This window comes from Camellia sinensis, chromosome 7 (genome assembly GCF_055761805.1).
Source record: "Camellia sinensis isolate YWXY chromosome 7, ASM5576180v1, whole genome shotgun sequence".
Classification (NCBI taxonomy): Eukaryota; Viridiplantae; Streptophyta; class Magnoliopsida; order Ericales; family Theaceae; genus Camellia; species Camellia sinensis.
Window position 1 is genome coordinate 25,787,042 of NC_138967.1, and position 72,089 is coordinate 25,859,130.

At 41.4% G+C, this 72,089-nt stretch overlaps 3 protein-coding genes across 3 annotated transcripts; 2 read left to right on the plus strand and 1 right to left on the minus strand.

Moving 5' to 3' along the window:
* Window positions 1-10,378: 10,378 nt before the first annotated feature.
* LOC145795678 (uncharacterized) lies at window positions 10,379-11,713 on the minus strand. The gene is made up of 3 exons (XM_082880534.1): window positions 11,309-11,713; window positions 11,128-11,226; window positions 10,379-10,919 (listed from the first exon to the last, which is right to left on the minus strand). The coding sequence occupies exons 1-3, from the start codon at window positions 11,711-11,713 to the stop codon at window positions 10,509-10,511; spliced, it is 915 nt and encodes a 304-aa protein (XP_082736660.1). The 3' UTR covers window positions 10,379-10,508.
* Window positions 11,714-55,903: 44,190 nt separating this feature from the next.
* LOC145795679 (protein FAR1-RELATED SEQUENCE 5-like) lies at window positions 55,904-56,428 on the plus strand. The gene has a single exon (XM_082880535.1). The coding sequence runs from the start codon at window positions 55,904-55,906 to the stop codon at window positions 56,426-56,428; it is 525 nt and encodes a 174-aa protein (XP_082736661.1).
* A 3,884-nt stretch (window positions 56,429-60,312) lies between these two features.
* Window positions 60,313-61,452, plus strand: LOC145795680 (uncharacterized). Its single transcript, XM_082880537.1, has 4 exons — window positions 60,313-60,500; window positions 60,558-60,933; window positions 61,174-61,257; window positions 61,360-61,452. The coding sequence occupies exons 1-4, from the start codon at window positions 60,313-60,315 to the stop codon at window positions 61,450-61,452; spliced, it is 741 nt and encodes a 246-aa protein (XP_082736663.1).
* The last annotated feature ends 10,637 nt before the right edge of the window (window positions 61,453-72,089 follow it).

A 72,089-nucleotide genomic window follows, 5' to 3' on the forward strand; every position in this document is an offset into this window, starting at 1 on the left:
TATCTGAACAGAGAGCACCAGAACAGTGGTTTCCCCCATCAGTGGACAGTTGGATTGAGATCCCAATTGAGACAGATCTGCCAGTAGTTCAGACAGATCGAAACAGTATGACGGCACCAACAGGAGTTGAGGAGATGATGCGCCAAATGCAGGAAACCATGCGGGCCATGCAACAGGATGTCATTCGCCGAGATGAACTCGCTAAGCAGCAGGCCGAAATTATGACCCAGCAGGCTGAGCTGATTACCAGACTGCAACAACAGAATACAGCATCTGCTTCACACCAAATTCCTCCTCCGGCAGGGGCCCCATTACCTGAGCAGACACCTGCTGTTCAGAACGCTCTTCCGAACACCCAGAATACTGTGCCGACTATCCAAAATCTGCAAGAGGACACAAATCTTCCAACGGGGCCAGCTCCGCCCCCGCTTCCACCACAACTGTCCAAGGTCCATACACCCAATCACCCGGACTCTCCATTCGAGGTCGAGGTTGATCATACAGCTCTGAAATTGAGCAAATTGGAGAAGCTCTTCAAGAAATCCCAAGGGGTCAAGGCTATGCCGGATATCGAAGATGGATATACCGAGGAGGCCGTAACACTCCCCGATAGGTTCAAAATGCCACAAATCGACCGCTTTGATGGGTCCGGCGACCCCATGGTCCATATCCGACTGTTTGCAGACATCTTGCGGCCAATGGGCCTAACACGACCACAGAAGCTCTCACTATTCGGCCGAACCCTGTCGGGTGTGGCCTCCCATTGGTACGCAAGATTACAAGATGAAGTGAAGAAGAATTGGGATGAGATGGCTGAGGCCTTTGTCACGCAATATTCATACAACACTCAGATCGAGATCACAACTCGTGATCTCGAAACGACAAGGCAAGAGCCCAAGGAAACTTTCTCGGACTTTGTGATCCGGTGGAGGGCGAAGGCGTCAATGATGACCTTAAGGCCCACTGACAAAGATCAAATCCGGATGATTGTGCGCAATCTCCACCCGAAGTTGATGCAGAGAATGATTGTAGTCCCCTTCCCTACTTTCGCAGATTTACATGATATGGGGGTGCAAATCGAAGACGCAATGAAACAAGGTCTGTTTGACCACGACAGAGAACAACCGAGGAGGACTTTCAACCGCAACAACAATGCGGGCCCAAGTGGCGCTGCAAATACGAGAGCCTCAGAAGTTAGTATGGTCACCACCACTCCCCCTCCCCCTCCAAGGCCCATGACTGCCGCACCATTCTCCTGCGCGTCCGGAAGCAACACACAAAACAACCGATTCCAACCGCGAGGCCAAAGAACCTTTACCCCACTATATATGCCTCTGACCAAGGTTCTGGGAATATTGATCAGGAAAAATCATTTGAAACCCCTGGAACCAAAGCCATTACCAAATCCACTCCCCCCCTCTTACGACCCGTCAAAGTACTGCGCGTATCACCAACAACACGGTCACGACACCAACCGTTGTTACAGATTGCGTCATGAGATCCAGGATCTTATTGACAAACAGGTGATCGCGCCTCCTGATAAACCCAATGTCACAACCAACCCTCTCCCACCACATAACCAACCTCCCCCTCCCAAAAGAATCAATTTTATCCAGACTGGGGTCGCATCTTACGATCCTAGCATCTATATTATGCCCACCCACCTACCCAAGCCGGAGGTGCTCCTTCCCGATTGCACTGACTTCTTGTGCATGGTGGACATCTCTAAAACCCAACCAGAACCGATGGTGGTGACCGTCGAAGACAGGGCAGGGCAGATTTTGGGAGAGAATGAGATTGTTGAATCTGGGACTGGACAGAATTTTGCTGGGGGAGCTTATAATCCAAGCAAGTACATCCTATCAACGAGCCGAATTGGGCTAAGTGTAGAATTGCCAGAGACAGGAGAGCTATGCATGATCCGGGGGGATGGATCTGGGCTATGGGCAGATGATCTGACAGCCGTAGAGGAGGACTTTGCTAACCTGCAATTTTTAGATGACCAGGAACTGGAGGATACGTCAATTAACTGGTATGATTATGAGGGATCAGAGGAGGCCACTGGATGGCTCGAGGATCAACCAGATGCAGTGGGGGAAGCCCAACCAGAACAGAGTCCGGCAGGGGCGGAAGTATCAGTTGTGGCCGGAATGGCCGAAAGTCAAGTTGTATCGCCGGAAAGCGCCGGTGTTAAGAATTCCGCTCAAGACATGGGCATTGTAGATACAGGAATTGTTAAACAACCAGCTGTACCGATGCAGTTGGAACAAGAAAAGTTTGAGGCTACTGAGAGAGCCAGGAAGGCAAAGGGCCCTGAGGGGACTGAAAGTGCTGTGTGCACGAAGACAGACAATGCTGCGAGCATATGGACAGAGAGCACTGAGAGTGCGAGTGGACCGGAGCTAGACAGGTGTCTGTTGGCTGCCAGCGGAATGTGGTGGGAAGATGACGACCTGTGTCTTGCCCACACTGATGAAGACTGGGGAAGTGGCCAGCCGGATGATACTTGGTACCTCGATGAGGTTGACCATATGACGAGAAGTGGGCGGTACTTCAAACCCCCACACCTGGACCAACCCGAGGCATCCAGGAAGGATAGAGAAGCGGAGAAACAGAAGGAGAAGCAGATTGAAGACGAAGCTGTGCTGAAACAGTTAAAAAAGATACAAGCAGACATCTCCATCTGGGGACTGCTAATGGCATCACGAGTACACAGAGAAGCTGTCCTATCTGCCATGGACAAGTCCAAACTCTCCATAGACACCACGCCTGAACAGCTGGTTGGGCTGGTTTTTCCGGGAGGAGGTGCCCCGGCATTAACCTTTTCGGACAAGGAACTACCGCCTGAGGGCACAAGCCATAACAAACCTCTCTATATTTCTGTGGAATGTAGAGATAAGTGGATACCGGTGGTACTTGTTGATACCGGGTCTGCGATTAATGTCTGCCCAACCAGAACGGCATATGCAATCGGGTTGAAACCCGTGGACTTCGTCCCAACCACCCAAGTAATCAGAGCATACGACAATACCAGCAGAGAAGTGATGGGGACTGTTAAAATTCAAACCAAGGTTGGTCCAGGACAACACAGCATCGAATTTCATATCTTGGACGTTCCCGCAACCTTTAACCTACTTTTGGGGCGACCGTGGTTGCACCAGGTCAAAGCAGTCTCTTCCACTCTACATCAGATGCTAAAGTACCCCCACGGGAAAGGGGTAGCAATCGTTTTTGGGAATTCATCAATCCATCCGCCGCCGGAGGTGTCCACACCCGTCTTGGAAATCGAGCACGGCACGGAGGATGTGTTTTTGTCGGGGTTCACTTTGGCCGAGGCTCAAGTGGTGCAGAATGTCATGGCTGTGAATGAGGGTATGTACGTTAGTGCTCAATCTATCTACCTCATGAACAAGCTAAAACATACCCCTGGGATGGGATTAGGGAGAAGCGGCCGGAAGGGCATCTCAGTGTTGGCCGAAGTGCCACACAACCCTCACGCCTTTGGACTGGGTTATCTGCCCACCAAAGAAGACTGGGTAAGGAAAGGAAAAGAAATGGCCGGAAGGGCCAGAGCAAAGAAGGCCGGGAAGCCATTTGAGTTAATGCACAGGCCCATCTGGGGTACCCTAAACGGACGTTTCGTCCGGGAGGGGGAAGATTTTCCATTCTGCGGCTTCCCGGAGCCATGGCTAAACGCGGAGGGGACGCGCGTGCCTGGTTTTGAAATCTTCTTCGACATACAATTATCTGGGGATGACGTTGCCGAAGCGCAGACAGACCCACCAACTGAGGTTGAGCAATGTGAAGCAGTGGATCCTGAAAGCACAGAGCTTGAAATGGGGGTAGCACTGGCGAGTCTACTATCAGATCCTCCGATCAGCCAAGAGTGCTTGGGGGATAACTCTTCGGTTTCTGTGATTGGAGATGAAATAGTTGCGGGCTTTCCAGCGCCGATCTTGGATGCATCTATCGCACCTTCTCTCATCTGGCAATATGAAGAAGGCTTTTTATCTAGCAGCTCCGGGTCAGGTAGTGAGCCGGAATCTGATTCTACCGAATCTTGCGCGTCGGAATCAGATTCCAGCTCGACTGAGTCTGAGTCCGGTATTCCTGGGGGTGATAACCCGGATGCCACAGTCCTGTCTAGGTCGTCTTTTTCATTTTCTTTTGAGTCCGTTGTAACAGAGGAATCTAACGGCTTGGAAATATTTAATGAGAATGATGTGGATGTGGTTTCTGAGTATTTTTCTGTGCCTTTGATTTATTGCTTAAATCAGGATTTTCAAAATTTTGATGAAAACAGCGAGGAAGAAATTCCTCCAGTTTTGCAACGATTAATTGATCAAGAGCAGGAAAGATTTGTTAAACCTTTAATGGATGAAATCACTACTGTGAATGTTGGTACTAAAAAGGACCCGCGGCTGGTCCAAATCGGGTCCACGTTGTCTTCGGAGGAGCGCGAGCGCTTAGTCGCTTTATTAAAAGATTTCAAAGATGTTTTCGCGTGGTCCTACGAAGACATGCCTGGAATCGATCCTGAGATTGTACAGCACCGGATCCCTCTTGACCCCGAGGCCCGCCCTGTCAAACAGAAACTCAGAAGGATTCGCCCGGACTGGGCCCTCAAGATTAAGGAAGAGGTCACCAAGCAAATTGACGCAGGGTTCCTGCTGGTATCTGAATATCCAACTTGGTTGGCCAATATTGTTCCGGTGCCAAAGAAGGATGGCAGAATTCGGGTCTATGTAGACTTCAGAGATTTGAACAAGGCCAGTCCGAAGGACGACTTTCCCTTGCCACACATTGATGAATTGGTGGATTTCACGGCAGGACACGCCTTGCTTTCGTTTATGGATGGTTTCTCAGGCTATAATCAGATAGTAATGGCACCCGAAGACCGGGAGAAGACTGCGTTCACTACCCCGTGGGGTACATATTGTTATAGAGTGATGCCATTCGGGTTGAAGAATGCTGGAGCTACGTATCAACGGGCAGCAACTACAATATTGCATGATATGATCCATAAAGAGGTCGAGGTGTATGTGGACGACATGATTGTCAAGTCCAAAGATAGAGAGGGCCACTACACCGCCTTACAAAAATTCTTTCAAAGGATCAAAGAGTTTCGGCTGCGACTGAATCCCCAGAAATGCACGTTTGGTGTTACAGCAGGGAAGATGCTAGGGTTTCTGATCACACAAAGGGGCATCGAGGTCGACCCTTCCAAAATCAAGGCCATCTTAGAAATGCCACCACCAAGGACTGAAAAGGAGGTGCGAGGCTTTCTAGGTAAAGTGCAATTCATAAGACGGTTTATTTCTAAATTAACCTTGACTTGTGAACCACTTTTTGGTCTCCTGAAGAAAGGAAAGAAATTTCAGTGGGACGGCCGATGTCAAACAGCTTTTGAGCAGATCAAAGAGTATCTACAGAACCCACCCGTGTTGTCACCACCAGAACCGGAGAGACCGTTGATACTGTACCTTTCGGTAACTGAGACTACCATGGGCTACATGCTCGCGTAGGAGTCGGAAGACAAAGTGGAAAGGGCCATATACTATCTGAGCAAGAAGATGCTGGATTACGAGACCCGCTATACACCGCTGGAGAAGGCTTGTTTGGCTTTGGTATGGGCAACCAGGAAGCTGCGGCACTACCTGTTAGCCCACTCTGTAATGTTGGTTTCGCGTTTGGATCCCATCAAATATCTTTTCGAGAAACCAGCACTTACGGGTAGGCTAGCTCGTTGGTTGCTGTTGCTCTCCGAATTTGATTTGAAGTATGTAACGCGCAAGTCAGTAAAAGGGAGAGCGGTAGCGGAGTTCCTTGCCGACCACCCGGTTGAGGGGGATGAAGCGGTTGAGTATCTATTCCCAGATGAAGCCATTCTGCATGTCAAAGACGAAACTTGGACGATGTACTTTGACGGAGCGTCAAACCAGTATGGGTATGGGATAGGGGTGTTGCTGATAGCGCCTGATGATTCCCGTATCCCTTTAGCATTCAAGCTCCAGTTCAAAGTTTCGAACAATGAGGCAGAGTATGAGGCATGTATTGCTGGCCTGGAAGCAGCCCTGGAACTAGGGGCAAGACGGTTGGACGTCATTGGAGACTCGAACCTTGTTGTGTCTCAAGCGAAAGGAGATTGGAAAGTCAAAGAGGAAAGGATGATAATCTACCACCAAACCTTGGATTTGTTAATTCCTCGGTTTGAGAAGCTAAATTTCACCCACCTTGTAAGAGAGAACAACAGGTTTGCAGATTCATTAGCAACTCTATCTTCTATGATAGACATCCCGTCCGGAGTCCGGATGCGTCCAGTCATTATTGATCAGAAGTTCGTGCCAGCATACGAGTCAATTTCCGCCATAGATGAGGCTCAAGACGGCAACCCCTGGTACTACGACATCTGGAACTTCTTGGAAAAGGAAACGTATCCACTAGGGGCAAATGCCAAGGATAAGAGGGCCGTCAGAAGAATGGCTGCTCAGTTCATTATCTGTGGGGGTAAGCTGTACAAAAGGGGTCATCTAGGAATGCATAAGCTCTGTGTAGAAGCTGAAGAGTCAAAATGCCTGATGGAAGCCATCCATGGGGGGGAGTGCGGTGCACACATGAATGGAGTAATGCTGGCCAGAAAAATCCTCAGACAAGGCTACTACTGGTCAACCATGGAGGAGGATTGTATTAGTTTTGTTCGGCGATGCCACAAGTGTCAAATCCATGCAAATCGCATGAACATCCCGCCGTCAAAGCTGTACAACATGACTTCGCCATGGCCTTTTTCAGTCTGGGGAATTGATATGATCGGAGCTGTTACCCCGAAGGGGTCAAACGGGCATGAGTTTATCCTAGTAGCGATAGATTATTTCACAAAGTGGGTTGAGGCCCAATCATACGCGGTGTTGAAGGCGTCGCATGTCGCAAAGTTCATCAGGAACAACATCATCTGTCGCTACGGGGTGCCAAACGAGATAATTTCAGATAATGGTTCCCACTTCAAGAAAGAAGTGATAGACTTGTTGGAGAAATACAATGTGGCTTTCCATAAGTCATCTACATACCGGCCGCAGACCAACGGAGCGGTTGAGGCCGCCAACAAGAATATCAAGCATATACTGCAGAAGATGGTGGGAACCTATCAGGATTGGCCAGACAAGCTGCCATTTGCTCTGTGGGGCTACAGGACTTCAATCAGAACTTATACTAGAGCAACTCCATATTCATTGGTCTATGGAATGGAGGCTGTTCTACCCATTGAGATTGAGGTCCCATCGTTACGAGTATTGGCTGAATGCCAGATAGCCGAAGCAGATTGGCAGCAAAGCAGATTCGAAGAACTCATGCTCTTTGATGAAAGAAGACTGAAAGCACTGTACCACATCCAAGGCTATCAACGCAGAATTGCCCGGGCTTTCAACAAGAAGGTTAAGTCCAGGAATCTGAAAGAAGGAGATTTGGTGCTTAAAGACAACCGAGCTCCCATCCACGACCCAAGGGGCAAGTTCAAACCTAATTGGACTGGTCCTTACATCATCAAAGCTATCTGGTCAGGTGGGGCTGTGGTTCTGATGGATCTAGATGGCTTGGAGTTCTCACAACCGATCAATATGGACAAGTTGAAGAAATACTATCCTTGAGAGGCTCGCTAGGCCGAAAACCCGAAAAGGCGACCTAGGCAAAAGTCAAAGCACAAAAAATTAGAAAATATAAAAACTGAGCTCGCAAGGTTGAAAACCCGCAAAGGGCGGCCTTGGCAAAAGTTAGAGCGCAAAAGGAGAGTGAAAATACTCGAGTGAACCTAATCCTGAACTACGTAAGGCTTGATTCCCATCTTTGGGATACGTAGGCAACTTCACCTTGAAGTTCAGCCATAAACTTTTCCCCGATCAACTCTGTCCATTTTGATCATCTCAGTCATCTTTATCCATCAGCATTTATCGTGATCTCCGGTACAGTGCTGTTCAAACTAGGGGCAACTTTCCGTTGCCGCGACGGTGCAAAGTTACTCAGACAAGGGGCAACTTTCCGTTGCTTTGCAGTGCTGCATTGTTCTTCAGACTAGGGGCAACTTTCCAGTTGCAGGGATCTGGGGTTGTGCATCTCAGTGACAGATTTTCGGCGTGTCCAATTCTGATCCACATCGAAAATAGTTTTGAAAAGTTTTAATAAAAGTTGACTTTGTTCAAATTAATCTTTTTATGACTAAGACCATTTTTGGACCAAAAGCGGAAAATTTTCAGTACCACAACTTTCAATTTCATTGATTTCAAAACTGAGTTCTCCTGCTCTTGCATTACAATCGAGGTTGCTTTTTTTTTAGTACATTCATAAAGAAAACTTGAAAATACTAATAAGCAATAAACTTGAGGCATAATTGAATCAAGTATCTCTGCGTCCCCTCCCAGAGCTGGACGGAGCATCTGATGCCAAGCTAGGCCCAACCTGTGCCTCCTCATTGAGCCAATCCAAGCACTCATCGGACAAAGTGCAACTGAAAGAAGAAGCAGGGGCCAGGAGCTCTCTCGTCCTCCATGCTGTGGCATATCGGGCAAGATGTGCACCCCAGACCGGGAAAGCGGCTGGGTACTCAATCCCCTCCTGGGCAGGTCTGATCATGACCAAACTGACGCAGAAACCGGAACGGAAAATAGAATACGCAGTGGGTTAGACCAATCAGTTGGATCCCAATCAGCCGAGACATACTATAGCTCATGGCCGGGAGGTTGAGCCAAGGGCAACGCCAAGCAATGCCGTCTGCGAACAAATTGCACATCTAATCGAACCACCACCTTTCGTCAAGAGCATTGACTAGGCGCTGCCAAAAGAAGTAGCCTCGAGCTGAATAGGCCGGGCAAGAGTCCACAACCTGCAACTTGTCCATTAACCATACCTAGGGGAGGGATGGAAAATGAGAGAATAAAGAACAGAGAGATGTACGATGAGAGAAAAGTAAGACAAGGGTTTTTGTGAGAAAAAAACGAGCCTGAGGGTCGAGTGATGTGAGCAAATATATATGTAAGGTTGGGTGGGAAACATTACCTGTAGCAGCAGTGGACTCCCAGCAAACCTAGTCGCCTCCCGGCGATAGACAGAATCTAAGCCCATCAGTGTCTCGGCCAAGGTCATGGCAATACAGCTCTTTCCTTCTCTCAAACCTTGGGCGACTTCAATCAGGCGAATGCTAGCCCCGCCGAAGCCCGAGGAAAGCAGAAAGTGAGACAACAAACATAAGCAGAGGGCGTGTTGCCGGAAACCCTGCCAATAATGGTTGCTGCGGTCACCGGCGTCGGAAAAACGATGGATCAAGCCGAGGATGTCCAGTTCCCCACTGCAGATCAGAGATCGAGCATCATGCGCCGTGAGCCCACACATCCGCCCTAAAGCCTGGGCGTGACCAAAACGGAGCTGAGGCAAGATCACTTCAGAGCACTCAGACTCCATCAAAACCTGAAAATCTTCGAAAGTGGGACACATCTCTTGGCCGCCAAAGCTAAAAACATGCGTCACTGGATTCCAGAACCTTGCCGCGGCATGGAGAAAAGGGAAATGTAGCGGAGTACGGCTCAGCGTGAATAGTGCATTCAAGCCGAAACCCCGGAAATTCAACTTTTCCGAGCCATCTAGAGAAGAGATCCAAGATGTGACATTTTCTGCGAGAAACGCCTCCATCTTTGTCTAAAACTAAGATGAAATGAATGTTCCCGAAGTTGAGGCTTTTATAGAAGGAAAAACACTATTCACGGGGACACGTGTCAAAAATCGGGAGGCTGCAGGAATAGCTGGCCGGCCGGCCACCTTTTCTGGCTGGCCAGCCATTTACTTTTTCAGAAACTGGCCGGCCAGCTTTCTCTCTCCACAAAAATGGCCGGCCGGCTCCCAAAGGTGGCCGGCAATGCTGCAGTGTATCCCCCTGGCCCTGTTTTACCCTTTGAGGAAAGTTTCAAACATTTCCATGCAACGGGAAAGTCAAAGACCTTCATTTCCCTCTGTTTCGGATGTGTTCCGGTGCCCAGATTGTCAGAAGTACACTCTGTTATCGTTTTGTTTATCGAGTTGTTGTTTTGATTATCGAGTTGTTGTTTTGCTTATCGAGTTGTTTGTCGAGCTGACATGTTTCGTGTTTTTGAGTCATTGCGCTCTGTTCAAGCAATCTTTTTAAAGTCTTGTTTATTTACATTGTTGCATTTTGCTTATCGAGTTGTAAACTTCCTAAGGTCCAGTTATATCTTAGTAAGTTGAGTTGCTTAGTTTGTTGCGTCGGTTCACTACCTGACTTGGTGATTACACAATGCACATTTCCATTCAATTTCATTTTTGTGCAAAATAAAATGATGCGATACGATGCTAAAAGTTTAAAATACAAACACCTTTTCAAAAGCTATTTCATTTCATCATGCTTTACAACAAACAAAGGTACAAGTTTTACAAAAAATAAAACTGCCTAACAATGTGCAAAGTGCTACAAACTACTAGCAAAAAGAAAAATAAAGCAGGAAACAACAACATCAAAGTCCTCGGGAGCGGGAACGAGAAGCACTCCTCATCCTCTTCTGCGGGACAATCTCCGCACCATCATCATCATCTGAGTCGGAGCTGTCATCCTCAGGATCCCCCTCAGCCTCGCCTTTATTCCCCGAGCCAAAACCGGAGCCCCCCTCCTCAGCAGATGTCTCTGACTGACGATCGGTAGCCTCCTCCTCCTCCTCAGCATCCTCCTCCTCCTCATCAGGCTCCACCTCCACAATGTGAGCCCTGCGTCTGCGGACAGGCCCTCCTCGAGCTCCTCGAAAAGGCCTAGATGGCCCGGCTCCTCGGGAAGGCCGAGATGACCCCGCCCCCTGAAAAGGCCCAGATGGCCCAGCTCCCCAAGGAGGCCCAGGTGGCCTGGCCTGCGGCTGACCGGACCATGAAGGCATCTGAAAACAAAGAGTTCAATTCAAATGCATCAGTCCAAATATATACATCAGATGCAGATACAAGCAGAGGCTACGTGAAGTGGGTGCATGTAAATACAGTGTACAAGTGGGGTGTGTGTCAGATGTGCTCTACACAAGTAGTCTATCGATGCAGTAGAAATCAGCATGTCATCAGAAGTATGATAAATGCCAGAAAACTGAAGGGTACCTGAATGCCCGCGACAGACAACTGTGCCTCCCTACGCAGGACCATGCCCTCGAGTGTGGCCACCAGTCCAACCACCTCCTCCATGTACCCTCGCGGTGGCTGCAAAAATGAGTTCATAATCATCAGTGAACAAAAGAACGTCTAAACATCTGAATGATGAATGAAAAACAGTGGAGCATACCAGCGGTGAGTCAGGATCAATAGCGTATCGATCACTGGGCATCGGAGGCTCTAGCGGGATCGGAGTCGGGGAAATAGCCCCATACTGCCACGCCATCAACTCAGTCGGCATATCTGGCCATCCAGGATGAGGATAAGTCGACGGAACCGGAGGAACCGGTCTACTCCCACCTCTAGATGTACCAGCCCTGCTAGTAGAAGGGGCGTCTGCAGCCCGAGCCTGAGCCTGGCCCGAGGATGACATACCGGCAGGCCTCATCATCGGGATATGAGCTCCCATCAATAGAGGCATCAAATATATGTGACGGTAAGTGGCGTAGTCCCCCTCCTCAATGTGTAGTAAAGCATCACTACCCAGCATGGCGTCGACTACCACCGAGTAAGAGAGCCTGTCAGCAGTCCGCATACTGGCTGGGGGTACTACGGGAGGATCCTGAGAAAGATACCCCCATACCTGGCGCAGAAAGCGTTCCCCCAGGAACCATACCCTGCCAACCGGCCCTTCGAGCAGGACCCTATACTGGGAGATGTCCGACCCTCCGGTATACTGAAGTCGGAGACCATCACCCAGGGGCACCCAGGGCTGCCATGTGATCTGCGGATGATAAATGCATAAACCAATCAGAAGTCGAGAATATACAGAGCAAATCAAAGATGAGAATGAAAGGAACTGAAAGTTCTGAGGTACCTCTGAATGTCGCACAGTGTCAAAGTACTGTCGCAGGTTAAGGAGGGTCTCTCGAGGTCTCGGCCGGTGTGGGCCCTCGAACACCAATGAATATGGGGTCATAGGAATCCCTGCCACCTCCAGCTCTGGGGCTAATGATGGGAAGTATACATAGACCCATAGTTGAGAAAAGTAGTGCAGAATGTAAGTACGAAATGCTGAGAACAAAATACAGACTGTAAAAGTGCGCTGTGAGTGCAATGTACAAGTAATGAAGAGCAGAAATGTAAATCAAGAGGACAGAAAAGTACCTCCCAGGCTCTCCAGTAGCCGCCAAGTAAATCGCCCCGCCCGCGGGAGGTCGCGCTCATATAAAAGTAAAGGGTAGCCAGGCCGGCGCCACCCCAGTCATATCGATGGACCTGTGATAGGTCAACCAGAGCGCTCAGCAGATATAACCCAACTGTGTTCCCTCTATCGGCGAACAGGGTAGTCCCGAAGAGGAACATAAGGAAACCACGGGCGTACTGCTCCGTCTCCTCGGGAGTCTCAGGCACCATCTCCGCCCGCTGGAAGTGGGAGGAGAACCAAGTGTATCGGACTCTCCCAGAAACCCTGTCAACAGGCGGGCGAGCCCCCAATAGATACATCCAAGCGGCCTCCCACTCGCCCATATCCTCATCATAGGGGATGGACCAACCTCCGATGTCTAAGCCAGTCAACACAGCGAAGTCAAAATGGGTCATGGTCATATCCCCGGTAGTAGAGAAATGAAAGGAGTTGGTGGTGTCCCACCATCTCTCTACCAAGGCTGCCATCAGTGTCCTCCTGGCAGGACAACGTGACAACCCGATGCAGAAAGGCCCGAATCCTGCCAAATCTACCAAATCTCGGACGGCCTCCGGGAGCTCGGCGTACCAATCCCGCGCGATGGTGGAACCATACCCCCGCACACTGCGGGAACCAACCTGCATTCAGAATGAATACATGCGTCAATAACGAAATGAATGGGCTGTGTGCCGATGAAATGAATGGGCTGTGTGCCGATGAAATGAACTAGGCTGTGTGCCGATGAAATGAACTGGGCTGTGTGCCGATGAAATGAATGGGCTGTGTGCCGATGAAATGAAATGGGCTATGTGCCGATGAGATGAAATGGGCTGTGTTCCAATGAGATGAAATGGGCTGTATGCCGATGAAGTGAAATAAGCTACATGCAAATACTAGTGTGGGCTGCGTGTTCACTAATTAATCTGGGCTACGTGTTCAGAAAATTTAAAGTTTGGGCTGCGTGTTGAACTTTCTATCAGTGTGGGCTGCGTGTTCACTATTTAACTGGGCTGCGTGTTCAGAAAATTTGAAGTTTGGGCTGCGTGTTCAACTTTCTATCAGTGTGGGCTGCGTGTTCACTATTTAACTGGGCTGCGTGTTCAGAAAATTTGAAGTTTGGGCTGCGTGTTCAACTTTCTATCAGTGTGGGCAGCGTGTTCACTATTTAACTGGGCTGCGTGTTCAGAAAATTTGAAGTTTGGGCTGCGTGTTCAACTTTCTATCAGTGTGGGCTGCGTGTTCACTATTTAACTGGGCTGCGTGTTCAGAAAATTTAAAGTTTGGGCTGCGTGTTCAACTTTCTATCAGTGTGGGCTGCGTGTTCACTATTTAACTGGGCTGCGTGTTCAGAAAATTTAAAGTTTGGGCTGCGTGTTCAACTTTCTATCAGTGTGGGCTGCGTGTTCACTATCTATCTGGGCTGCGTGTTCAGAAAATTTGAAGTTTGGGCTGCGTGTTCAACTTTCTATCAGTGTGGGCTGCGTGTTCACTATTTAACTGGGCTGCGTGTTCAGAGAATTTGAAGTTTGGGCTGCGTGTTCAACTTTCTATCAGTGTGGGCTGCGTGTTCACTAATTAATCTGGGCTGCGTGATCAGAAAATTTGAAGTTTGGGCTGCGTGTTCAACTTTCAATCATTGTGGGTTGTGTGTTCACTATCTAATCTGGGCTGCGTGTTCAGAAAATTTAAAGTTTGGGCTGCGTGTTCAAATTTCAACTAGTGTGGGCTGCGTGTTCACTATCTAATCTGGGCTGCGTGTTCAGAAAATTTAAAGTGTGGGCTGTGTGTTCACTTTCGAATTCGGGCTGTGTGTTCGATAAATCAGTGTTTGAGCCGTGTGTTCTAATGTGGGCTGTGTGTTCGCAATTAATTAATGAGCCGAGTGTTCAGAAATTCGAGTGTTGAAACTACATGTTCAGGATGCAAGCAAAGTACTATGTCATAAGCTAAACTGCGTGTTCAAGCATGGCAAAGGTGCGAAATGTAGGAAAGATACAGAAAATGAAATAAATACCTCTCGGGCCTCATGAGAGAGGTGATGCTCCGGCTCTCGGAGAAGCAGATCCCCGGGTGCTCGCTCGTCAAAGCTAGTAAAGTGACGGAAGACAGCACGAGGGAGGACATGTGCTGGCGGACGGTACCTCCCGGGAATAAAAGGTCGGGTCCTCGGGGGTAGAGTCATGGGATCAAAATCATCTCCGGCACCTGGAAAACCTCCGCCGTGGGGAGAATTACCCGCCATTTTCAGAAGATCTGCAAAGGGAGCAAAAATGAGCAAAATGAGCCAAAATTGGAAAAAGTCAACAAAAGTCAACTCTCGGGAAATAAAAAGTCAACAAAAGTCAACTCCCGAGAAAATATTCCAAATATTGAGACAAACTTACCTCAAGTAGCGAAAATGCGAAAAGAAGCTCCCAAACCGAAATTTAATCGCTTCAAAGTGCTTGAAACTGAATATTTTTGCGAAAATAATTTGCGCGGGGCGTTGGAAAACGCGTGTGAAACTCAGATCTGGAGAAGAAAATGTTGTGGGAGGCAAGAAAGGAAGAGGTCTCGGCTGCCTTATATAGGCCCCAAGTCTTGGATTGAAGAAGCATCAAAAAGGAGGTGAAAATACCAAAATGCCCCCGGATCTGGGCATATGGCCGGCCGGCCCCCTTTTCTAGCCGGCCAGCTATCTGCTTTTTGGATAACTGGCCGGCCAGCTATCTACTTTATGGAAAACCGGTTGGCCACCTCCCCCTTTCCCTATAACCGGCCGGCCATGTTCCTCACAGGCTCACCTAGCTCCCTGCAAATTTTGAGGAAGATCGGAGTTCCCGGGACCTGAAAAAGTTCAAGAAAAGTACACTTCCGGTCGCGAAATAGCTCCGCCGGGACTTCAGCTTCAAGCTCTGACATGTGTCTCATCATCACTCATCAAAATCAAAGTGTATCCTTTTTGAATGAGTTGTAAGCTTTCCGAGAAGCGGATCGGAGGCCGCGGTCGAGTTGCCTTCGCCGAAACACGCGTTTCCGTACTCGTTACTTCATGACAAATGAACACCCTGATTCATGCTCATTTTGTACTATCATGCACATAACTTGCATTCTCATGAGCATACCTGCATTAACATGCACGTTTCTTGATATTGGCATACCTCTATGTTTGAGCATACGTTGTCACGCATGTTCCACTCTTGCATTGCGATGCATTCACTCACCGACACTGCGTGTGTCGAACTTTCAGAATCACATTAAATATACGTTGTTAGCATATTGTACTCGTTGAGTTTCTCTCTTTTGCAGGCACGATATTGTATGTACGGTTCAATTGAGGCTGGTGCGACCAGACGAATCGCGCAGGTATCGTATCTTCTCCGTGTGAGACGTGGCGGGGATTGAATAATCCTCCGCATTCTTAACTGCATGAAATGTAGTTGTTGCTTTGCATTCTTGCTTAAAACTGTTGCATCTATTTGCGAATACTTGCTTCATTACAGCTTGCTGCATTTGCATGATCATTGGGTTACCTCCGGCTCTTTGCATTATGATTTGCATTTTGCCCCTGCCTGCGGGCGCATCTCTGTTTATCCTGTACACACATGGGTCGTCTCTGGGCTTTGGCATTCACTCCCGTCACTTGTGACTTCCGAGTTCTGTCAAAGAGGGGCAACTGTAGACACCCCATTTTTGACCGACCTTAAGACTCAGACGTCACCGACTGAGCACTTGGTGATGTTGCATAATGTGCTTGTTTAGAAGTTTCAGAGTTGCGGCCGTGAGCCTCGCCTCCGGACTTCCGAACTCTCTTTTGTACTTTGCCTCGGTTTGCGAACTAGGCTCGGTTTTCTTTGTTTCATTTCTTGAGGGAAGGGAGAGGTCCTGTAGACCATCTCTCAATGTCCGTAGGCTACATTTGGTGGCCGTAGGCCATTTTGCCCATTTCGGAGTCCGGTTTCCGATTTTTCGGGACCGTTGGCCGTGTGCCTCGGTTCGGGACCGCCTAACCATCTCCGTTTCTTCTGATTTTTGGCATACATCCTATTTACTCCCTTTTGAGGGACACTGGGGTCTGAGAAACCCACTTCGTGGTCGAATGCCACTTTCGGTGCTTAACAGCCCATTTCCGGGGCCCCGAACTGCGCGTTTTGGCCCCCGAGCATTCGTTTTGCAACGGTTTTCGTTCATTTTTGGCAGGTACCTCTGTTTTATCACCGGGGAGGTCACTGAAGGGCGGGAGGCCAGCAATTGTTGCAGCAACCAGTTATACATCCTCCGACGCCCTCCGGCGCCCGTTTTTCGCACTTCCGGGCTAATGTTGAACACCTTGGGCCCATTTTCTCGAACTTTGAACCACATATTTGTGATGTACACACATGGGAGGACCCTAAAAGTTGGTGGCCGGCCAGTAATTCCACCTGACCCTTTTGAACCCCTTCTTCCGAGCTAATGTTGAACCCCTTGGACCCGTTTTCTCGAACTTTGAACCACATATTTGTGATGTACACACATGAGAGGACCCTAAAAGTTGGTGGCCGGCCAGTAATTCCACCTGACCCTTTTGAACCCCTCTTTCCGAGCTAATGTTGAACCCCTTGGACCCACTTTCTTGGACTTTTAACCACAGGATTGTGTTGTACACACATAGGAGGACACTACCAGTTGGTGGCCGGCCAGAAAATCTGATTGACCCTTTTGACCCCTAGCCGGCCGGCTAGGGGGTATGGCCGGCCGGCCACCTGCAGCAAAAGTACCAGGCCGGCCGAGCTCCTTGCACTGTTCCCTTTATAGCTGTGGAGCTTTATCCCCTAGAAAAGATCTTTATCCGGGGGATATTTTGTGAGGGAAAGTTACTCTCCTTTTCCCCCACCTTTACACCCCCTCTTTAGCCCTTATAACAAGCAAGCTAGATCATTTGTTGGGGTTAGAAAAATTGTTCTTCAAGCCTCCATACACAACTCCATCTCTATACCTCTCATTTCCTTGAAAATCTCTAAGTCCCTAAGCACCATTTCTTCTACACCACCAAGCTCTACCACCACCACCTCATTTCCAGCAACAAGGAAGGCTTCTCAAAGGCCAAAGGAGCTGCAAATTGATCCAAGAAGCAACAAAAGTCTTAGTCTTCAAGGGTGAGTAACATTTCTTCACTTTGACCCTTTTTCTTGATCCATTTGTAAGCCCCACTTGCTTTTTGTTTCAAGCTCCGGCCCTAACTGAAAAGGGCCTTCTTTTGAGCTCATTTTCATTCTTCATTAAGGGCTCAACCCTGTTTGAGCCCTCTATGATACACTTGCTTCATTGATCCTCTTGTATGTCATAATCTTGCATGCTATTTTTAGCCCATGATTAATCTGTTTTTGAGCATGTTGTAAACTGATATTAGGCTTATTTTGAGCCCCTCTTCAACATTGAAGAAGGGCTCAACACCATTTGGGACTTCCATGTTGTACTTACCTTTATACTCCTCTTTTATCCCCCATTCTTGCATGCAATGGCAGCCTACCATGCTTTTGTTTTTGGCCATTTTACAGTTCTGAAAAAGTGCTTATTTTGGTCCATTCTTCATGTTTCATTTAGGTCCTTTCATGGTTTGGGACCTCCATATGCCACTTCATGTTATATCTCTCTTTTATTCCCCATTCTTGCATGTTTAGTTAGCCTATCATACTTTTGTTTTTGGCCATTTTACAGTTCTGGAAATATTCCTATTTTGGCCCATTCTACATGTTTTATTAAGGGTCTTTGGCTGTTTGGTGATTATTTTGCATACTTCATGTTATAGCCATTTTTGAGCCTCATTTTGCATTGCATTTTTAGCATGTTTTTATATTGATTCGAAGCCTGACATATACTGTAAATATTCATATTTTTGGTCCCTCTTCAATGTTGTAGAAGGAAATTTTTCAGTTTGGATTTTTATTACATCACTTGCTTCATTACCCCTCTCTTGGCCCCTATTCTTGCATGCTATTTTTGCCATACCTATGCTTGCTGTTTGGCCATGTTTATAACTGTGAAAGTGCCTTTTTTGGGACTGTCTAGCTTCTGTCTTTGCATTGCATGTCCATGTTGTGCATGTTTGGCATAGCTATAGGCCATTTCGGGTGCCTAAATTCGCATTTCGGGACAATTCCATGCATTTCATATCATTTCGCCTCATTTCGGGACTGTTTTCCCCCATATTTTAGTGCTGAAATTCCATTAGAATGATTGCTATCCATTTCATGTCATTACATCACATTCTGTCACTGCCTCGGTTTGCGTGCCCGTGTGCACGCATTTCGAGGCACCTCATTTTTATCCGCCGGCATCCTATGTGAGTGTGGCTGAGGCTCACTCATGTTGGTATAAGTCCATATCATGTTTTCATGTCATTTGCATTGCGTATGTCATCGCCTCGGTTTGCGTGCCCGTGTGCACGCATTTCGAGGCACTTCATTTTTTATCCGCCGGCATCCTATGTGAGTGTGGCTGAGGCTCACTCATGTTGGTATAAGTCCATATCATGTTTTCATGTCATTTGCATTGCGTATGTCATCGCCTCGGTTTGCGTGCCCGTGTGCACGCATTTCGAGGCACTTTATTTTTATCCGCCGGCATCCTATGTGAGTGTGGCTGAGGCTCACTCATGTTAGTATAAGTCCATATCATGTTTCCATGTCATTACATCGCATTCCGCCATCGCCTCGGTTTGCGTGCCAGTGTGCACGCATTTCGAGGCACTTCATTTTCATAGCATAGTGCATACTAGGTTGTATCTTAGATTGCATTCTGTCATTTTCTCAGTTTGCGTGCCCGCGTGCACGCATTTCGAGGCACTTCATTTTCATAGCATAGTGCATACTAGGTTGTATCTTAGATTGCATTCTGTCATTTTCTCGGTTTGCGTGCCCGCATGCACGCATTTCGAGGCATCTCATTTTCACAGCATAGTGCATGCTAGATTGTATCTTAGATTGCATTCTGTTATTTTCTCGGTTTGCGTGCCCGCGTGCACGCATTTCGAGGCATCTCATTTCCATAGCATTGTGTATGTTAGGATTGTATCTTAGTTGCATTTCATGCATATCATGCATATTGCATCGTGTCCGGAATAGGAGTTAGCCCGGGCACGGGAAACGAGGTACATTTCGTACTCCGAGTGACGGAATGTGTCTCAATTTCCCAGTCACCGACACTCCGGATTATCCATGATGGAGTTAGGTTTTAGCTGTAATTTCATGTGCATTCATCCTATATTGAGTTGTGCATTTCGACTCCTCGGCCATCATGCCTCGGTATGCGTGATTGGTGGCACGAGGATCGAGACATGCATATATCTGTGCAAATACATTGCTATGCCCCTTTCCTGCTCTCTGTTGCAGCAAAATCAGGAATCAGCAACTTTCCGGGACTTGGCACGCATTTCAAGAACAGATGTAAACAGAGGCTAATTGGGGCATTCCGGTGGATTTCCGCGCAAGACAACCGGGACATGCATTATCCATCAGAAGCAAGGCAGTCCCTGGCTTGCATGCCAGTTTTATTTATTTTCTTAGTTAATTTGTTAATTAATTAGGATTTTGTAATATCTTGGAACTGTAATATTCTTTTACTCGGGACTGTAATATTTGGACTGTATTATTTATTTGGACCCTCTGCGCGAGGGCACAACTGTAATAAGTGTGTGTGTGTGTTGTATGTCTTCCAACCCCACGTCTTTCTCCCTTTTATTTATCCGCTTTTGATGGTTAGATTAGGGCATGTTTAAATTAGCATACAGTATGACAGCATGTTTGCATCATTCATCTGTTTCGCATGCACCGGGCTCGGCACATCATACTAACTGCATTGTATTTTCAATACCAAATTGAATACATGATAGTTGTAGCATTCCATATGCCATCTTAGAATAGCCGAGCCTGCTATAATTGCATTTTGTATGTGTTGCATTAGGCATTTCTGTATACTTAGGATCATGCATGATTTCTAATGAAGTTTCTGTTTTGGCTTGGAGTACTCGGTAAGCTTTATGCTTTAGCATCCTTGCATGCGTGTGAGTGAATGCCATGATAGCATGCTTACCATGAGGCTATGTGCTTATATGATATAACTGCCTGAATGCCTGTGGGTGAAGGTTGGGTTATCTGAATTGGAATAAATCATCAAATGTTTCAAGCCTACCTGCGGGTAGCAAACCATTTTCAAAAGCAAAAATGAAATGTTTTGTTCCAATTCAGGCGATCCAGTCTATACTTGTATGCTGTGCGCATCACATAGTAACCTAGGCTAATAACCGGAATAAGAACATACAATGTTTTCAAAAATAGATATCATGGTTAGTAGAGGCCGGTCTATGACCGGGCGAGCGGGGGTGCTCACGAAGTGACCTTTCCCAATCGTACCCAAGTTCCCGAGCCGAGGCAACTTTGGTGATGACGGACACGTGGCCTTTTGGCACCGAGTCAGGGTTTCCTAAATTTCCCAAAAATAAAATATTTAGGTGGCGACTCTGTATCTGGCAAAGCAGTCCATGTTTGGCACTTCTTTCAAAAATCAGTTTTCTCAAAACGATTTGCCGGATTTGGACTCTTTGGTTCAGACTTAGAACCGTGACTGACAGAAAGTCGAGTCCGAGCTGTGGCGAGGCCCCCCCGCGGGCTTGTTACACTAGCAAGCAAGACAAGAGGAGAGAGGACTACCCTCTCCTATTTGAGACCTCAAAATAGGGTTTTTACCACTGAAAATCCTCTGGATTTCAGTGGTTAAAAGGCCACAAAAAGTTGGTTTCAAAAGCTTAGGAAGTTGGCTCAAAAGGCTTTACAAGCCAAAGAGCAAAGGGAGAGACAACCCCCTAACCAAACAAGGCACAAACCAAGACTTTTAGGACTGAAAAACAAAGGAAAACAAAGGTTTTTTTAGTTCAACACCACCCCAAAAAAAACCCCAAAGTAGTTGAAAACTATGGCAAAACAAGCTATGCAAAACAAGTTTAAAGGATAGAGTTTATACCTCTTGATGCACAGCAGCAAAACAAGCCAAAACCTGAGCCAAAATCAGCCTTTTGGAGCTCCAAATGATCCTCAAAGAACCTCAGCCCAATGGTGGTTAAGTTTGGTTAAGGGTGCCTAGGCAAAGGTGTAGGAAATTCTCACTTCTAAGCCTAAAACAAGAGGAGAATGAGAGAATTTTAGGGAGGGAGAGAGTTTTGCTCACAAAACTTCTAGAGAGAGAGGATTCTAGAGTGAGAAGCTCTTAAATTTCTAAACCTTCAAGAAATGTTCTAACCCTTGAAAATGAGATATAAGGCTTCATTATATAGCAATCCAAGAGCTTTTGGTCGAAATATCTCAATTGGAAATATCTGATGCAGTGTATAACAGTTGGAGGAGAAATATCTGTCAATTCTGGGCTTTCTAGACACTTTTGGCCAACCGACCATCTTTGGTGCCGACCGGCCACCATTTGTGCCCAATAAGGCTCACTTTTGGCCGACATATAGCTGCTGAGGTCAAATTGTGGCCGATGCACTTCCATAGAGGCCGATGGAAAAAATCAGCCCTGGTCCCTGACTTGAAGCAAGCCTAATTCCTTCATCTGGACCCCTTTTCAGATCATTCTTGAGTCTAAACTGTAGCCCCAGAAGTCTTCTTTCCAAATTTGGCAGCCTCACCTCAAAATTACATGTGTGCTAAGAGATATCCTTCTTTTAGTGAAGGCTGCTTAGTTTCGGTCCAACCAGAATGATGCCCAACTTCAACCAATCACATCTCCTCCATCCGGACTCGGCTTTAGGAGATTCTTCAGTGAAAAATGAAGCCCCGAAAGTAATCTTTCCAACGGTGGTGGCCTCATAGCTTAAATCTAAATATACAAAAGGATAGGCCCGATTTAGCGAGGGCCGCTCGACTCTCTCTTAACGGTTCATGCCCATCTTCTTCCTCAACTAGGTTTGTTCCCTCTTCTCCTCTTTTCTTCAACTCCAAACCCCCGAACAAGGTGTTTTGAAAGATTTTTCAAAGATTTCATGTCTCTTTCATTCATTTCCACTTTGTCCTTGCTCGATTTACCGAAAAGCGCAACATTTGACAAAATGCGAGCGTCGGAACATCGTAGGAACTTCTTTTCAAAAATATTTTGAAAGAGAGGGTTTTAAGGTCTAAAAGCCATTCAAAATAGTTTTAGTCCAAAATGGGGTGTGAGGTTAGGATTTGACTCTCCTTGCCTGAGAAATCAAACCTTTGCATAGCATAGCCTACACATCTTTCATCACCAAGTAAACCATCAGTAACGCCCAAGTCATAAGGACGGTCAAAAATGGGGTGTCTACAATGCTCTATTGCCCAGGACCGAGATGATTCTATAAGGTTCCTCCTAGTTTGGGCCAAACTTGCCCTCTATGGGGTCTTTCTTGTTGCCGACGACCTTTCTCAGGACGAGGTCACCAACTTGAAACTCTCATGGGTTGAGTTTTTTATTGTAAGCCCTGGCAAGCTGGTATGCCCCTAGCTAAATTGCTGCGTTCTTCCTTCTTTCTTCTAACAGATCCAGATCTCGGGCTAAAAATGCATCATTAGTCTCATTCTCTACACCCTGTGTTCTGATCCTTGGGTTGCCGACCTCCAGTGGAATAACTGCTTCGGTGCCATAAGCCATGGCGAACGGGGACTCTCCAGTTGATCTTCTCAGCGTAGTTTGATATGCCCAGAGTACATTGGGCAACTCATCCATCTACTTTCCCTTTGCTACTTCCAGCCTCTTCTTGATCCTATCCAAGATAACCTTATTGGATGCTTCTGCTTGTCCATTGCTTTGAGGGAAGCTTGGAGTGGAATAGTAGTTTCTGATTTTGTACTTTGCACAAAAGTTCTTGATTAGCTTACTGTCAAACTGTGTACCATTGTCTGCTATTATCGCCCTTGGGATCCCAAACCTAGTGATGATGTTCTTCCATATGAAGCTCTTCACATCAATATCTCGAATCTTTACAAGGGGTTCAACTTCCATCCAATTGGTGACGTAATCTGTTGCCACTAACAGGAACTTCCTTTGTCCAGTCGCTTAAGGCAGCTGTCCGACAAGAACCATGCCCCATTGGGCAAATAGCCAAGGGCTGCACACTGGGTTCAAATCTGCTGCTGGTTGGTGTACCAAAAGTGCAAACCTCTGACACTTCTCACATTTTCTGACATAAGTTTCAGCATCTTTCTGCATGTAAGGCCACCAGTACCCCTGAGTAATGGCCCTATGAGCAAGTGACCTGCCCCAGTGTGGCTTCCACACACTCCTTCATGTATTTCATAGAGGAAATCTTCAACTTGTGAAGGATGCACACACCTCAAAAGGGGACCAGTAAAAGATCTTCTGTAGATGCCCTTCTGCTATCAGACTGAATCTTGCCGACTTTAGTATGATCTTGTGTGCTTCTTTATGGTCATCTGGTAGTTTTCCATCTTTGAGGTATACTATTATCGCGTCCATTCAGCTTGGTCCCATCTCCACACACATTGCCTCGTGCTCTGTGTTTAGTGGTTCTACACTTGGACCTGACAAGTAGTCAACCATTATTGTCCTTGCCTCTCCTAGTTTCATTGCACTAGCCAGGTTGGCCAAGGCATCAGCATGACTGTTGTCATCTCGGCTAACTCACTGTAGTCGGCAATTTTGGAACAATGCTATTTGTTTGCCTACCTTCTTTACATAGGCCACCATCCTTTCATCTCGGGCTGCGTATTCGCCTGTTGCTTGGTTGACGATAAGTTGGGAGTCATAGAAGACCATTACCTCGTCGGCTTCCATTGTTGCTGCTAACTTTAATCCTGCGATCAGTGTTTCATACTCTGCCTCGTTGTTTGAGGCCTTAAACCCCAAATGAATGGATTGTTCCAGCATTTGTCCATCCGGTGATACTAGCACTACTCCTGCCCCCGCTCCTTGTCGGTTAGAACTTCCATCAACAAACAGGCAGAAGGAGTCACTGACGTAAATACTGCAGGGCTTGAGTGTTTCTTCTTTCCTCTATTCTGCTATCCCCAGCTGGGTTTCTCCTTATTCACTTGGACATCGTATACCCCGGCTCAACGGAGCCCGATGTATAATGGCGCCTGGTGTGAACTAGACCACGAAGTCGACCAAAACTTGGCCTTTGATTGTTGTTTTGGGTCTGAATTCTAAGTCATATTGGCCTAACACCACTGCCCATTTGGCTATCCTGCCTGTCAGATCTCCTTGTTGCAACAGGGACTTCAAAGGATGCGCAGTTAACACCACAATCTTGTAGGCTTGAAAGTAACGATTCAGCTTCTTGGAGGCCATTACTAAAGCCAGTGTCAGCTTCTCCAAGGGTAGGTACCTGGTCTCTGCATCTGCTAAGGTCTTACTCAATTAGTAAACTGCCCTCTGTTCTCCCTTTTCTTCCCTGATTACCACTGCACTTACTACATGCTCTGAAACTGCAAAGTATAAGAATAGCTCCGCTCTAGGTACTAGATTTGAGAGAACTGGAGCAGTGGTCAAGTATTTCTTCAAGTTGGTTAAGGCGACTTCGCACTCTTCTGTCCATAAGAAGTCTGTGGCTTTCTTTACTAAACTGAAGAAAGGTTTGCATTTGTCAGAACTTTTATTTATGAATCTATTTAGGGCTGCAGCCTTTCCAGTCAACATCTGCACTTGTTTTGCCGATGTTGGACTTTTTAACTCCAAGATGGCTTTGATTTGATCCGGGCTTGCCTCAATGCCCTTTCTGGTGACCAAGTATCCCAGGAACTTCCTTGACCCAACTCCAAATGCGCACTTCGATGCATTGAGTCAGAGCCGAAATGTCCTTAGGATATCAAAGACTATCTTCAGGTCGGCCAGATGATCCTTAGGTTCGTTGGTCTTCATGACCATGTCATTAATGTATACCTCCACTGTTTTGCCTATTAGATGTCTGAACATCTTAATTACCAATCTCTGGTAAGTTGCTCCTGTATTTTTCAACCTAAAAGATATCACTCTATAGCAATATAGCCTTTTTGGGGTGATAAATGCAATCTTCTCCTCATCTGGGGGGTACATGGCTATCTGATGGTACCCTCTGTAAGCGTCCAAGAAGCTCATCCTTCCATGTCCTAAGGTGGCATCCACCAATTGATCAATTTTGGGAAGTGAGAAACTGTCTTTGGGACAAGCCTTGTTTAGGCTGGTGAAGTCCACAGAGACCCTCAACTTTCCATTCTTTTTCTTCCCAACAACCATGTTTGATAACCATGTTGGGTAGTTTACTTCTCAAATGGCTCTGGCCTCCAGAAGTTTATCCATTTCCTCTTCTACTGCCTCAACATGCATCAACGTAGGCCTCCTTGTTCGCTGGATGACAGGTTTGGCTAATTTGTCCATATTCAGTTTGTGGCAAGTGACCTTGGGGTCAATGCTAGGCATCTCGTATGATGTCCAAGAAAACACCTCAAGGTTTGCTCTCAAGAACGCCTCTAATTCCTTTTCCTCCTCCTCAGCCAATCCTGAGCCGAGAACGAAGAAGCGCTCTTCACCCCTTGTTGGACTAAGATCTTCTTCAAGGCTTCCTCACTTTTCTCGGTTTGTTCCTTGCCGACGTCCTCAAGGACCTCCATGTCCTTATCCTCAATCTCAGCTGCTTCTGCTTCTCGTATGTTGTACGTTGATTTCATTGCTGCCATGGAGCAATTCTTTGCTTGCACCTGATCTCCTATGAATTCCTCAATTCTATGTTTTGTTGGGAACCGCAACAGCTGGTGTAATGTTGAGGGAACAACCCCTATTGCATGCAGCCATGGCCTTCCTAGGATAGCATTGTAAGGGGAGGGAGTGTCAATTATTGTGAACTCAGTTTTTACCTTCTTGGTGCCAGCCTATACCTTTAAACTTACTGCTCCCAGGGGCCACGTCGGCATTCCATTGAACCCGGTCATTGGACCATTAGATTGTTCCCGATTATCTTGGTGAAGGCTAAGCTCCTTGTAACATCTGACATACATAATGTCACAAGAGCTGCCCTAGTCGATCAGAATTCACTTTACCTGGCACTCTCCAATCTGGGGGGATATTACCAAGGCATCGTTGTGTGGATGTTGCACCATCTTTAGGTCGTCTTTAGAAAAGGACACCATTGGTCCTTGGCACTCATCTGCCCTAGGTCTCTTTTGCCGGACCTGATACACATGTTGTAAGTTTTTACCTTCTAAGTTTCTCCATGTATCTCGTTCTCATTGACCTTCGAGTGAATCACATTGATCACTCGAGGTCCGTCTGCTTGCGGCCGTGGTGCTGGAGGAGGAGGTGGTGCTGCCGGTGCCTGAGGCAGTCTCACTTGCTCTTCCCTTGTCCTGGTCTCATCTACCAAGTCCCTTAGATGACCTTGTCTTACCAAGTCTTCCAAATGTGCCTTTAGGGCTCTGCACCCTTGAGTTAGATGCCCATTCTCATTTCTGGTAGGCACAGTGTTTCCCCAAACTTCTTTCCATAAATTCTCCAGGGATCTTCTCTGGTGCTTTATAATAGGGTTAATTCTAGATTCTTTCCAAGACTTTGTAAACCGGAATTCGGAATACGGTTGTGACTACCTGTTCAGCTCTTAGTCCTGTCTTCTGCTTGTTGTATCCACTATTACATCGGTCTCGCTTCGGCGAGCCGTTTCTCTTCTCTTGTTTTGACAGCGTATCCTCCTCGGCTCTTGCATACTTCTCTATTCTGGCCATTAGTTCTTCCATACTTTTTGGAAGTGTCTTTGCCAGTGATTTTTTAAGCAGACAATCATTGTTCATGCCATTCTTAAAAGACACGACCGCCATCTCTTGGTTCCATCCTGGTATTCGGTTAAATACCTCATAATACCTCTTGGCGTAGGCCCTAAAGCTTTCATCCTCTCCAATTCTCAGAGCCATCAGGGAGTCCACCCTCAACGGCTGTAGTTTGTTTGTCACAAACCTGGCCACGAACATCTCAGCCAGGCCTTCCCAGCTTTTCAAAGTTCCTTTCGGCAACTTGTGAAACCGGTCTGATGCGATTTTCCCAAAGGATGAGGGAAACACTTTGCAGAGCAACGGGTCGTTCCCGGTGTACAGTGCCATTGAGTTCAGGTATAAGCCGACATGAATGTTAGGGTCAGACTTATCGTCGTATATCTAGAATCTCGGCATATTAAACCTCTTCGGGGCTTCAAATTTGTCCAATTCTACCGAGAACGGTGTTCTCGGCTTGACCAGAGAGGTTACTTTAGCATCTTGTCGCTTCCTCTGGAGGTAATCTCTTAGATCCTCTTTGGTCTGTCCAAGAGCTCGGCTATATACGGATTTTAGCCTCTTTGGCACGCTACTCCCGGTATCGTTATGGGTTCTCTTGGACCTCCCTCCATTGGTCGTATTGAAACAAAGTTCCTTTCCTTGAACATGCCAATGTTCTTTGGGATTAGCTTCTTTGGTGCGATGTGTCCTTTGAGAATCTCCCTTCACTGACTCTCCCTGTCCGACCTCCCTTGAAGGCCGGTGAGAGTGTTCCTTGGTCCTGGTGTATTGGGGGACTGGAGGAACTTTTTTCTGCCCCCCTTTTTGGGCATCGTTTTTGGCTGCTGGAATCGGCGTATCTTGTAACGGAAACGATGGCTACATGACGTTGTTCTGCATCATGAAATTGACGACCGATTGCAGGTCTGCCAATTTGTTCGCCACTCCCTTCATCTCGCCGTCCCTCCGTAGGCATCTATCTTTCTATACCTGGAGGTCGTCCTTCTTATAATACCCGCCTCGGTCTGACTTCTTTGGTACGTCGCCCTCCTGGCCGACGTCTTTCTCTCCGGAATTCTGATCCCTAGTTTCTTCGTTGTAGTTATCATCTTCTACATTAGGATCAAAGTGTTTACCACTTCCAGTAGGGATGTCGTCCCCGATCTTCTCATTTTATCCGTCGTTGGCCATCTATTCTTCTTTCTTTCCCACAGACGGCACCAAATTGTGTGTGTTGTTTTTCTGACCACACTGCCAAACAGGTACCCAGTTGGAGAATACCGACAAAATAGATTGCGCCCGAACGACCTGTCACAGAAAGAAAAGACTCTGGCGGTGGTTCTTCCACCCGGGAACACTCCGACGATCAAGTCAATACTCAGTTATCTCTCAAAGATTTACCTATGTTATTAAATCGATGGATCACTATAAGCCATATAGTTGTGTAAAATAATTTTGTACAAACTTTTTGTCTGTATAGCACTATTTTCCCAAAATATTAAGGCCAAGATTTTCTTCTTTATTGTTGTAAACTTGTTAGGACAATCACGATGTAGTAAGAAAAATTAAAAATTTGGGTAAAAAATAAATAAATTGTTGAACCATTTTAATATCTTTTATTTATTTATTTATTTGTCTTATTTATGAATCTTATTTTGTCTTGTTCATAAATCTCATTTTGTTTGGTGAATGGAGACTCATTGTTTTTTAGTGACCTTTTGTATTGTTCATGAATGGAGATTAATTGAAAGTTCATGGACTTGGTGGTGAGTTAATATTTGAAGACTTTCACTTTTCTCTAGTTTAATGGCCATTATTTTTTGGTGTAATTTGTAAGGTCCTAGTGGCCTATAAACAATTCCTCTCATCTACTTTTTTCTATACCAACTATTTTTCTACACTTGAGAGATTACTAGCCAAAGAATGATATTTTTTCTTGGTGAAGCTTTGGGTTCACCATCTTGTGCAGAGTTGTCTTGAACCATACGACAAATGGTCGGATTGTTGTATCTTGGAGGGGACAAGTCATAATTTAGTGACTGCTGCATCAGTATTTGGGTTCTTCCTACCGCAATGGACTTGATTTCCTTAAAGAAAACGAGATATCCGTGCCTTAGCCCGATCTATCTGTATTTCATTTTTTTATATTTTTTATCAATAAAATGCTATTTTTCTGATATTTTCACCAAACATTAACAAATATAAATTGAGACATTGATCCAAAAAGTGTGGGTATTCACACTACGTCAGTAGTTAGTATGGAAATTGTTCGCGAGCTCGGTTGGTTAAGGGCTTGCTTTTTTAAGTAAATAAATGAGTATAAGTTAAATCATTAGGCTTGTTTAATAAACGAGTTGAGTTCGAACTCGGATAAGTTCAATTTATTTATTTATATTTAAAAATATAATTAAGAGTAAAAAAATTTATAGGCAAATTGCAAATAGATGGGGCATGCGTAAATTGATTCAAGATTCCGTTATCAAAAAAAGACATGACAACCTTTTCTAGTGCAAGAAAAGGCTTGCACCAAGCATATACACACAGGAGACTTACATTTCTATAAAAATGTAATTATTTTTTCATTGTTCTATCTTATACAATTTTTTCAAAATCTATTTCGAGTTTCGAGCTCAAGTCAAACTAGATTAGTTATTCGACAGAGCTGAAACTGAATTTTTGAACTTAATAAACACACAAATCAAGCTTGAATACTAAAAAACTCAACTCAACTTGATTCCTTTGCAATGCTTTCTCAGTCTCGCGGGTAGCCTAACAAGTTGACCAAGATACAATACTAAAAAAGAGAATCTTAGCATTTTATTATCTAGTGGAATGAGAAAAATGTGTGTATTATATGCATCTTACTATAAATTGATATAATTTTGTCATAAAATTTCATAATATCAATTTTAAAATACATAATCTCATCATAAATTGACTTAACAAAAAAAAGACAAAACTGAATCACCAACTTTTGTTACATGAGCTATAAAATTTTAAATATTTTATTATGTTAATTTGTGGTTAGGTTACACACTCTGTGATTGATATTACAAAATTTTATATAAAATTATGTCAATTATTATAAAATGTATATGATACACACATAAAATGTGTATACCATGGGGTTTACCCTCCCCAGTGGAATATACAATCCTAAAATGACCTGGCCCAAATTTTGTATTGCTTGTCCTCGTGACAAATTTGGTATAAAATATTCTCTCTCTCTTCTCTTTTACATTTTTTAATTTTTAATTTTTTATTTATTTATTTTTTTGAGATAGCCAAACGAATAAATAAATCAAACAATTGAAACTCATATCAAATGACCCACACCACCAAGGTTGGTGGCCTCGTGGAGAATGCAGTGCATTCCCCAGCATTGAGCCAGGGTCGATTCCTGGGAGGGGGTGTTTTAAATCTCTTCATGAGAATCTGCTCTGTACTCTCCTCGACAACCTGTCCTCTGCTGGGGCGTGTGGTTGCGCTTCATTAATGTCCTGGTAGTGGGTTTCCTACTTGGTGGGGGTTAATTCCTGTCTAATAACTGATTATCTCGGGGTCAGGACGCACGGGGCCTTGATGACCGCTCAAAGCTGTTTTTTTCATGTTAAAAAAAAAAAAAAAAAAAAAAAAAAAAAAAAAAATCAAGCGACCCACTCTCTTGTTCTTCAAATAAATGGAACACTCTTTAATCGCTTAAAGTTGACCGGTCAAGAGCGAAACAAAATTTAACACAAAAAAATAACATCGAAAAATAAAACTTGGATTGTGTAAAATATATATATATATATATATATTAAATGGGTATTACCCATTAGCTCATGCTGCGAGTCATTTTTTAATCTTTCACAGTAGACAATCACGCACAATGCACGTGCCTTATCAAAATAAAATAATTTTTTTTATTTATACACAAAATTCATTCAATTTTTTTTATAAGAATAACATAATAATTCTATTGTTGTAAATAAACTCATCTTTACAGATGTTTTATTTTAAAATAAAATGTACATATTAAGTGGTGTCTTAGAAAGTTGGTAAAAAGTCGACTTTTGATTTTTTTAGTCTATTTTATTTTTTTGTGTGTAAAAAATATGAAAGGTACTGTGACCTAAAATGAATAAAAAATTAAAAACTAACTTTTTTTTGGCTTCCCAAAAGACCCCCAAGTCACATTATTTTATATGTATGAAAATTCTATATAAATTTTTTTATTTATATATCATTATTTAAATAAAATAAAAAGCATCTAATGATTATGCCTTATTTATACTATAATATATTGTATAAAGTCTACAATTCATTTAGTGTTAATAATTTATCATACCCTTTTTTTTATTCTTAAATTGTCCGTACCTAATTGTCAATTTTAAATTTACTAATAGTCGGACACTTGTGTTGCACGTGACACATAATTTTTCATTAACTGTTAATACTGTAATTATACATATTTCTTAAATTGATATGTGATATTTATATAAAGTATGGGAACTTGTAGAGATAAATTGATCTGTATTCAAAATACAATTAAATAAGAAATGAATATATACTTGGCTAAAAAATTTAAATGATAAATCAGAAATGTATAAACATAAACATTAATTTATAACTAGATTGTTAAAATCACAATCTTATCTTAAATAATAAACAATAAACAAGCCCTTTAAATATGCGGTGTTGTTTGGTAACACTTACGTTTTCTGTTTTCTAGTTATATTTACAAAAATTTAAAAAACTCAAATAAAAACTTGTTTAGTAAAATTTTTGATTTATAAATCAGTTGTCTCAATTTATAAATTTGGCCAAAAAATGAAAACACAAAAAATGTGTTTCCGTTTTGAGTTTTGAGTTTTTTTTTTTTTAGCACCCAACACTAGCTACCACCCGCCACCATTTTCCACCACCGTCTTCCGCCACCACCACCCACCACCACTCACCACCCACCTGCCACCACCACTCCCACCACCCGCCACCCGCCACCCACCACCCAACTACCATCCATCCGCTACCACACGCAACCTACTTGCCACCACCACTCACCACTCACCACCCACCTGCCACTACCATCCACCACCACCTACCACCCGCTACCACCTACCACTCGCCACCGTCAACCACCCACCCACTCACCACCACCACCACCCGCCATCCGCCACCCACCTGCCACCACCACCCACTCGTTACCACCCACTACCCGCCACCGTCACCCACCATCACCACCCACCCGCCATCCACCTGCCACCAGCACCCACCACCCGCAACTGCCACCACCACCACCCACTCACTACCACCCATCACCCGCCATCCACCCACCCACCCACCCACCACCACCACACGCCACCTATCCGCCGCCACCACCACCCACCACCACCGCCACCACCACCACCCACTCGCTACCACCCACCACCCGCCACCGTCACCCACCCACCCACCATCACCACCACCCACCGTCACCATTTTCCACCATTGTCTTCCGCCGCCACTTGTCATTTCTCACTCTTTTTTATATTTTTAAATTTTTAAAAATATTTTGTCATTACCAAACGCGTTTGTAGTTTATGTTTTTCTAAAAATAAATAAAAAATAAACAAAAACCAGTTTATAAAATATTTGTAAATATAAACTGAAAACGTAAACGTTACCAAACACACAAATATTTTTCTATCAACTTCTCATCTCAATTTTCTATATAATCCATACCTTTAATTCAATTGAATGTATGAAATTAATTGCATAATTATACAATTTTATTTAATAGTTCATCTTATAATACAAATTTATTGAACTCACTATTGCATATTATTGGTGTAAGAATGCATTAATATCAATATGTAATATATTTTTATATATCAAGAATTGTTGACTCTCGTTTTTTGTGCAGTGAATATCTTGCATGATGAACAATATAACATTAGTTATTAGTATATTTTCATTTATGTCGAAAATGTGAAATAGTTTTTTTTTATGAAAATGGAATGATATTCTATTTTAACATTTCGATCGATATAGAAATTTCATAATTGTTTTCACGATGTTTATATATCCATGCTTAAGTGTTTGCGGGTCACTTTTATAAAATTGTTAAATTACATAATTTATTATGTCACCTATTAGTAATTAGCATATGACAAAAATTCCTCAAAATTTTTTATTTGATGTACTTACTTTCTACGTTGTTGAGTTGCAATAATATTTGGGTATCATTTGATTTTTTTTTTTTCTTTGTAATTTGACTAAAATTTGTGCATGAGGTACATTATTTTTTTTTTTAAACTTCATAACAGATAGCACAATTCCTGCTTCAGCTCCTTTAACTTTGTTTGGAGAGCATGTTACAATAAATTTTCTGTAATTTTTATTTCACCATCTTTTTATTTTTCTTCTTGCTCACCATTATAACTCATTGTAATAAAAATGTTTTGATGAGTAAGAGTTTGAGGTTCATATTATTATGAATTTCAAAATCCATTTTTTCTTAATAATGTAATTTTTTTTATGAGGAGAAAAAAAAAGTACAATTATTGTCGTAATTGAGGTGTTTTGCAAAGTCTTAGTTTATTATTAAAAGTGGTCGTTGTAGACACTTATTTGTATGACATGTATTTTTATATGTATTGAACTTAAGTTGACAGGAAAACAATACACAATTTCGCAGTTTTTTCCTAGCAAATATAACTATATATTACTAAAGTGATGCGTGTTAGAAAATTAAAGTATCCGATGCTAATATAGCATTTTGGATTAACAATGTATGAATACAATAACGTACATAAATTTACATTTATATTATATATATATATATATATATATTTATATATGTAGAAATTGACATATATAAGATATCACAAAAGCAATATATGAATATTTTGTAACAATATAATACAGATAACAATTAGAAATTAATTATTCATAATTAAATAGTTGATCATAATGTAGATATTTAGTGTTATATTTTTGTATTTTTTGTGTGTATATACTATTTTTAATTAGATTAATAAATTCACATAAAATTGAAAGGAATTTGTGAATAAATTGTGTAAAATTAGAGATTAATGAAGAGAGATTTAAAAAAAGAGAAGTTTATAGTGTTTAGTTTGGTTTATTTTCTCAAACTTTTATTTTGAATTTTTTAGTTTTCATATTTTTTGTCTACAACACTATTTTTTTAATAACCCTTTGGTTTTCATTTTAGATTCACTTAATTTAATAATAGTTTTTTATTTTTGTAATTTTACTTTTAGATTTAGGTTCTCTTAATCTAAATACATTTAGAAAATAATTTGTTATACATTCTTTTAATATAATAATAACAACAACAACAAAAAAATAGTATGTGTTCGAATTTATAAATTTTTTTTTTCAATATTTTACTTTTTAATTTTGTTCAGATTATTAGACATTAAATATGAGAGGTCCACGCTTTGTGAAATAATTTGGTGAGAAATTCTGAAGAATATTTTATTTGCAATTTTACCTTTTGGCTTCTTTTTATCTGTTTGACTTTTCATTGACTATCTATTCAAATTTATATTTATCTATTTACATTTCTTTCCTATCTGTTCAAATTTTTTATCTATTTGTTCAAAATTATATCTATTTGTTCAAATTTTTTGTATATCTATTCAATTTTTTCTCCTAAATTACATCTATATGTTCAATTCTTTTCTTAAATTCTGTTTATATGTTCAATTTTTTTTTATCTACTCAATTTTTTCCTTAAATTATATCTATATGTTCAATTTTTTCCATAAATTCTATTTATCTGTTCAATTTTTTCCATAAATTCTATTTATCTGTTCAATTTTTTCCCCCTGAATTCTATTCGTTATTTTTTTATTTATTCAAATCTACGTTATTGAAATATACCAAGCCATCATCTGTTCAAAATTTGAACAAATCTTTCTTTTATTTGTTGTATTGCAATTTTTTTATCTGTTGCAATGATCATTTTCAACAACAGCAATATGTTTATTTATCATCAACAACTGCAACTACAACTACATTAGAACACACACACACACACACACACACACACACACACACACACACACACACACACTCAGATCTACAAAAACAACAACAACAATAATAACAACAAATTTGAACAGATCTAAATAGATTAGATCTGAGAAATACAACTACAGGGAATCTACGATGGAGATTGCTCTGGTAATCCAGTCGACATAGACTGTGCCATCTTGATCGTCGGCTATGGTTTCGACAATAACAACCAGTGTACTAGATCACGAAAAATTCAAGGCAAACTACTTGGGGGTATCAATGGCTATGGCTACATCAAACGCAAGATTGCGCGTGCGAGAGAGAGAGAGAGAGAGAGAGAGAGAGAGAGAGAGAGGGGTTTTTGGTTGTGCAGAAAAGATAATGAATAGATTCCTTAAGACCCATTGCCGCAAGATCGCACGCTTCTCTGCCGTCTTCCTCCACCGCCACGTATCCGTTTGGAGATGCGTTTACTGGGCTTGAGATGTGCGCAAAGCTCACTGCCAATTTGATCTAGTCAACCACCGCGACCAAAGGTTTTCAGATCTAATATTTGTTTGTCGATCTAGGGTTTTACGTGCCATATATCTTTTCATGATCGTTACGATATGGATGGCTTTGATTTGAAGAAGTCCAAATTAGATATGATAACAAGCGCCAATAGCTGAAGACGACAGCGGTGGCGGAAACGATGCACATAGGGTTTAGATCGCAGAGAGAGAGAGATAAGAGAGAATAGAAATAGAAACGGATCGTTTCATGTGAGAGATATAGGGTTTGGTTGTTATATATGTATATATAGATAGAAAGATAGATAGATAGATAGATAGGTATTTTGGTCATTTTGTTTCAGTTTGTCCTTGTGGATGACTATTTTTGGGCCTGGACCTTTGACCAAAGAAAATGTAATTTTTGACTTTTGGCCATAGCACACACTAATTTAAATATAAGATATGAAGAAATTTTAGTATTTTTAATTAGCAAAATTAAGAAAATGTGAAAAATGAATAATAAAAATATGAAAAGCCAAAAACTAGAAAACAAAATTGAAAAATGAAACCAACGAAAGTGATTTTTGTTTAGAATTTTGACATCATATCTTGGTTATTAAAATACCATATAAAATATTACAGTTTAGAAGATCTAATCTAAACAAAAAGAAAGCGTATGAAGATAACATGTGAATTTTTTAGGTGCAATACAAATCTCTGTTTTAAAAACGTATACGCTTTCCTCTGTCTTAATTTGAACGGCTGCATACAATTTTAAGATTCAATCAAAATTATTCATAGCAATTTAATCTATAATGAACAATTGTAAATATTATGTATATTAGTATACAAGCAAACATAGAAAATAAGAAAGAGTAATTATTTTTTTGTTCTTCAATCATCATCAATGTAAGAAATAAGGTGATTTTTTTTTTTAATAAGAAGAGAGACGATTTGTTTATAAAGCAGATATATTTTTGAGTCCTCAACTCTAAAAATAAAGAGATAGGTGGTTTATGTATGATTTTTCATGACTTTTAGAAAATATAGTACATTTGAGAGGGAAAAATTGAGATCTGAGTGTTCAACTCCAAAAATAAAGATATAATTGGTTTATATATTACTCTTCATGATTTTTAGAAAATATAGTAATTTGAGATAGTAAAATTAAAATTTAAAAAAAAGTAAAAACTTTGATAAATTTTTCACACTTTTTAAAATAATAATAGATAACTTCTTGGCTTTCTAACAACACACACTCATTAAAGTGAAATATGCCTATTGAGATGTAAATAATTCTACTTGTTTGGTCTATATTAAAGTGAAATGTGCATGTTGAGATATATCATTTCGTAAATTTTATAACATGTTAGCTTTCTAACAACACACTCATTAAAGAAACAAATATTTCTACTTGTTTGGTCTATATTAAAGTGAAATGTGCATATTGAGATATCACTACAAGAATCTGCATTTTTAGCGACCACTTTCCGTGACCAATATAAAAGTTGGTAGCTAAAAGTTACCTTTTGGCAACCAAATATTAATTAGTCGCGAATGATCATTATTTTTGGCGACCAAATATGAGTTGGTCGCAGAAAGTCATATTTTGGAGACCAAAAAATGAGTTGGTCACAGAAAGTGGTATGATTTTGGTGACCAACTACAAATTTGGTCGCGGAAGGTCATATTTTGGCGACCAAAAAATAAGTTGGTCGCGGAAGATCAAAAATAAGTTGGTTGTGGAATTGGCGACCAAAATTTTGGTCGCCAAAAAACTTATTTTTAGCGACAAAAAATATTTTAGTCGTCGTATATTGAGTTTTGGCTACTAAAACAATGTAGTCGCCGAATGGAAAATAAAAAATTATTTTTTATCTTTTGGCGACCAAAATTTTGGTCTCCAAAAAACTTATTTTTAGCGACTAAAAATATTTTGGTCGCCGTATATTGAGTTTTGGTTATTAAATCAATGTAGTCGCTGAATGGAAAATAAAAAATTATTTTTTATCTTTTGGCGACCAAAATTTTGGTCCCTAAAAAACATATTTTTAGCGACAAAAAATATTTTAGTCGCCATATATTGAGTTTTGGCTACTAAAACAATGTAGTCGCTAAATGGAAAATAAAAAATCATTTTTTATCTTTTGACGACCAAAATTTTGGTTGCCAAAAAACTTATTTTTAGTGATTAAAAATATTTTAGTCGCCGTATATTGAGTTTTGGCTACTAAAACAATGTAGTCGCCGAATGGCAAATAAAAAATTATATTTTACTTTTGGCGACCAAAATTTTGGTCGCAAAAAAACTTATTTTTAGTGACCAAAAATATTTTAGTCGCCGTATATTGAGTTTTGGCTACTAAAACAATATAGTCGCCGAATGGAAAATAAAAAATTATTTTTTACTTTTGGCGACCAAAATTTTGGTCGCCAAAAAACTTATTTTTAGCGACTAAAAATATTTTAGTCGCCGTATATTGAGTTTTGGCTACTTAAACAATGTAGTCGCCGAACACTACAAGAAAAGTGGGATTAAAAGACGGAAGTATTTGCGACGACACACTCTTCAGACAAGCGGGGGGGCCATGGCCCCTCATGGTCTCTCCACAGGTTCGTCCCTGTATACAGTCACAAAATGGTTTGAATAAATGCGACGATATTTTTTTGTCTCAAAAAAAAATTAAAAAAAACGACGTCGTCTTACTCTTTTGATATAACATGTCTCTTTTCACCCATTTTTTCATCTTCATGTCTCTGCCTCTGTCTTTTATCTTTCACTCTCTGTCTATCTGTTTTTTTTTCTCTCTCTCTCTCTCTCTTTGCGTGTGTGTGTGTGTCTCTCTATCATCTCTCTTCTCTCTCACTCGTCTCTCTTCTCTCTATCTTTCTCGCTTATCTCTCTTCTCTCTATTTTTCTCTCATCTTGCTTCTCTGTCTCTCTTACTCATCTCTCTTCTTTGTATCTCTCTTTGTCTCTTTCGTTCATCTCTCTTCTCTTTCTGTCTCTCTCTTTTTCTATGTATCTCTCTCGTTCACCACTTTTCGCTCTCTTTCTTTATCGCTCATATATTGTCTCTCTCTCTCTCTCTCTCTCTCTCTCTCTCTCCCACTGTGTTTGCCTTGTTCACTCTCACTATCTCCCTCCCCTCTTCTCTATTTACCGAGCTCCCTCTCAATTTATCAATCCACTACAAGAAAATGCACTTTTAGCGACCATTTTGTCTCTCTCTCTCTCTCTCTCGCTCATCACTGTTTCTATCTCTTTTCTCTATCTGTTGCTCACTTATTTCTCTCTGTCTCACTACCCATCTCCTTCACCATATTTTCCACTACTACAAATGTCATTCCACTACCACCACCACTACTACTGTTGCCGCTCGACCTCTACAACTACCATTACTACCACCATTGTCACCACTCTACTACCACTGCTACCACTATTGTCACTACTACTGCCATTACCTCTCATTCATCACCGCCACTCCAACTCCTCTACCACTTCCACAACTTCACCAGTAATCTCTTTCGCCATCACCGCCACCACCACCACCTCTTATCCACTGTTGCCGTTCCCTCTCCTCTACCACAAAAAATTAGTTCCTGGTCTTTAATAACAAAAAAAAAAAAAAGGGCCGCAGAAAAATATTTTTCATTGACCACAAAAAATTAAATTTATTTTAATTGAAAATATTTTTCATTAAAATATTACCCCTACTTCCACCAAATAAAAAAAGTTTCATTAAAATAAAAATAAAACAAATAAATTTTCAACCTTAGTAACTAAAAAAAAAATGAAAAAAAAAAAAAATTCATCAACTACAAAAAAAAAAATATATTTTTTAACAAAAAATAAATAAGTTATCCTAACTTTCCTATTCTTTTCTTCTTTTTGTGTTCATTTTCCCGCTCCTTCTAATTAGTCGTTTTCCCGCTCTTTCTAATTCCCCCATTTCTTTCCCCCCTTTGTTTCTCACGATCTCAAATCCCCAATCCCTAACAAAAAAAATCCCCAAAATACGATATTATAGGGAGGGAGAGAGAGAGAGAAAGAGAGAGAGAGTTGATCAGAGATTCAATAATGGCAAACTATCTGTAGACACCCCATTTTTGACCATCCTCAAGACTTGGACGCCATCGTTTGAACACTCGATGATTATCCATGTTCGTGTTCATCTTGAGTTCTCGGAGGTTTCGGCCGCGCGCCTTGCCTCCAGACCTCTCGACTTGGTTGATTTGTGCTTGGTTATGGACCAAACACTTGTGTTTTTGCTTCTGAGGGCAGGGAATGGTTTGTCGGCCATCCCCACACCTCACCAGCCATGGCTTGAGGCCACCGGCCCTGTTTTCTTGATACCGGCCAAAAGTATTGGCCGGTCGGCAATGTATTTAGTTGGCCGGCCCTTTGTGTTGGTCGATCGGCCTTTTCTGCTGGCCGAACCCTGTTCATCTACTTTATGCAGATATTTAGTGCCAGGTGGCACAGACTGTATCCTCTATACACGTGTATGGAGGATTTGCACCCTTGTTTTAGCTTCTTGAGGAAGCTTGGACCTTTTGAACCCTTGTTTTAGCTTCTTGAGGAAGCTTGAACCTTTTTAGCTTCTTGAAGAAGATTGAACCCTTGTTTAGCTTCTCCAAGAAGCTTGAACCCTCTTGTTTCTCTACAAGAGAGGTCCTCCCTCTCCTTTAGGGAGGTTCCGAAAAATTTGTCTAAGGCTCCAAGATATATCTCTCTCTATATCTCTATATTTTGGGGTTCAAAAGGGTTTTGTTCTTGACCTTTAACACCACACCTCATAGCCACACACCTCCACCATTGATCTAAGGTTCTTGGAGGTCATTTTCAGAGGTTAAAGAGTTGGTTTTTGGTCCAAGAACCTGCTGGTTTTGCTGTGCTTCAAAGGTAACTCCTTTTTCCTCTTTTATTCCCCATTTTTGCACAAGCTTTTAGCCTGTCTTGAATACTATTTTGAGCTAAGTGTATAACTAATAAAAGTTCTGATTTTGCATGCTTTTGATCTTTGTTTGAGGTCACTTTTGTGTTTGGGGTTGTATACCCCCTCTTAGGCTTTGTTTGGCCTCATTTTTGTGCCTTTTTTGTGAGCTTCGGGACCACCTTGTATTGGCCTTCTCACCACTAAAATCCAGAGGGATTTTAGTGGTGGGGATGGTGTTTTGAGGACCTAAGAAGGAGAGGGCCATCCCCTCTCCTTGTTGTCTTCAATACTTGTCATATTTGCCTCATATGTGAGCACCTTTGTTAAGTTCATGTTGGCCATGTCTTAGTTGGTATTTGTGGTTATTTTTCTGTCATATGCCACTGTTTTTTCCTATCTTGGTCAATCCATGCTTGGTTTATACACTTGTAGTGTAAATTTTGCAAACTAGTCTTGTTGGCTTCATGTTTGAGCATGTCCTTCTAGCTCATGTTGGCCTCATTTCAATGGGTTTTTGGTCCTATTTTGGCATGCCATGAATCTATTTTTGGCTGGTTTGGTGGTCACTCACATGCTTCATATGGTTGTAGTGTAAATCATGTTCACTAGCTTGTAATGCATGTTGTTTTGGCCCTTGATGCTAGCATATTTTGGCCATCATCTAAACTGATTTTGTGCATATTTTGGGCTGCCTTAGCTCTTTTTTGAGGTCCCATGGTCGAATGATGCTTTCTATGTATGCTTGTAGTGTAATAGCCATGCTTAGCTTTGAGTTTTGAAGCCTATTGCATGCTTAAATGGAGGTGTTTGCATGTTTTAGCATCATTGACCATGACATTTTAGAGCGCATACTTGTGCCATATTCCCATGTTTTCCACTCTTTAAATGTGTTTGAGAGTTGCGCTTGTATACCTCATTTATGGACCATTGCATGAGCTTCATTTCTATGCCTTTCAAGCCACCATTTTAGTCCATTTTCCTACTGTTTTGGGCCTGCATAGGGACTGTTTGGGTTGGTTTGGTCATTGGAGCATCGCTTTGCATACCTCTAGGGTAATGGACTTCACTAGTTCCAATGCTTGAGCCATTCAACATGCGTTGTGTGAGTGTTTGCATGCTTCAGAGTCATTTTGGAGTCATTTAGTATGCCATTTCAGAGCTGGAATGTATGTTATTGTATGCCATGTTTCATCCTTGCATTGCTCTTGGAGAGTTGCATTTTGTGCTTTGGGCTCGGGGCCATTGCATTGTGCATGTTTGCATGAGTTTTGGAGCCTTATTCCATCATCTTTGGCCACTGATTTTGGCATGCTTGCGAGCTATCCATATTAGTTTAAGTCCATCTTTGCATGTTGTTGCATGCTTGCTAATTAACATGTTGTTGCATGCTTGCCTAGCCTTGGTATTGTTGTTTCATGCCTTGCATGTTTATTTGCTTAGGTTGTATGCCTATTGCATATTGCTTGCTTGCATGCTCATGTTGCATTAGCTTGTTTGCATGCTTAGGTTGCATAGCATTGCATATGCATCCCTTGCCTCTTGATTAACCATGATAGAGGTTGGGGGCCCCTTTATGTGTTTTGTGTGCATTTCATTTGATATCAAATGCACACTTGACTCCTTGGCCAGCATGCATGAAAATGCGTGATTGGTGGCCCGAGGGTTGAGAGTCATACTCCCTTGAGTTCATGATATGATAGGGAGGGTGGTGGTGCAAACATTGCCTTGAAAATGCATTGCCATGCTCTGTTTGTCCTCTGCTGCAGCAAAACAGGTTTCTGCAGGAATAGATGGTCGGTCGACCACGTTCAATGCCGGCCGGCTATTCATTACTGGCCGAGGGCCCTAGAAATGGTCGATGACCATTTTATAGTGGTCGATGGCCACTTCTCTTAGCCGGTGGCCTCCTACAGTGATCATGGATTCGTTCTGGAGCACCACAGAGACTTGTGCAGTCTTTAGAGGTGCAGAGTAGTGTAAACAGAGGCAACATGTGGCATGGCGATGGATTTTCAAGCGAAGCCAACCGAGCATGCACTCATCCTTCTTCCCGAGGCTGTTTACTGCTTTAGTGGCTTAATTAATTTGTTAATTAGTTAAGTGGTTTTGTAATCAATTAATTAGCTTGTTAGTTAGTTAATTTGAATTATTCTTTCGAACCCTCCGAGCGAGGGCACAATTGTAATAAGTGTGCGTGTGTGTGATGTATGTCTTCCCACCCCACGTCTTTCTCCCTTTTATTTAGTAGCTTATGATGGTTAGTTTAGGGCATGTTTCAGTTAGCATACTTATGCTCGCATGTTTGCATTCATTCATCTGTTTTGCATGCACTGGGCTCGGTGCATCATACTAACTGCATTGTACTTCAATTCTAACTTGACTACGTGTATTGAGTTATCGCATTCCATATGCCATTCTTAGATTAGCCGAGCCTATCTTAGTTGCATCTTGCATGTGTTGCATTAGCCATCTTAACATGAACTAGGATCATGCATTGATGACTAACTAGTTTCTGTTTTGGCTCGGAGTACTCGGTAAGTGTTTATGCTTTAGCATCCTTGCATGTGTGTGAGTGATTGCCATGATAGCATGCTTGCCATGAGGCTAACTGCTTATGTGATATAACTGCCTGAATGCCTGTGGGTGAAGGTTAGATTATCTGAATTGGAACAATACATTGAATGCAAGTTTTAAGCCCACTTGAGAGTGGCAAAATCATGTTTTCTTAAGCCCACCCGAGGGTGGCAAATCCACGTCTTAGCCTACTTGCAAGTAGCACCATCAAACCATTTTCAAATAAACAAACATGAAATGTGTTTGTTCCAACTTAGGCGATCAAGTCTATACTTGTATGCTGTGCGCATCACATAGTAATTTTAGGCTAATAATCGGAACAAGAGCACATATGTTTTCAAAACTAGATATCATGTTTAGTAGTGGCCGATCTTTGATCGGGCGAGCGGGGGTGCTCATGAAATGACCTTCCCCAATCGTACCCAAGTTCCCGAGCTGAGGCAACTTTGGTGATGACGGACATGTGGCCTTAGGCACGAGTCAGGGTTTCCTAAATTCCCCCAAAATAAAATATTTATGTGGCGACTCTGTATCTGGCAAAGCAGTCCATGTTTGGCACTTCTTTCTAAAAATCAGTTTTTCAAAATGATTTGCCGAATTTGGACTCTTTGGTGATTTATCGATCTTGCATTGCACTTTGCGAGATTAGATTCAGAACCGTGACATTTGAGTCCGAACTGTAGTGAGCCCAATGAACAGAATGGGGATTTCCCCGGGGACGTTCAGGGACGTCTACAGTTTCTGGCGACTCTGTTGGGGAGTTAGAGAACTTGACTCGAACTCATGATATCTTGTTTTGACTACACTTATGTGTTTCTTTGCATTGCATTTGCATTGGTGTGCCTAAGTCATAGTGTTTGCCGTCTGCTATTCCTGAACGGTTTGCCGGAGGCTCGCTTTGAGAAGCGTGCCATAAGGCTGACCGGTTATGGGCTCTACCACGATGGGAACACAAACCCCGGTTGTCACAAGGGCACCCTTTTTGACCATTCGACCTAGTGCATATCGAAATCCATAGTGACCATTCCAAACTAGGACAGGTTGCTTACCCGATTATAGGTTGTTTGAAACCGCTGTGTGCGTAGTGAAACCCTAGCTCCTGACAAAAAAGGACAGAAAAACCCTACCCCAACATAAGGGTGTTTTGGCTCTCACTTGCTTGCTATGTGCTTTTAGAGTGTGCCTCGACAGGAACACACCTATTAGTTTGCAAGTCTGGGTATCAGGCCTGTGGACATCAGCATCAGTATTTGGGGCATCAGTTTTACCCGAGGGTATCGGTTTACAGGCAGAATTTCAGGCAGAATTCAGTAGAGAGCACAGTCGTTCAGCTATGTGTATACCTCTTCTGGTGAAATCAAGTTGAGATGCTGTCTGTTTTCTCTTTTGCAAGGTAGTCGTGGGGCTATAGCTTCAGAGGGCTTCAATATCTCCCGGGTACATTGGATTCGTGCTGATAGACTTTGCCAGGTTAGAGATTCATTTTAGAGCAACCAGTGTTTTCTTCGCCACAATGTACAAGATCTGTTTGACAACAGGGTCATCGCCGCACCAGGTCCTGCAAAGTTTATCGGCACTTGATCAGTGAACTTGTGGGGGATAATGTGATGTGATCGGGGGATGAACCACCTGCGGGCGGCGTTCAGTTTACTCCAGATGTAGCGTATGTCACGCACTGTTTTGAGCATTTGCGAATACTGGTTATTTTACTTTCTGACTTGGGTATTGGGTCAGTCTTGTTGTATTGTATTGAGTCAGTCCTTTTGTACTGAGTCAGTTGGGTCTATCTTGTTGTATCGAGTCAGTCTTGTTGTGTTAGAGTCGGGTGATTCCAGGAGTGTTACCTCAGACATCACTATCCTGTTTTGTGTTTATCTTTTCTCTTTCTTTTGAGTCTGTTTCTGCGTGGAGCCAGTTGTGCCAACAGATCTGAATGAACAGCGTTGTGCCAGAAGTTCATAATAAGATGACAGTATTTGACTAGAACTGTGTCTTTTCTATGCCTTGAAATCATTGCATTGACCTAAGTTTTTCAAAACTTTTTGAACACTGCAGTGAAAACAAAGAGGGAGGAATCCCTCGGGTTTTGCAAAATTTGATCATTTGAGAGAAAGAGAGGCATGCTAAGCCCTTAATGATTGAGATCATGTTTGTTAATGTGAGTACTAAGAATGATCCTGGCTTGATCCAGATTGGTTCCACACTGTCTTTAGCACGAGCGATTTGTTACTTTCTTAAAAGATTTCAAAAAATGTTTTGCGCGATCCTGCGAAGACCTGTGTGGAATCGCTCTTGAGATTGTGCAGCTTAGGATCGCTCTCAGCCTCGAGACTCGACCCCTGGCTTTCAAACCTTGAACTTGTATTCAGAACATTCAACGGTCAACCATAATGTGAGACCTGTGTGGCCATTTCAGAAGCAGCCCATGAACTAGGGGCGAGAATATCATATGTGATCAAAGGAAGCTTGCGAAGCTAGATCAGAAGCAGCCCCTCGAACTAGGGGCAAAAATGTCAGACATGCTCAAAGAAGCCAAAGATAGATCATTCTACAAACCAACGAAGATCGGCAAGAATGCCAAGTCCCAGAAGAGATGAAAAGAAGAAATTATTGCTGAAAAACAACTGAGTTCCTATCCACAACACTAGGGGCAAATTCAGCCCCCGTTGGATGGACTCCTGCATCGTTTGCGAACAGCAGCCATTCTCCTAGATTCAGATGACTTCAAGATCTCAAAATCATTTGACATGGACAAAGCTACACTTTTACCCTTGAGAGGCTCGCTGGGCAAAAAACCTAGAAGGGCGACCCAGGCAAAAGTTAGAGCAAGAAAAAGAAGAAAAAAGAAAAAGAAAAAGAAAAAATGCAAAGAATGAAAAAAAAAGAAAAGAAGAAAAATGAAGAAAATGAAAAGAAAAGATTAAAAAAAAAAGAGAAGAAAAGAAATGAAAAGAATTGAAAAGAAAAGAAAAACAAAGCTCGCAAGGTTGAAAACCCAGAAAGGGCGGCCTCGGCAAAAGTTAGAGTGCAAAAGGAGAGGTTAATACCCAAGTGTACCTTACCCGAACTACGTAAGGCTTGATTCCCATGTTGGGGATACGTAGGCAACTTCTTTCTGAAGTCCAACCACAAACACTTCCAAATCAACTATGTCCGTGTATTGGTTTTGATCATCCTTGCCTTTTCTGTATCCGAAAGTTTGGTTGTGTTCATCACTCTGAGGATCGATTACAATGCACTGTGGTGCCATTCAAACAAGGGGCAACTTTCTGTTGCCGTGCAGCGCCATTTAGACAAGGGGCAATTTTCCATTGCTATGGATCCGAGGTTGTGCATCTCAAGAGTAGGTTCTGTGCTCGTTGAGCAATGGCCGTTTGCAAAAATAGTTTTTGGGAATTTTTACTGAGGTTGACTAATTTCTCAAAAATTATTTCATTTTCCAAAACTAGACCATTTCTTGGACCTAAAAAAGGAAAATTTTCAATGCTCACAACCTGACTTGCATGATTTCAAATCAAAAAGTTGAACAAGCATGTTAATCTAACTCTCATTTTGGTCAAAATTGTTTTAGTAGAAAGCCAAAAACAAAAAATGATCAAAATGATGAACTAGGGGTACAGTTGAGTCAGGTGTTCTGTCTTTTCTCCATTGTCAACATACTTGCCAGAAAGGGCACTCTACTTACCGGAAAGGGCACCGTATTCGCCAGAAAAGGGCACGAGTGAAGCTAACAGCAAAAGGGCTGAAAAGCTCTCTCGTCCTCTAAGCAGCGAGGTATCGAGCCAAGTGCGAAGCACGAATTGGGATGGATCAAGATATTCCTCTCCCCCATCTGGACAAATCTGATCACGTCCAAACTCCCCAACAGAGCATCGTCAACCGATGTCAACTACAGATTTGCTACACACCCAGTTGTAGCACATCCCCTCTGTGGGAGAAACTCACTATTGGGAATAAGAATAAGAATCTGGTAGAATACCAGGGACAAGAGCCCACAACTTCCTGCTTATCCATCAACCACCCAGGTGAGGGATAAAAAATGAGAGATTGAAGAATAGAGAGATGTGCGCTGAGAGAAAAAGTGAGAAAAAGGGCTTTTTTAGAAAAACAGAGCCTGAGGGCCGAGTGATGTGAAAATCACAAATGAGAAAGGGTGGGAAACAATACTTGGAGAAACTGGCTCCTCGTGCACCAAGAGGTCTCTTGCCTTTGTAACACAGCTGAGTGTTGTGTTTGTGTGTTTTGTTTGTCTCGATTCTTGTTTTGAGTCGTCTCGAGCGTGTCTCGATGTGTTTAGGTTGTTTACCTTTTGTTTTCCGTTGTTGAGTCTAGCACCCCAATGTAGGTTTCTAGCTTCAAAACATTCACTCTTTATAAAATGTCACTTCGAAGCCACCTTCAAAGTGTCTCGCCTTCTTATAGTCAGTATCAATTACATGTGGTGCAAACCTGGCCAATTTGGTGAATTTGGCTTCATACTCAGCTATAGTCATACTGTCTTGTTTCAGTTCCATAAATTCTGCCACCTTCCTATCCCGGACACACTGCGAGAAGTACTTGTCATATAAAATTTCCAAAAATTTTGCCTAATTAGCATCTTTGTAATTCTCACACATCAACATCCACCATCTTCTTGTTTCGTCCTCTAGCATAAAGGTGGCTAGAAGCACTTTCTGTGTCTCCGAACATGGGAACACTTCAAACAGTTTTTCGATGCCGAGGACCCAAGCTTCAGCTTTCAAAGGATTTAATCCACCATGCAACTGTGGCGGTTTCATTTTCTTGAATTCTTTGGTGAGAGCTATTATCCGATCATCATTCTGATTATCTGGCACGGGTGGTGCCGAAGGTAGAGGTGGCGGATGTGGTTGCTGCCACTGTTGTTGCCACTCCTGTTACTGTCTCAAAGTTTCTGCCATTTCCTATATCAGTCTTTCCATTCTTTCCATTCCGGCAGTAGAAGATTCCTCTATCTCATCACCTCTTGTTCTCACCATCTGATTAAACTTGCATTATACTTTATACAAAAGATACACAAGTATGCACATACTAAAGAGCATACATAATCAAATAATTTGGAATATAAGCAGTTCACAAACTTATAACACATAGTTATTCGCATTTAATAGTTAAGCGTATTCTTGATGCTTTCAGATTCATACTTATCACATGAATGCATCCTAGATCTCTTCTAGATGCTTATTGCTCTTTTGGACAAGTGTGTGAGTTATTAACTCGTGCTCTGATACCACTCTGTCATGACCCGAACCCGCCCCCGTGGGTTAAGGACATAACCGGCCAGTAATCATGAGATTACCTACGGCCTCAAACCAAAACAAATGTATTTTAGCAGAGTTAATGGGGGCCAAACGGAAGCAGTTCAAAACTTTGTCCATAGAGCTGTGCTTACATGGCACATCCAAACAACCAAACATATATACATTAATAACTCATAACAGAAATACAGCAGCATAAGTTCTGTATAAATAGGATCATCCAAAAACTAAGTCAACCCATGAAAACTATATACAGACATATGCAAAGTCCTCACCAACATGACAAAAATAACATAGCATAGCAGAAAGGCGAAGACAAGTCTCGTGCGTGAGACACTAGGGCTGACTCTCCAAAACTCGGTTGTTCCACGTAGACTTCACTGGGACTGGGTCTGGACCTCTCTTGGCTCACCTACAAACACATGAATGAGCGTGAGCGATAGCCCAGTGAATTATATCAAATAAGAAGATACAAGGGATATGTAGAACAACATACTCCGAACGGCCTTGGGCCCAATTCACATTTTTATCTAACATTTATATACACAATTTAAGTCAAGTGACTATGGTTTCGAACATACTGGCCTTTGGCCCATTTATCTTTCATTCCTGTTAAAATAGCCTCTGGCCCACTCATTTATGTCAAAATGGCCTCTGGCCCATCCATTCATGTCAACACGGCCTTTGGCTCATCCATTCATGTCAAAACGGCCTTTGGCCCATCCATTCATGTCAAAACGGCCTTTGGCCCATCCATTCTTTCTTATCCAAACGGCCTCTGGCCCATTCATTCTTATCAGACATTTGTCCACAATTCAAACTAGCAAATCATAAGGCATAAGGCTTATAAGAAAATAAGCAATTAGACAAATGACAAGCTTCCAAATATCGATATTACTCACAGTGATCGGTTGGTTGGTTTGCCTTGGAGCTCGACCCTACACATTCCATGAACACAAAAGGGTCACAAACAATTCGATCCGTTCTAAATTCACATTTTCCTCTTTAGGCTTCATTCCTATCTCTTTAACTCAATTACAATGTTCAATGCACCCCTAATAGTGCTTACAAGTGAATGAGAACAGAAAATGAAACGCAGAATGTCTTTTCAAAATTTTCAGAAAACAGGGTCCCCGCTCGAGCGGACCCCATTGGTCTGCAAAAGTGCTGGTTACAACAAATTCACGCTTGAGCGTGAACTCGGGCACTTGAGCGGAAGGTCTGTCTACATAGCTCCCCGTTCGAGCGTGGACTTCCTCGCTCCAGCGGACCCATGCCTGTAAAAAAATACTGGGAGCATGAATTCCCCGCTCGAGCGTCGGTTCCCCCGCTCGAGCGGACATCATAAATTCTTGGATTTTCCAGAATGGTTTCTTGAGTTCAATTTCGACATTTCAACCACATTTCTTGCATATTATGGCTCCAATTTCACACATACATATACCGACATGATACCAACACCAAATCATAACACAATGAAGCTCCATTTCTTGAATTACTTACATGCATGCCTCAAATTAACCCAAACTCATCACCAACACATCAAATTCAATCATGGAAAGCTCATACCTCCATGATCTACTCTTGCATGTGAGAAATATTTATTCATATCAACTTAATTGGTGAAGAGATGATCAAATACATGGATTTAAACCAAGAATTCAACATGGATCATTCGCATTGTGCTCAAACATGGAAATTTATAGCAATTCCCTACATGCATGTGTTCTATGATTTCAATTTCAACAAAACCAACTCAATTTCATCATAATCAATCTAACTCATGTTCTATACCATTAATCAAACTTGAATTTACAATTACAAACAAAAATCCATGAGTCAAGGGTTGATTGCTCACCTAGGAGCCTTAATCTTCCCAATTTCTAGTTGAATCTTGAGTTTAACTTCCTAATCTCACAAACCTTGAGCCAAAACATGCAATCCTTCCTCTTTCCCTTCTCTAGCCGACCCTTTCTTCCCTCTCTTAGAGTTGATATCAGCCAAATGATTTTCAAGAGAAGGAATGAATATAATAAGGCCTTTATAAAGCCCCACTAAGTCACATTATTTAATATCAAATAATGGGCCACTTAATTAGTCGTTTTGAATCTAATTATTTTGATCCCAATCAATTTCCAATTAAATTTCACCGTAGGCTCTAAAAATTATGTTAATCACAATGGTGTAATCAATTTCGGGTTCTGTGGCCGATAAGGCCTTCAATTTAATTTCCAAAGCAGATAATCAAACAGATATTCCTACGGTGAACAAATAGAAATTCAAAACCACATATTTCCACATAATGGCACACAAAATCATATTAAACACATAATCATACTCATATTAAGGACCAATTAACATATTACGGAACAGGGATATCACAATATAAGTCTAGCTTATGCAAAACCGTTATACATGTTGACAAATCATTCAAATAATATTTGTTTTTCTATTAAGTTTATTGTTTGAATATAGTTTCAGAAGCTAGGTACAAAATTTTCCTTGTCTTCATTTGCTTTCCTAGGTACTCAATTAGATCTTTGTTCATGTAGAATATATTTTGCACTATATGAAACAGAAAGGGAGAGAATACTCTTTATACTTACCCAAGCAGTGAAAATTTGTCCGTTGGTCTGCCTTGATCTGGGTTTTGCTGGTCTGAGATTGAAATCAACTATACATGGATCACAATTGTAAAGGTAAGCTTCGTTAGCATTTCTGCTTCTTTAAAGCAATTCATGTATTATGTTTATATTTGTTTTCTTCCCTCTTATTTTGGTTTAAACTAAAAAGACGTTACAATGTACTTTGCAAATGAAAAACATTACATTTGATAATGAGTAGGAAGAGAAGGCAGGGGTGTCTTGCCTGATCGTGTAGCTTGAACCTTGGTATGTCATTGAAATGCTGTAAGTAGAAGCCATAGTAAGAGAAGATGGATTGGAGTATGTGCTCTCCTCATCTGGGGCTTGAGTTTGAGCTTTGGTTTCAATGTCAAAATGGGATATAGATATTGAGTCTTTGGTCATAGTGGTTCAAAAAAGAGAAATTGGAACATGTATATGTTAGGTAATGATGACTAAACTTGAAAAAACATGGAATGTTTGTTAATGGTGCTTGGGATACTACTTCAATGAAAATTTTGGAAGTTAGTTGAGTTTGGCACTTGCTTGTGCCAAAATGGAATGTCATCATTGGAGTGGTATAGTAAAAAAAAGGCTTATTTTATTATTTATTTATTTATTTTTGCACTACAGCAAGCCAAAAAATGATTTTTGCCTTGCGCCATTGGAGATGCTCTAATGGCAAAGTGATAAATTTGAGATGCCATGGATGCTCTGCTTTTCTATTAAAACTAACTATTGTTTTATTTTTATTTTTATTTATTTGTTCTGTTCTTTTTCCAGCAATTTTAGAATCTGATTCATAAAATTGAATTCCCAATCCAAGTAAAAGAAATTTGATTATTATTTTTAGATAACTATGAATGGCAATGTATTAGCTATAACAACCACAACCAGCTGAGTCCTATTTAATGAATTAGGAATCATTTAGAAACACAAATATCATGAATACATATATAAGCAATCATGAATGCAAGGGTGTCATCTATGGTTTACTTTTCATTTGGATTGTATTTCTAAATATGATCTTACAATATAACTTGATTTTGATGTATTGGTTATCTCTAGCTATTATGCTCCCAAAAAGACTGATATGGGAATTGGGGACCATCTTTTGGTTTGTATTCTTTTTTCTCTAGATAAGTACACTAAAGTTTGATCAATTTAATAGTTTGTCATGACTCAAGCTGGTTCTCATTGAGATACTCAACATAATATTGACTTGACCTAAAATCTTGTTTTCTATGTCATTGTCGATAATAGTTCTTATGGAGCTTAACTTTAACAAAAACCATATTTATGCAATTTTATGGAGGTTGTTGAATAAAAATGGCACGAACAACACACAGCTTTGTTGTGACCTAAGTTGGCTTTTGCGCAAATGCATTTGTTTAGGCTATCAATTTTGTGTATTTTCTGTTTTAGGAAAGTTTTCAGTTATCAATTACAGATTTCCTGATTTATATGCTACTGTTTGTTATGGTAAGTTTTTACTCCTTTTTGGTATCTAAATTTGACCTGAACTCAAATTTGCTATCTTTGGCAATTGCATATTTTTCTTTATTAATTTCATGTTTTACAAGGAATTAAATTTGATTACATAACTTCCTAGTGGTGCAAGTCATCCTGTACAGTAGATAGACCTACCATGCTACACCTTCTTGGTGCTTTTAGCAGATTGCCTTCCCTATGAAAGCAAAAACTACAATGTTGGATTGGATTTATAAAAATAATTTTCTAGAAGCTTGAAGACTTCATAAAACAACATATGTGAATATTTTTGTTTTATTTACTTGTTATTATCATTATTTTTTTATATAGCATTGGTATCTATCTCTGTGATCCATGGTTCAAGAAATTGGCCAGTACATACCAGTTTGTGGGCCCTCCAGTTGATCATGGCTTCGAATTTAAAGATTGTAATATTGGGCCTGATCCTCCTGCTTGTGATATTCCTTGAAACTGGTTGTTATGTTTTTTTTTACAGAGCGTAGGAATGAGTTTAACCATACTGGACGATGCATTTTGTTTTCTCTGCTTTTTGAGAACATGGATTCTATAACATGAGTAACTTTTAAACAAAATCTATTGTATTTCACTTATAGTTTGTTCCATTCTTTTGATTGTATAGAATTTGATTTTAGCCTCAGCTAGTAGGGATAAAAACATAGAGGGATGCCAAATTCTTGTAACATGGGTGCTTTTTTATTTTATTTTAAATGATCATTTTGATTCATTGATCTTAACTTGTGTTTTTTTTTTTTTGGTACTAATAGGTTATCGAGCAAGTTGAAGTTGAGTATGTACCAGAAAAGGCTGAATTTGATGGTCATTTGGATGAGGAGTTTAGGAAGGTCCTTGAGAAATTCAATTTTAAGGAAATTGTGGGGTTTGAGGTAATTGGAATTTTGCCCAAATATTAAGTATCTTTTGTTCGCTATATATTTTTTTCCTATAAGTTTTTCTTATTTCTTTCATTGTATTCATTCAGGAGAACGATAAAAAGGATAAGACTGCCGCAGATTCTGCCTCAAAGAAGGGTGACTCAGATTCTGAAGAGGAAGAGTAGGATACCCATCAAAAAGAGAAAGGTGTCTCTAATAAAAAGAGAAAGGTTTGATTTTCAGTATCCTGTTTTTTGATTGTTGCCATTATTATTATATCTACCTTGAACATATGGGCTAAATTTTTTGCACATGTGATAATTGCTAATATGTTAGTTTGGATCAACTACCAAGCAAGCTGATATTTTTTGCACTTGTTGGAATAATTGTCAGTCTTTGTTCCATACCATTACAAAACTAAAATCTAACACATGGGGTAGTATAGGGTTTACAATGATCTTTGTACAATTTTAGTGGGCTAGTTAAAGGAGATACATAAATCTCAAATACAATATGCTTTTAGGTAACCCAGTAAATGAATAAGGACAATGTGGTATCTTAGGCAGGTGCACCAACATACCCAAATAGTGGGCTATCAAATTCTGCAATACTTTGTAAGACTAAATTCCAAAAGAACATAAACTGATGCAATGACTTTTTAATTAAGGTTCCACTCGGTGATCCACAACAAACATTTTATCATATTGTTTAAGTTAACGAAAATGAATTACTTACCCAAAAAAATTGAAAAATTATTAATGAAAAGACACTGTTTAGTGTTGGCCCCAAGTCTTCAGAATTAGGAGGGGAACCTGATCTCTGGTTTCTATTAAGTATTAATTAGCTAGATGTAACTGCCTCTAAACAATGTGATAAAAAATACAAACACCGGCCATTTGAATTCCGCTTCAATTTTCCCCTTCAGTATGGTTAGACACTCTGGTATGCCAATATGTATAGTTTATATTTGCTAGTTGAGAAGTCCATTGCATATTATTATGAACTGTTGTTTTATTTAATTATTTTTGACTTGTTCTTCTTTGAATTACATTTAAGCCCGTTCAAAAAACTAAACAATGAAATACCAAAGTGGTAATGCTATAGACATAAGAATGCTGTTGTTTTATTTATAATTTGATAATGATAGTCATTTAATTTGTTAATGTGACCTTAACTTTTCATGGACATTTTTCATTATTTGTCCAATTTTACCTGACATTATTTCTTTTTTTCTTTGGTACAGATGGATGAACTCGTGCACAAAGCTAAATTGTACATAACAAAATGGCACTTTTTGTATTTTTGGAAGGATTATATATTTTTGTATAGATGTATATGGAAAATATTAGGGTAGACTAGTAGTTATATTTTTGGATATACTAGTAGTTATATTTTTGGATGGGTGTGTATGGAAAATATTTGGTAGACTACTAGTTATATTTTTGGGTTGATGCACATGGATGAAAATTTAAAACATAATAATAAGTACTTGTTATGTTTTAAATTTCAAAGTTGCTACAGACCTCGAATAACATTAATGCGAATGGCGCGAATGAAGTCGTTTGTCCATTCATCACGCACAGCAATACCTGTGTGGATTTCACGCTCCTAAAAAACAATATTATGACTTAGAAACAAACAATATTACGTCCTAGAAACTCTCCTTCTCGGGAGATAGAAAGACCACGACCTAGGTGGTGACGATAATGACGACCTAGAAGACCACCGGTGACCATTGACAACCGTCTACCACTCTCCAATTCCTCCGATTTGACTGAAAATTTTGGCTTCACCCACCAACAACGAATTGATTCGTGGGTCACTGGTATTGCTTCAAACATTGACATTTGCTTTACATTGGTTGAAATCTGGTTGGTCTATGGTTTTGCTCATATTTTCTTTACATTGGTTGTAATCTTCTTGGTACATAACATGATTTTGCTGTTTTTTGTATTGATGCATTGTATGTGTTTGTTGAAAGTCCACATAGAAAGAGATTGAACATTCATTGAACAAAATCTATTATCCATTATGAATTTTGTTTTTTGTTTACATATGTATCCATTATGAATTTCTGTTGTTCTGGACTAGGCTTGTAGTTCATTTCTGTTGTTTCTTTAAATCATGAATCATTATGAAAAAAGTTCATGATTCATGATTCATGATTCATTATTCATGATCCAGTTCTTGGTACATGAAATGAACCTAGGTCTTCAAAAAAATGTTATGAAAATAGACTTGTTCAAATAACAAAATCTGTTATCCATTTTGTAGAAAATGAAGCTGTTTGAACTGTCTTTGTAGATAGCTCCCAGCTTACTTATTTTCTTCTTGTTTTTTGGTGGAATGTGATATGCCTATAACTTGAATTTTGTATGTGATAATTTTTTAATGTCATAAAGTATATTGGTCACAGCTTGTTTTTTTCTCGATAGCTCCAAACTTGCTTTTTCTCGATATTGTCCTTTATCTTGATTGTCACATGTTTCACAAAATTCTCCATAATGTCCCATCAAAATTTTGTTTCACATGTTTTTGATCAGTTCCTGTTTCAAATGTTTTAAATTGTCAACCTAGAAGCTTCATTTTAGCAACAAAAGGATGGAAGGTTCAAACAATCCTAGTCAGGAAGTTGAAGAACCCGAGAGTGGTGAAGTTGAAGAACCAAGGCAGGGGATGTGTTTTACTTCAAAGCAAGAAGTGTATGCATTTTATGCAAAATATGCGAAGCACTTTGGATTTGCTATAGCTTATGGAACACAAAATTGTGGTAATGATGGGGAACTAAAATACTTTGGAATTGAATGTACTCGGGTGAGGACGAGAAGGAAAAGATCGGAAGTGAACCCGCTAGAACCATCTTTATCATCTAGAAATGATTGTAAAGCAAAAGTAAGAGGGAGTCTACAAAAGGATGGAACATTTAAGTTGACAACCGTTGTGCTGGAGTGTACTCACGACTTGGTTGCTAGTGACTCACGACATTTTGCAATGAATAAGGGAATTCTAATTCCTGTGAAAAGAAGATTAGAAATAAACGATGAGGCAGGGATAGGAGTGGCTAGGAATTTTCATTCTATGGTTGTTAAAGTGGGGGGATTTGAGGCATTAACATTTGACGAATGAGATGCAAGGAATCACATTGAGAAGGCTAGAAGATTGAGGCTTGGAGTAGGAGATGCCGAATCAGTTGCGTTTATTTTCATAGGATGCAACAACAAAATTCAAACTTCTACTCTAAAATGGACTTCGATGGAGAAGGACACTTGCGGAACTTATTTTGGGCAAATGCAAGGAGTAGAGCAGCTTATAAAGCATTTGGAGATGTTGTCACATTTGACACAACCTATCTGACAAACAAATATGACATGCCGTTTGCTCTGTTTGTAGGAGTTAATCACCATGGGCAGTCCATTTTGTTTGGTTGTGGGCTGTTATGTAATGAGAACACTGAGACATTTGTTGTCACGACCCTAAACCTGCCCCTAAAAGTTGGGTCCATGACCGGCCTGTACATAGGCCTCAAAACAGAATTTTAGAATAATATTTATTCACATACGGGACCTTAAGCGGAAGCAATATCAATAAAAGACAACATTCATTGAGCTTGTGCATACATGATAGTTTAATTGGATTTAGGCATTTAAATACATTTCCAAATATACATATACAATCATAGAATTTATATAGATCTCACACACACTTACATAAGACTTATTAATTTGTATGACTCTCAACAATAAACTAAGGCCTCCACGTGGAGACATACCCCAGGTGACTTGGCAGATAGGCGAACCTTGGTACAACTCTAATGTCAATCCCCGATGGCTCACCTATAGAAATATACATAAAACACAGTGAGCAAAGCTCAGTGAATAATAGCACTCAAACAATTTAATGATTAAACTTGAATTGTAATATTTATAACGTATATAAGTGCAGAGTTCATATAATTACTCTTATCTTGTAAACATTTTCAGAACGACCTTGGGCCCATCCTTTAAACAGAGTGGCTTTAAGCCCTTAAACAGAGTGGCATTAAGCCCTTAAATAGAACGGCACGAAGCCCTTGTACAGAACGACAATAAGCCCTTATACAGAACAGCCTTATGCCCAGACATGCATGTATGAATTCAAGAGGTGTCTCGTATGGATTCTAGAGGTGACTCGCATTGCAACACTTAGTTCCGTACAATACTTTGTTTCATACCAGAAATCAATAGATCTAACAGATCATACAGTACGGCCTCTGGCCTAACAGATCATGCAGAATGGCCTCTGGCCCAGATTGGCTTTAAGCCCTTGTCATATATGTATGGATTCAAGAGGTGTCTCGCACGGATTCTAAAGGTGGCTCACATTGCAGCACTTAGTTCCGTACAGCACTTTGTTCCATACCAGAAATCATTAGGTCTTAAAGACCTAACCATCCATATCATGTCATAGCATAGCATAACCAGAACAGTAACAGAAATAATCTCAGTTTCCTCAGCATACCATTATACAATAGTGCACATAAGTTTCCCATGGCTTGGTTACAGATTAATACAGGTGTCTTGCGTATAACTGAATAATAATAATAACTATTAACAGAGGGCACATATATCATTACCATAAGCTTAATAAGGACAGAATAATTCATATTCTAACGTCGGTCACATAATGATGTTAAACATTTGCATTCATGTCATAGGTTCTTAACAACCTCGGGTCCATATGTAACATAACAGAATAATCTCAGTTTCATACAGATACCTTGGTTTAAAGATGAACATAGTTCCATTTATTCGTTATTGACAGAACAGAATGATTTTAAAGTCATACCGATGTATGCCAATCTTTCAACGTTTACATAGGTTCACATTGACTTCCACTCGTCATAAATGTTCGTGTAACACTTACGAGGAATAGAGCGTTAGCGACAATAATTATCAATGGTAAATAAAATGTACATTTCCGTACTATTACTCACAGTGGTAGGTCTTTGATAGCGGTGGAACGATGTCCTCGTCTTGACCTACAAACACAATGCACATAATAGATTATGAGAATAAAACCAATCTCTTTTGATTCCTTACTCAATAGCTATGGTGGTTCTAGACTCATTAGTCCTCCATAGGTTATAATCCATGCCTCATAAGATAGGAGGAATCGATAGGAGAAAGGTTCAGACGAAGAAACGGTACAAACCCAGTAAACAGAAAGTGAATAGTCGTCACTAATTTGGGCATAAATATTTCTATACTTAGAATTTGGAGTGAGACCACCACCATTGGAAACTATACTTCCGGGGCTTGATTTTAGGCTCAGGAATCACTCAAAACAGAGTCCGGATGCAAAAGATATGCTTGTTCAAAGTTACCCCGTATATGCTGAAACAGGGATGGCCGCTCGTGCGCGGCCTAATTCCGCTCGAGCGGCCCAATTCCGCTCGAGCGGAAGAACCTGGCCGCTCGAGTGCCCAAAAGCAGAATCAAAACCTCTTTTTTTTCTTCATGTCCGCTCGTGCGGTGCCCGTGTCCGCTTGTGCGGTCTGGGCAAAAAACACTAGTCTGAAAATGATTTCAAGTCTAATTACTCAAAAACATGTATAATTCCTTCCAAAACATAATCAACTAGCATCATCAAATAGAATCTCATCTTTTCCTATATATCCAACCTTCCATTATATATGCCCAAATCATGTAAATATAACTTAGATTTAAGGAAAACATGGTTTAATTCCTTGAATTCAACCCAATCCGTTCATAATTCAACACACTTGTTTATTTACATATCCAACTTCCAAATTACTTTTTGATTTGATGTAGTAGGTAAATCATCTATAAAGATGATAGTTAGAGCTACATACCTCATCTTAAATCTTTGTTTTTCCCCTTGATTCCTTCAATTTTCCAAGTTTCCATGGATGGTGAGCTCTCTTTCTCTCTTGGAGAGCTTCTCCTCTCCTTTGCCCTCTCTTCCTCTTGGTTCTCTCTCTCCCTCAGATATTTGTTTGACTTCAAAAATGATAAGCCCCCCCACTCACATGGCCTATTCACATATATATATACACACATACATAAGTTCATCATAATAGGGGGGACCAAACGTGCCCTTACGAATCGCACAAAATCAAATTCCAATTAAACTTCCCAGATGGCTCTAAAAATTATGCTGATCACAAATATGTCCTCTGTTCCGGTTTCTGAAGCCTCTAAGGCCCTCAATTTACAATACCAAATTAACCACCCAAACGTGCATTAACGAATCAAACAAATTAGATTTCCAATTAATTTTCCCAAATAATTCTAAAAATTCCCATTAACATACCAAAGTACTAAATTTTGATTTCTAAACCTGTAAAGGTCGGTAAAGCCGTGACCCAACAGATAATTCCTTAATTGAACAGATATCATTAAATTAAAATGCATTAACCCACAAGGATAGAAAAGTAATTTCGGATACGGATTTTGGGGTCGTTACATTTGTATGGCTATTCAGAGCTTGGTTAAGTTGCATGTCAGACACTCCTCTGAATGCTATAATAACCGACCAGTGCAAAGCTATGCAAAATGCCATACAAATTGTCTTTCCACAGGCTCGACATCGTTGGTGTTTATGGCATAAAATGAAGAAAATTCCGAAAAAAATTGAGAGCCTATTCGCAATATGAATCCATAAAGTTTGCTTTGCAAAAGGCAGTTTATGAGTCTTTCACAAAAAATGAATTTGATGAAGAATGGCAAGCAATGATTGCAAAGTTCAGTCTACATGATAACGATTGGTTGGGGGTATTATATGATGAGCGACATAGGTAGATTCCTGCCTATGTGAAAGACATTTTTTGGGCTGGTATGTCAACCACACAATGAAGTGAGGGTATGAATGCATTTTTTGATAGATATGTCAACTCGAAGACTACTTTAAAGCAATTTGTTGAGCAGTATGACAATACCTTGAGAAGTAAGGTGGAGAAAGAGGCTAAAGCAGATTTTAAATCTTGAAACAAATTGTATGATTGCCTAACGATGTATGCTTTTGAGAAGCAATTTCGTGCAGCCTACACAAAAGCAAAATTTAAAGAGGTTCAAGCAGAAATGAAACGATTATTGTATTGTCGTGCGACTCTTGTGGAAGAGAAAGGATCAATTTGTATGTATCATGTGAAAGAGGCTATTCTAGTTTGTGAGCAAATGAAGAAAGTGGAATTTGTTGTGTACTGTAATTCCATTGAATGTGACATCTAATGTATGTGTCGGTGGTTTGAATTTAGGGGCATTATGTGTGCCCATTCACTTAGTGTGTTCCTTGAGAGGTCCACATATGAGGTTCTAGATAAATACATTGTACCGAGATGGAGAAAAGATTTGGAAAGAGGGTATACGTGCATTCCTACCACATACACTACATATAGGGCTGTTCTGAATGCAAAGGTGCATGATAACTACCACAAGACAGTGGATGAAATTATAGAAATTGCTTCCAACGATGATGTTAAGCACAAAGTCATTCAACTTGGGTTGATAGAAATCAAGGATAGAGTGAGACAGGTTGAGGCGGGTTGTGCAAGTAATGTGCCACCTTCTACTAGTGGTGTCCCACCTTCTACTAGTACTGTCCAACCTTCTAATACTTCCCCCAAAACTCAGGTCGGTCGCAGTTCTACAAATGCAAGCATGACTCGCAAGGTGCTTAGTCCTATGGTTGCTCGCCGATGAGGCCGTCCATGTACCAAACGGAAGGTTAGCAAAGTGGATGAAATAGTAAATCGGTTGAAGGGAAAGAATAAAAAGGCATCAAAAGTACAGGTAATTTTTTTTTATTTTGTTTGATATGTAAATCTCATAATTTTGTTTACTTCAATCACCCACCAATGTGTGTTCCTATAGGCTCGTAAGTTGAATTTTGCTTCTATGGATGGAATGCAAGCGAGTCCGTGTATTGATGGCACACAGGAGAGTATGTATGTACCGGTATGTTTTAAAGATATGACATGAAATTTTGTTTGCTTATTTTCATTTCCAGATATGTTTGTCACAAAATTTGTTCATATTATTTACTTTGTCATTGAATAGGCACAAGGTAGCCCAATGCAAATGGTGGATAATATTGGAAGCGGATCTCTTAGTCATTCAGGAATAGTGACCAATATAAGCAGTCAAAGTTGAGCAATTGCTTCAAAATTTGTTGAGTTGAATATGGATGTGGATCCAAATGCCCCTTTCTATTTCTAGTTTTTTAGTAGTAATTGTAAGACTTTGTTTTGTAAACTTTCGATTCTGTCAACTTTATTGATGTCACCCTTAGTTTTTTTGTAAACTTTGTTTTGTAAGAATTTTGCTTTTATTTCTATTTTGTCCAGTTCTGTTAGTAGTAATGGTTTGTTTTGTGTTCTTTCGGTTCTGTTGATGCTCACAGATAGTGCTGGTTGCTGCTCTTCTACCTAGTTGACCATCTGCTGCACTGCTATACTTTGATCCTGAAGTGCTGGTTGCTGCTCTTCTACCCTGTTGACCATCTGCTGCACTGCTATACTTTGATCTTGAAGTGCTTGTTGCTGCTATTCTGTGTTGCTGTGCTGCTGATGTGTTGCAGTGTTGTTTAGGTGTGTTGCCTAGGTTGCTGCTGCTGAGCTACTGTGTTGTGTTGTTGAGTTGATGAAATAGAGCTGCTGCTGTGCTGTTGTGTTGTGTGGCCGAGTTGGTGCTGCTGAGCCACTGCTATGCTGCTGTGTTGTGTTACTGAGTTGGTGCTGCTGTGTTGTGTTGCTCAGTTGCTACTGATGTGCTGCTGTGTTGTTTAGGTTCCCTATTTTTGTTATAGATATGGATGTTGAATAGGTATTGGTTGGATGTTTGAACAGATACAGATTCTAGATGTTGAACAGTTTTATCTATTTTTGTTATAGATATGGATGTTGAAACATTTTATTCTGATTATGAACCCAGGCATGCTTCTCACTCCAATAAGATGATATGTGCCATCTCTTTATCTTTGTATCTGTTCTATGTCCTATTTTGATTTTTGGTTTATATGAGTGTCATGACCCAAACCCGCCCCTATGGGTTTAGTATCGTAACCGGCCAGTAATTCATGATTACCAAAGGCCTGCTTAACAGTAAAGACAATAATACAGAGTACAGGGGCTGGCGGAAGCCAAAACAGTAAATAAAGATGTCCAATGAGCTGTGACATTCTGTATGCAAAAAGACTTTTCTAAACAAGCCACATGCGGAACCAAAACATATATACATTATATACACAAACATCCAGGTTAGGGACCAAATCCCTTCACCATAAATGTACAGTCTAGTCTTATTTAGTCAGTACAAAACAGAGACAAAAAGGGCGAGTCTAAAACACCCCAAAGGCAGCCTTGGCTTGACAGACTTGGAACCTCTCAGTGAGGCACAACGGTTGGCTTGAGAAAACGGAAGCTTAACCTGAAGCCCCTAGCTCCGGTCTGGTGCCTGGACACCTATATATAGATATAAATAGTGAGCTAAAGCCCAGTGAATAATAACTATGTAGAGAGGTTAAGAATGAATGTCCTTTCAGTAATTAAACAGTCATATCAGTCATGTGTGGTACATCCAATAGCAAAACAGTACAGTAGGTCTTAATAGACCGAACAGTCAGTTGATGGCCATCATAACAGTAAACAGTAGTAGTTCCAAACATTGGAACCGACAGAGATCTCTGTACCAGTAGCAGTAACAGTAACAGTACAGTAATAGTAAGTTGCTATGGATACCACGAATACAGTTCATAAAAGTAGGACAAACATTCATTCAGTAAGCATTGTCATTTCAGAAAACAGTATAGCCATTCGTTCAGAAATAGATATAATTGAACGTATCTTTACAACATTGCTACTCACAGAGTTCCGGGCTACAGACAAGGTAATGAGCGTCCTCTGATGCCAACCCTACACAGTGATAGAACGAGCACACGCTAAGTTACACACTAGGAAATCAATAACTTAGTCCCCTAACTTGACTTGGTGTGGTTCTATATCATTATCCACATTAAAATGCCTTAAACTAGGCCTACGAATGAGGATGCAAAGATGTACTTTAAAACACTTTTCAAAATTTGCTGAAACAGGGATCCACGCTCGAGCGTGGCTTTCTACGCTCGAGCGGACATGCAGACAAAAGAGCTCCGCTCGAGTGTGACTTTCCCTGCTCGAACGGACTGCAAACTCAAGAAAAGTAGTGGATGTGCGATTTTCACGCTCGATGGGCGCTCGACCTACACTCGAGCGTGAGACTCAGGTCCTCGCTTGAGCGTGAATTCTCTCGCTCGAGCGGATTGCAAAACACATGAACTTCTGGGCATATGCATTTCACGCTCGATCCTGACTTTCCACTCTTGAGTGGAAGTGCATGTACTCAGAGTGTACGCTCGAGCATGAAGTCCCCCACTCGAGCGTGGATCCAAAATCTGGAATTTCCAGATTGATCCTCAAGCTCAAAACTCAACTTTTAAATCATCAAATTCGATCCCCTTAGGCTAATTTTCTGGAAAACTCTTGGAAACTCATAGTACAACATGTTTTTGAAGATCATTTGTAAAATCAAGCCCAAAGGGAAGCCAATTGAACACAAAAAACTAAGTGTAAGCATGAAGAACAATGCAAGATCATACATGCATGAGTTCTCATGAACTCTAGTATTCCAAAACAAGATCAAATGCAATGTTGAGCTCAAAATCATGATGAATTCATGGATCAAAACAAAGATATGAACATGCATGAGGAAATTCTCACAAAACAACCTCAAAATTCAAGAATATGCACATGTATGCAAGGATTAATTCTCAATTCAACGTTTTAAACCAATTCTTGACTTTAAACTCCAAACTTCCATGAACCATGCAAGAAACAACCTAAACTCATGATCAAGAGGATGAATTCCTTACCTAGGTCTTGAATTCTGAATATAAAAGCCTAATTATGCAATCTCTCTTCAATTCCTCTAATTCTCCAAGCCAAATTCTCAATGAAACCAATATTCTCCTATTCTCCCTCTCTCGGTTTTGGTCTCAAAAAGGATGAAGAGATGATATGAATGCAACACTTAAGTCCAAACAAAGTTTGTAGAAAATGGCCACTCAATGACAATTTGGTAAAATCCTCAAACTATTGTAATTTAACTTTATTTAATCTAATTTAATCATCCCAAATCAAATTTTAATTAAACCTACCATAAAATCACATAAATTCTAATAAGCATATAACACTAATCAATTTCTGGTTTAGTCGCCGATAAGACCTTCAATTCGCAATTCAAGGTTAAAACATGAACAGATCATTTAATGACTAACAGATAGAAATGCAATTAAACAACATACTCATGCATTCAGTTCATAATTTCAGTCTGATCAATTACTTATCATGCTTAATTAGAGATTAGCACTAATCAGAGGTAAGGGTTGTCACAGTCTTCCCTCCTTAAAAAGAGTTTGGTCCTTCAAACTCGGATTACCTTCATTTTGGAAGAATATCCAATTTAGGGGAAGCAGTTCAGGATATCTTTTCATCATATCGTCTTCCCTTTCCCAAGTGGCATAAGCGCCACCATGGTTTTGCCAATCAACTTTCACTAGCGGGATTTATTTGTTCCTCAACTTCTTGATCTGTCGGTTCACAATCTGAGTAGGCTATTCTTCATAAGCGTAGTCATTACTTAGCACTACACGGGTAAGCTCAATAACATAGAAGGGATCTCGAAGATAATCCCTCAACATTGAGATATGGAAGACATTATGCATATGCTCCATTTCAGGAGGAAGCGCTACTTCATACGCCACCGGATTAATCTTTTCAATAATTTCATACGGCCCAACATATCTCGGTGCTAGCTTACCTTTAATCCCGAAACGGGTCTGGCCTTTCATCGATGTCACTTTAACAAAAACATGATCACCCACTTCATATTCTCCGTCTCGCCTTCAGACATCCGCATAACTTTTCTGTCGGCTCTGTGCAGTTTTCAATCTTCGTTGAATCAGTTTCACTTTTTCTGTTGTTTCCTGTACAATCTCGGGCCCAAGCAAAGGCCCATCTCCAACTTCCGCCCAGTAGATAGAAGATCGACATTTTGTGCCATATAAAGCCTCGAAAGGCGCCATACCAATGCTCAAATGAAAGCTATTGTTGTAGGCAAGTTCAGCTAGAGGTAAATGGCTTTCCAAATTTCCTTGGAAATCAAGGACACACATACGCAGTAAATCCTCTAGAGTCTGGATGGTTCTTTCTGATTGACCATCTGTCTGAGGGTGGTATGCACTACTCAGTCTCAATTCAGTACCCAGTGTTGTCTGTAGACTTTGCCAAAATCTCGATGTAAACTTCGAGTCCCTATCAGAAACAATGGACACAGGCACTCCATGCAATCTAACAATCTCATTAATATAAATTGTAGCCAATTTGTCCGCGTTATAAACTGTTTTGACAGGTAAAAAATGAGCAGATTTAGTCAATCTATCAACAATAACCCAAATTGAATCCATACCTTTACTGGAGCGAGGTAAACCAACATTGAAATCCATGGTGATATGTTCCCATTTCCACTCCGGTATTGATAAGGGTTGCAGTAAGCCTATGTAGACATGCCCCGAACGCCCTGGGAGAATGAGGTCCCGTTCTGTTCGTTTTGGGCTCACTACAGTTCGGACTCCAATGTCATGGTTCTTAATTTGAACCAAAGAGTCCAAATCCGGCAAATCGTTTTTGAAAACAGATTTTTTGTAAAGAAGTGCCAAACATGGACTGCTTTGCCAAATACAGAGTCGCCACCTAAATGTTTTATTTTGGGGAAATTTAGGAAACCCTGACTCGTTGCCTAAGGCCACGTGTCCGTCATCACCAAAGTTGCCTCGGCTCGGGAACTTGGGTACGATTGGGGAAGGTCACATCGTGAGCACCCCCGCTCACCCGATCAAAGATCGGCCTCTACTAACCATGATATCTAGTTTTGAAAACATTATGCGTTCTTATTCCGGTTATTAGCCTAGATTTACTATGTGATGCGCACAGCATACAAGTATAGACTGGGTCACCTGAATTGGAACAAAATATTTCATGCTCATTTTTTAAAGTGATTTTCTACTCGCAAGTAGGCTTAAAATGCAGATTTTGCCACCCTCGGGTGGGCTTAGAAAAGATGGTTTTGCCACTATCTAGTGGGCTTAAAGTTCACAGTTGATGATTTGTTCCAATCTAAATAACCCAACCTTCACCCACAGGCATTCAGGCAGATATATCACATAAGCATATAGTCTCATGGTAAGCATGCTATCATGGTAGTCACTCACACACATGCAAGGATGCTAAAGCATAAAAACTTACTGAGTACTCCAAGCCAAAACAGAAGCTATGTTAGAAATCCATGCATGATCCTAACTATACAGAAATGCCTAATGCAACACATACAAAAATGCAACTATAACAGGCTCGACTATTCTAAAGATGGCATATGGAATGCTACAGCTAACAAGTATTCAATTTGGAATTGAAATACAAATGCAGTTAGTATGATGTGCCGAGCCCGGTGGATGCAAAATAGATATATGGATGCAAACATGCTATCATACTGTATGCTAATTGAAACATGCCCTAATCTAACCATCATAAGCTGGTAAATAAAAGGGAGAAAGACGTGGGGTTGGAATACATACAACACACGCACGCACACTTATTACAACATTGCCCTCGCTCGGAGGGTCCGAATAAATAATATACAGTCCGAATAAATACAAAAACCCTAATTAATTGACAAATTTAACTAGGAAAGCAATAAGTTGGCACGCAAATCTATGGACCGCCTCGGCTCTGTTCCAAATGGTGGATGATGCATGCTCGAGTCACCTTTGCGCGGAAATCCATTGCGATGCCCCAATTAGCCTCTGTTTATAATTAAGCCCGGAGTATTGCACGAAGCTCCAAAAGATTGCTGGTTTCTGATTTGCTGCAACAGAGAGCAAGAAAGGGGCATGGCAAAGTATTTTCACACATGTATGTACGACTACCCTTCAAGGAGTGTAGTCCTCGATTCTCGTGCCACTAATCACGCATTTCGATGCATGATGGTCGAGGAGTCAAAATGCACGTCTCAATATGAAATGAATGCACATGAAAACACAACAAGACCTAAACTCCATCATGGGTAATCCGGAGTGTCGACGATCGGGAATTGAGACACGTTCCGTCACTCGGAGTACGAAACGTCCCTCGTTTCCCGTGCTTGGGCTAACTCCTATCCCAAACACAATGCAATATGCATGACATGCATGAATGTAATCCTAACATGCAACCTAGCATACACAATGCTATGGAAGGGCATACACAATGCACGATGTAGCGAGACATACACAATGCTCTAACATCCAACCTAGCATACGCAATGCTATGAAATGAAATGGCATACACAATGCACAATGGACTTACACCAATATGAGTGGATCTCAGCCACACTCACATTAGTGGCCATTTAGATGAAAATGAGACACTCGAAATGCATGCACGTATGCACGCAAACCGAGGACCGAACCTAAGGCACCAAATGCCACTCTAACAAGGCATGGCAAGGCATGAAAGATGGCATTCAAACATGTAAATTTCAGCACTGAAATATGATGCAAAATGATCCCGAATCATGGATATATGGCACCCGATGCATGGAATGGTCCCGAAACTCAAAACTAGACGTATATATTCACTTGTAGCTATACAAAGCATGCATTATTTGACTATGAAGCACAAAGACAGAGCCAAGGCAGTCCCAAAACATGAATATTTCTAGTTCAAAGCATGGCCAAAAGATTCTAGCAAGGTGGCCTAACATAGCATGCAATTTTGACTAGCAAACATGGGTTACATGGCATGTACATGAAGCAGGTGAGAACTCATCAAACCAGCAAAAATTAGTGAACAAAACATGTAAAAATATGCCCAAATAATCACTGAAATACAGCCAATGTATGTAAAAATGAGGGGCTCCTTTGGAAGGGCATACAAGGGGTAATTAAGCACATGCATCAAGGACACTTAGCATGGCACAACCAACTCTCGAAATCAAATATGACAGCCCTAAAACTCACCAAATTGACCCTGAAATCAGTCTCGGAAACATGCAAAGAAAGGCCTCTTTGAAAGGCCAAAAAGATCCCCAAACAAAACAAGGAGAGAGGGGGTCACCCCCCTCTAATTTTGGCCCTCAAAAATGCGTCAAAGCCACTGAAAATCCACAGGATTTCAGTGGCTAAGAGGCCAAACCATGGCCAATGCAAGTGCTCTAATGCATAGCCCTAATCGCGAAGAGATGAAGCATGCATAGGGGAAGATGACTCCAAACAGAGAATAGGCCTTAATCAAACATGAAGATGATGCCAAAAAAATACTTTTTTCAGTTTAGGTAGAGGTCCAAAAAGGCTCACAAATAAGGCTAATGTACCATGCAAAAACAACCCTAAAAGAGAGATTGAACAAACAGGGCAGCAAAAGGCCCCAAACAGCAAAGAGACGTTCAACAAAGTTGAAGAGGGACTCAAGAAAAGACACTTTACAGTTTATGGAAAATCTCAAATATGCTCACAAGTGAGGCTAAAATATGATGCAAAAATAGCCCCAAAAGAGAGATAGAGAGCAAGAGCCAGTATCTGGCCTCAAACAGTGAAGAGCCCTTCAACAAAGTTGAAGAGGGGCTCAAAATAAAGCACTTTACAGTTTGGATCAAAGCCCAGAAATGCTCACAAGCGAGGCTAATATATCATGCAAGAAATAGCCCTAAAAGAGAGATAAAGGGAAAGGGTAGCAGATGGCCTCAAACAGAAAAAATTCCTTAATCAAACATGAAGATGAGCTCAAAATAAGACTGTTCCTAGTTGGGGTCGGAGCCCAAAAATGTAAGCAAAAGGGGCTAAGATATAGAACAAAATAGTGCAAAAATGGGGAGAATAGGAGCTTACCCTTGTAGCCCAACTTTGCAGCAGCCTTTGGTCCAAGGAAATGAGCTTTCAACCTCTGAAAATTACTTCCAAGGGGCTGGAATGGATGATGGTGGTGTGGTGCTATGGGTTGTAGGGTAAAATGGCCAAGAATCAAGGTGTTTGGAGGCTTGGAGTGGATAAATATAGGAGTGTATGTATCAATGGTGCCTCAGCTGGTTTCCAACCCTTAGAAATGGAGGAGGGGTGCTGGTTATATAGAGGGAGAGGTGTGAAGAAAAGGGGGGAAAAATGAATTCAAATTTCCCCCCCAAAAGGGCAGACCCTCGGGCAGGGGTCTGGTGCAAAACAGCTGGCACAGCTGTAATATACCAGGAGAGAGAAGAATGGTCGGCCAGGTTCAAGAGGTTCAGGTGGCCGGCCGGCCAGGGGTTAAAAGGGTCAACAAAGTTGCTGGCCGGCCACCCCAGAAAGGTGGCCTCCCATGTGTGTACAACACAGCTGTATGGTCAAAACCCAGAAAATGTAACCCAGGAGAGAGAAAAATCAACTTTTTTGAGGGGTTCAAAAGGGTCAGAAACAATTGATGGCCGACCTATCCATATTGGTGGCCTCCCAGGTGTGTACAACACAATGGTGTGGTGGAAAGTCAAAAAAAGTGGCCCGGGAATGGAATAAGTCAGCTTTCTAGTGAAGAAAACGGACAATGAAGAGCGATGAAGGAATAAAGCTGGTTTTTAGAACAATTGCTGGCCTCCCACCCTTCTACAACCTTCCTAACAATGAAAATAAGGTTTCTGCCAAAAATGAACCCAAACTGATGCAAAACGAATGTTTGGGGGCCAAAACGCGCGGTCCGGGGGCATGAAAACTGACTATTAGGCACCGAAAGTGGCGTATGACCACGATGGTGGTCTCTCGGGCCACAGTGTTCCTCTAATGGGAGGAAACAAGGTGTGTGCCAAAAACCGGAGCAAATAGAAGTATTTAAGTGGTCCCGAACCGAGGCGCACGGCTGACGGCTCCGAAAACCGGAAACTGGGCTCCCAAACGGGAAAAATGGCCTACAACCACAAAACGTAGCCTACGGCCACTGAGAGATGGTCTACGAGACCTCTCCCTCCCTTCGAGAAGAGAAAATAGGGAAAACGGGACTTGGTTCGCAAATCGAGGCAAAACACGAAAGAGCCCCGAAGTCCGGAGGCAAGGCTCGCAGCCGAGACTCTGAAACCTCAGAACGAGCACCATATGCATCATCACCGAGCGCTCAATTGGTGACGTCTGAGTTTTAGGGCCGGTCAAAAATGGGGTGTCTACAGTTGCCCCTCTTTGACAGAACTCAGAAGTCAAGAAGTGACAGAAGTGAGTGTCAAAGCACAGAGACGACCCATTTTTGACAAGGCCGAAGACTTGGAGAAACAAACAAAATATAGATAAATAATTGGTTGTGCCCGCAAGCTGCCTACGTATCCCTTTGTAAGGAATCAAACTAGCGTAGTTCAGGGGCAGGATGCAAAATGAAATGTGGGAAGATTTTGATAATTGGACTTATACGCTACGCGAAGCCGGTTTTGAAAATTGGACTTATACGCTACGCGAAGCCGGTTTTGAAAAATTTAGGATTTATGCAATGCACTGTAATGACTAAAATGCAATGTGATAGCTAGGAAAAGGGAGGTACCTTACAGGAGCAATTGGCAATGACTTACCTCGGCAATGTCCTACCTCAAGCTGATGTGGGAATCTTCCTCTTCTTCTCAGTTGAACCACAGTAATACTTTTCTCCCTGGCTATGGTTGCAGTTTTCCCTATTCTCCAACAGGGTGACATACTAGGTTGGCTCAGTATCCAGAATTGAGGCGCATACACGTGCTATCTCAACCTATGGGGCTGCCATACAGATTTCAAGCCGAGGATACCCCCCTGGGTATTTAAACGAGACTTTAGTCTCAGAAATCCCGAACCTTTGCGTTCTAGGCAAGAGCCATTCGAACTCTTGTTTCCACCGTCTTAGTTGGTCTCCTAGGAACTCACCGCAAACACAGGCAGGTGGCTATACCAGACCACCGGAAGTCGTTCGGGCACGACAAACACCAAAGGAATTGCACCTTTAGAGGATTTAAGGTCTCCTAGACCAGATAGTGCACAAGACAGTGCGGATAAAGATGCAAGATTTAAAGTCTCCTAGACCAGGTGAGCGCACAAGACAGTGCGAGTTAAAGGTGTACAAAACAGTGCACGTAGGGTGAATGCACAAAATAGTGTGATACAGGTAAGGTGCGCAAGATAGTGCGATGCAATGCACTAACAGGTGCAGGTAAGGTGCTCAAGATAGTGCGATAAAATGCATGCACAATGCAAGTAAAGTGCACTAAATAGTGCGATGCGGAAAATAGCGCGATAAAATGCATGCACAATGCAAGACTTGGCACACAGCTTATGACACAACACTTTGTTAATTTGGCACACAGCTCACTTGGGGCACACAGCACATTTGGGGCAAATAGCTCATTTTGGCACACAGCTTATTTGGGGCACACAGCTCATTTTGGCACACAACTCATTTTGGGCGCACAGCTCATTTTTCGGGCGCACGGCTCATTTTCGGGCGCACGGCTTATTTTCGGGCACTCGGCTCGTTTTCGGGCACACGGCTTATTTCGGGCACACAGCTCGTTTTTGGGCAAATAGCTCATTTTCGGGCACACAGCTCACTTTTTGGGCACACATCTCATTTCTTTGGGCACGCAGCTCATTTCGGGCACACAGCTCGTTCTTTGGGCACGAAGCTCATTTCGGGCACACCACTCGTTTTTCGGGCACGCAGCTCGTTTTTAAGCACACAGCTCATTTT

Coding starts and splice junctions, on each gene's coding strand:
- LOC145795678 (XM_082880534.1), bottom strand. CDS start 11,713: ATGCGGACTGCTGACAGGCTCTCTTACTCGGTGGTAGTCGACGCCATG. Junction 11,227..11,308: donor TTGATCCTGACTCACCGCTG/GTATGCTCCACT, acceptor TCATTTTTGCAG/CCACCGCGAGGGTACATGGA. Junction 10,920..11,127: donor TGTCTGTCGCGGGCATTCAG/GTACCCTTCAGT, acceptor CTTTGTTTTCAG/ATGCCTTCATGGTCCGGTCA.
- LOC145795679 (XM_082880535.1), top strand. CDS start 55,904: ATGGAAGGTTCAAACAATCCTAGTCAGGAAGTTGAAGAACCCGAGAGT.
- LOC145795680 (XM_082880537.1), top strand. CDS start 60,313: ATGTATGCTTTTGAGAAGCAATTTCGTGCAGCCTACACAAAAGCAAAA. Junction 60,934..61,173: donor ATACTTCCCCCAAAACTCAG/GTCGGTCGCAGT, acceptor GTGTTCCTATAG/GCTCGTAAGTTGAATTTTGC. Junction 61,258..61,359: donor AGGAGAGTATGTATGTACCG/GTATGTTTTAAA, acceptor GTCATTGAATAG/GCACAAGGTAGCCCAATGCA.